Source organism: Lampris incognitus, chromosome 14 (assembly GCF_029633865.1).
Source record: "Lampris incognitus isolate fLamInc1 chromosome 14, fLamInc1.hap2, whole genome shotgun sequence".
Taxonomy (NCBI): Eukaryota; Metazoa; Chordata; class Actinopteri; order Lampriformes; family Lampridae; genus Lampris; species Lampris incognitus.
The window spans coordinates 9,782,664-9,843,611 of record NC_079224.1 but is presented as its reverse complement, the minus strand read 5'-3'; the positions used below and the strand labels follow the sequence as shown (position 1 = coordinate 9,843,611).

General features: G+C 42.6%; 4 protein-coding genes and 1 non-coding gene across 6 annotated transcripts in view; 2 read left to right on the top strand and 3 right to left on the bottom strand.

Moving 5' to 3' along the window:
* Nucleotides 1-1,735: 1,735 nt before the first annotated feature.
* LOC130123926 (gastrula zinc finger protein XlCGF28.1-like) lies at nucleotides 1,736-5,883 on the bottom strand. The gene is made up of 2 exons (XM_056293256.1): nucleotides 5,712-5,883; nucleotides 1,736-3,024 (listed from the first exon to the last, which is right to left on the bottom strand). Exons 1-2 carry the CDS (start codon nucleotides 5,881-5,883, stop codon nucleotides 1,736-1,738), a joined length of 1,461 nt encoding a protein of 486 aa, XP_056149231.1.
* A 6,868-nt stretch (nucleotides 5,884-12,751) lies between these two features.
* On the top strand, nucleotides 12,752-12,824 carry trnar-ucg (transfer RNA arginine (anticodon UCG)). The gene has a single exon. It is a non-coding gene; the product is annotated as a tRNA-Arg (tRNA).
* A 1,387-nt stretch (nucleotides 12,825-14,211) lies between these two features.
* On the bottom strand, nucleotides 14,212-33,630 carry LOC130123372 (gastrula zinc finger protein XlCGF57.1-like). Its single transcript, XM_056292514.1, has 7 exons — nucleotides 33,452-33,630; nucleotides 28,377-29,980; nucleotides 22,934-22,969; nucleotides 19,743-20,120; nucleotides 16,034-16,147; nucleotides 15,529-15,700; nucleotides 14,212-14,582 (listed from the first exon to the last, which is right to left on the bottom strand). The coding sequence occupies exons 1-2, from the start codon at nucleotides 33,621-33,623 to the stop codon at nucleotides 28,386-28,388; spliced, it is 1,767 nt and encodes a 588-aa protein (XP_056148489.1). The 5' UTR covers nucleotides 33,624-33,630; the 3' UTR covers nucleotides 14,212-14,582; nucleotides 15,529-15,700; nucleotides 16,034-16,147; nucleotides 19,743-20,120; nucleotides 22,934-22,969; nucleotides 28,377-28,385.
* A 6,039-nt stretch (nucleotides 33,631-39,669) lies between these two features.
* LOC130123373 (gastrula zinc finger protein XlCGF28.1-like) lies at nucleotides 39,670-51,505 on the bottom strand. Of its 2 annotated transcripts, XR_008811316.1 has the most exons (6): nucleotides 51,306-51,505; nucleotides 45,765-47,116; nucleotides 43,243-43,622; nucleotides 41,450-41,563; nucleotides 41,004-41,080; nucleotides 39,670-40,053 (listed from the first exon to the last, which is right to left on the bottom strand). XR_008811316.1 is itself a non-coding variant. In XM_056292515.1 (3 exons), exons 1-2 carry the CDS (start codon nucleotides 51,475-51,477, stop codon nucleotides 45,774-45,776), a joined length of 1,515 nt encoding a protein of 504 aa, XP_056148490.1. In that variant the 5' UTR covers nucleotides 51,478-51,505; the 3' UTR covers nucleotides 45,001-45,311; nucleotides 45,765-45,773. The 2 variants fall into 2 exon arrangements, 1 of the variants encoding a protein (XP_056148490.1); XM_056292515.1 differs by lacking the exons at nucleotides 39,670-40,053; nucleotides 41,004-41,080; nucleotides 41,450-41,563; nucleotides 43,243-43,622 and adding an exon at nucleotides 45,001-45,311.
* A 6,880-nt stretch (nucleotides 51,506-58,385) lies between these two features.
* Nucleotides 58,386-60,948, top strand: part of LOC130123371 (gastrula zinc finger protein XlCGF26.1-like) — a 5,288-nt gene continuing 2,725 nt past the window's right edge. The window contains exon 1 of the mRNA XM_056292513.1: nucleotides 58,386-58,565. Within this exon, the coding sequence (XP_056148488.1) occupies nucleotides 58,394-58,565 (172 nt within the window). The 5' untranslated portion in view covers nucleotides 58,386-58,393. The remainder of the gene's footprint in view (nucleotides 58,566-60,948) is intronic.

The following is a 60,948-nucleotide window of genomic DNA, read 5'->3' as shown; positions in this document are numbered from 1 at the left end:
CATGAGTTTTGGAAGTCTGTCCTTTGGTCTGATGAGACTAAACTTGAGCTGTTTGGGCGCATGGATATTGCTTTTGTTTGGCAAAGGAAGGAAGAGGCCTTCAACCCTAAAAACACAGTTGCCACAGTTAAACATGGTGGTGGGAGCATAATGCTGTGGGGCTGCTTGAGGCACAGGGAACCTTGTTCGGGTGCATGGGCTCATGAAGAAAGAAGATTATGTTGACATTTTCAAGGATAATTAAAGAAATCTGCTGCCAGTCTAGCTTTAGGTCGCTGCTGGGTCTTCCAGCAAGACAATGACCCGAAACATACATCCAAGTTGGTCCAAAACTTATTGAAGGACACCAAAATCAAGGTCCTGGAGTGGCTCTCTCAGAGCCCAGATCTCAATTCCTATTGAGAATCTATGGCGGGAGCTCAAGGTTAATGTTTATGCTCGAAAACCACACAATTTGGGTGAGCTGGAACAATTTGCCATGGAAGAATCGGCTAAGATCCCTGGCCATCACCATTGACAACACCGTGATGACGCCAACTCGGACTGCAAGGAATCTGGGTGTGAGCCTGGACGACCAACTGTAATTTGCTGCAAACGTTGCATCAGTTGCTCGCTCCTGCAGATTTCTCCTCTGTAACATCAGGAGGATTCGCTCATTCCTCACCAACGAGACAGCACAGGTGCTCATCCAGGCTCTGGTCATCTCCCGACTGGACTACGGCAACTCCCTCCTTGCTGGCGCCCCGGTGTCGGCCATCAAACCTCTGGAGCTTGTTCAGAAAGCTGCAGCTCGTCTGGTGTTAAACCGCCCTAAGTTCTCCCACACAACTACCCTTCTTATGTCCCTACGCTGGCTCCCAGTAGCTGCTCGCATCCAGTTTAAGACTGGTGCTAGCCTACAGGGCAGTGAAAGGAACAGGTCCTTCCTATCTTCAGGCTACGGCCAAGCCCTACACCCCCGCCCGACCACTTCACTCTGCTGCCTCAGGACTCCTGGTTGCTCCATCGCTCAGAGGCCCCTGCAGCTCTTTTCTGTCCTGGCTCCACAGTGGTGGAATGAACTCCCCACTAATGTCAGGACAGCGGAGTCGCTGCCCATCTTTCGGCGCAGGTTGAAAACTCAACTCTTCAAGAACTACTACCCTGTAACTTGTTCTTAGCACTTATTGTATTCACTCATTAAAAAAATAAATCTCTTACTTGCGCTTTTACTTTAGCACTGGTTTTGCTCTTAGATGCTTGTTTAGATGCACTTATGACCTCTGATGACTAGTAGTTCTCCTGATTTCCTACATTAAATGAACTTATTGTAAGTCGCTTTGAATAAAAGCATCGGCTAAATTACTGTAATGTAATGTAATGTAAAAGAGACATGTGCCAACCTAGTTAGGAACTACATTAAGAGGTTGTTGTCAGTTCTGAGTCAGAAAGTTTACACTATTGATTATTAATTGTCAGAGGGCTAATAACTTTGGCCTTGTCATTTTTGTTTTTTCTTGTTTCAATTCAGCGCATCAGTAAAATATCTTAATCAAGCACTGTGGAGAATTTGTCTTTGTTCTTTTGGAAGCAATTAAACTTTATACACTTTTGTTTATGGTCATTTCCATGGAAAAGTTAAGGGTTTTGTTTGATTTCATAAAGGGGGCTAATAATTTTGACCTTAACTGCATGTTGCCGATATAAAATGGTTATAAATAATTAAGATGAATAGTCATTTAACTTCTTTTTGCAGTCACCTGTGAGGTCTCTCACCTGTGTGGATCCTGACATGTTGCTTGAGATGCCATTTTGAGCTGAACCCATTTCCACAATCGCAGCACCTGAATGGCTTCTCCCCTGTATGAGTCCTTACATGCCTTTGAAAACTTGACTTCTGGGTAAACATTTTCCCACACGTGGTGCATCTGAATGGCTTCTCCCCTGTATGAGTCCTTACGTGCGTTTGAAAATTTGACTTCTGGGTAAACATTTTCCCACACGTGGTACATCTGAAGGGCTTCTCCCCCGTGTGAGTCCTTACGTGCCTTTGTAAATTTGACTTGTGGGTAAACATTTTCCCGCACGTGGAGCATTTGAATGGCTTCTCCCCTGCATGAGTCCTTACATGCATTTGTAAACTTGACTTCTGGGTAAACAGTTTCCCACACATGGTGCATCTGAATGGCTTCTCTCCTGTATGAGTCCTTACGTGCGTTTGTAAATGTGACTTCTGGGTAAACATTTTCCCACACGTGGTGCATCTGAATGGCTTCTCCCCTGTATGAGTCCTTATGTGCCTTTGTAAATATGACTTCTGGGTAAACATTTTCCCACACGTGGTGCATCTGAATGGCCTCTCCCCTGCATGAGTTCTTACGTGCGTTTGTAAATGTGACTTCTGGGTAAACATTTTCCCACACGTGGTGCATCTGAATGGCTTCTCCCCTGCATGAGTCCTTGTATGCCTCTCCATGTTATTTTTCCAGGTAAAATCTCTCCCACAAGTGGTGCATTTGAAAGGCTTTTCACCTGTGTGAAATGTCATGTGAATTTTGAAAATTTCCAAATTATAAAGCACTTTCCCACAAATCTTGCACTTGTTGTGGGGCTTTTTCTGAGGTTTCAGCCTTGCTTTCTGGGTTGAATCCACTTCATCACTGTTTTGGTGACTGCAAGTATGGTCAGCTTCACTCTTAGTTACATGACAGCAATTAGAGACGATATGGTGGTCACTTGTTGGTTCTGATATCAGAAAGTTGTCTTCTTTGTCATCCAGTTGTATCAGTTCAAATAAGGGGACAGCTGGGGGCTCTGTGTCTCCCTCTGTCTGGGTTTGGTAGAGTTGTGAGGACAGAGGCTGATCTTTACCATTATCATTTCCATCACAAAGAGAGGTAAATATGGACTCAGAGGTATCAGCTACCTCCTGCAATGGAAGTTGGTCTTCCTGTGGACTGATCCAGAATTCCTGTTCTTCCTCCTTGGCCAGACTGGGGCTCCTCTCCTGCTCACCATGCTGCTGATCAGATAACTGTACATAGTCTGGATAGAGGGAAAAACAAAATCAATGCTGTTATTTGCATCTACAGAGATAGGTTCAATTTGATTCAGGATACCTATTTAAGTTTGGCCATAGAGGCACATCCTATTTACATAGCTAGACTAGGTGTAGCTTCCCCCTGTTGACAGAATTTTTAACCACAGATTATACCCAGGGGAAGCTACACCTAATCTGTATGGTTTACCTAAGATACATAAACAGGATGTACCATTATGGCCTACTGATGGTATGATTAACTCAGTGACCTATAGCATCTCTAAGTTTTTTTGCATCTATTCTTAACTTGTTGGTAGGCAGTAATGAACATCACATGCAGAACACTATGGATTTTGTGGAAAAAGTTAGGGACATCTTTATGGAGGGGAATGAAACAATGGTCTCTATGATGTTAAGTCTCTCTTCACGTCTGTTCCTGTCGATTATGCAGTGGAGGTAGTCCATATGGAATTACAAATCAACCCCACCCTTAGCAATAGGACCACCCTTAACACTGACCAAGTGTGTCTGCTCCTGAAGCTGTGTCTTCAGTCCGTGTACTTCACATTTAGGGGGAAGTACTATAGGCAGAGACATGGGTTCTCCAGTCTCACCTGTTGTGGCCAACTTGTACATGGAGTAAATGGAAAGGAGGGCTGTGATGTCCTATCCAGGGACATCACATAGCCACTGGTTCAGATTTATGGATGACACCTGAGTTAAAGTTAAATCTCAGGATGTACCACATTTCACCGAACACATTAACTCTGTCGACAACCACATCAAGTTCAACAGGCAGGATGCGAAAAATGACAGATTAGCATTCTTAGACTGTGAAATTCCAATTGTGATGGGGGACATTTGATTGCTAGTGTTTACCGTAAACCAATATATACTGACTAGTACTTAAAGTTTGACTCTCATCATCCACAGAAGCACAAATGAGGAGTCATCAGGATGCTGAACCATCGAGCTGACAATGTCCCCACCGACACAGCGGCTGGGGAAGGGGAGAAATCCCACATTAAACATGCCCTGGTTAAGTGTGGTTATCCTAACTGGACGTTTGTCAAAGCCAGGCAGATGCCCAAACAGTGCACCAGCCAATTGAAAAGAGGAGAAGGACCACAGCTGTGTAAGTGTAAGCTAGTTATGATTCCGTATGTAGCAGGAGTGTCAGAAACATTGAGATGCATATTTTCCAAACGCCGCATCTGAGTTGCTTTCAAACCCCAAAACAAGCTGCACCAGAAGTTGGTCCACTCCAAGGATCGGATCCCCCACCACAAACAGAGCAATATAGTGTACACTGTTAAATGCCAGGAAGAGTGCCGTGAATTGTACATTGGGCAAACTAAACAGATGCTGGCCAAGAGAATGGTACAACACAGGAGAGTTAACACGTCAGGCCAGGATTCCACTGTTTACACCCATCTACAGGCCAGCAGCCACTTCAAGGATGAGGATGTGCACATCCTTGATAGAGAGGAACGTGGTTTGAATGGGGAGTCAAAGAGGCCATCTATGTGAAGTGGAACAACCATCCCTGAACCGGGGGGGGCTAAGAGTAAATCAGTCGCCATTTTATAATGATGTGATAGCAAACATTCCCAAATCCTCTCTGAATAATACACATGGCCATTGAAACTCTAATTAATGGTCACGCCCATATTTACATATGAAATTGATTGTTGGTTTAAGTTGTTATGCAACTGTTTTGTTTATGAGGGATACCTGCTTTCAGTTTAGACTGAAGAGGTCACTTAGATGACTGATGAAACGTATCTGTCAATAAACATTGGTTCCAGATGAACTGATTCAACAACTAATAACAATAATAATAATAACAATAATAATAGTTTTCTTCGTTTTTTTAATATAAAAAAACAAACAAACAAATAAATAAAAATTGTATTCTTCGTTTTTGACCGCCCTGTATGTCCGTCCATCCATCCGTCAACAAATCTCACGCATTGGAATTCTGCAAGCTTGAGAGCTATGCCCAACCATAGTCCCGATACTGTCAGGACAACGGTTGGGGGGGGGCATAAAATGGCCTTTCTCTTCTTTCTTTTTTAACAGTGGCTTACTGAGCAAACTAGGATTTGGTTCTGTCTGTCAATACTACTACAACTGGCTGCAGCCTACTAACAATAAAGTGAAATGTACTCGTCCTCACAAATAAATAAAATAACGAAATAAACATAGTGTAACGTGCATGGATAAGTAGACACGCTGGCCGCTGACTGGCGAATCTGTTCTTTTAGTCGAGCGGTTAGCGATGTCTCCTGCGGTGCGGGCGACACGGGTTCGCGTCCCGGCCGCGGCAGTTCCTGTGGTTGCGTTGTCCCCCGAACTCGCTACAATACACTAAGGTGCAGCATTTAGAAGATTAACTGTACTTGAACTTCACTATACTTGTGTTCGCATTAGCAGCTTTCAGCTTCACATTAGGACCGTGCAACATAAATAAACAAGCAGGAAACCGTCCAGACCCCCGGTGCACCTGATGGAGACGGTGACTGAAGTCTCTGCACGGTTTGAAAAGTCAGCTCAGAAGCGTTATTCTCGTTACAGTCACAGAGATCTGAGTTAATTCCCGGAGCAATTAAACAATAAAACAAAACTGAAAGAAGGAATGCAAGAATGTTTTGATAATGGACGACACACACGGAAACTTGAGTTTACGAACCTATTCTGTGTAACGTGATCCTGGGCTTCAACACCATGTCCAGCAGGCTCCTCTGTCGCGCGATCTCTTCCTCGTGCTCCGCTATCGTCCTCTCGAAAGCTCCTAATATCTCCTCAGCTGCTGCTGTTAGTCGCTCGATGACGAACGATCTCAGAAGATTAATCCCGGACATGGTAAAAACTCAATGGGGACATAAAACCAGTTGAATACCAGCGGCACAATTATTGTTTCTTCTTCTTCTTCACGGTGTTTATTGACAGTTGGCAAACAACGAATTTGCGCATTACCGCCACCAGCTGGTATGGCGTGCGGCTATTTACACTATTCCCTCCAAAAAAAAAGGGGGCCCCTCCAATCTTCGTGGTTAAATTAGTTACTCTAAGAAACTGAAACAAGATTTCATAACACTCAGTTGAATTCTTCTGAAGAATATCTACTAAATCAAATTGTACTTTTATTTTCTTGAGATTTTGAGTCACACACCTTCGTTCTGCCTCATATTTCTGACAATATATCATAACATGCTCTATTGTTTCTTCTTGCCCACATTTGTCACATCTATCTGCATTGTGTCTGCCTATTTTGAAAAGTGTACTGTTTAGTCCAGTGTGTCCAAATCTGAGTCTTGAAATTATCTGTCCTGTTCCTTCCTGCACACCTAATTTCTCCAACTTTCCTTTGAACTGTGTAAAACCATTGTCCTTTCCCCTCTGCCTCCCATTGCTTTTTCCACCTTTCCTTCAATCTGTGCTTAATAATGCTCTTTATTTCTGTCTCGCTTAAAGTAACTACCAAATCAATGTGATTATGTTTTGTAAGCCTTCTTTTTAACTTTATCTGCTATTTCATTTCCCTCAATGCCAATGTGTGCCGGTACCCATAAAAATGTTACTGTAAGACCCAACATTTGAATTCTATATAATGTTTGTTGTACCTCTATTACAATGTCTGGTCTGCTGTCTGAATGACTGTATTGTAAACTGGCTAGTGATGAACTTGAGTCTGAACAAATAATTGTTCTCAATTCTCTTTTTTCCTATACCCACGGCACTGCTAACAATATTGCAAACATTTCTGCTGTGTGTACTGATATTTCCTCATTGATCCTTTTCCCTACTTTCATGTGAAATTCTGGAACAATAAATGCTACTCCTACTTTATTTACTGAACTCTTTGTTGCATCTGTATACATCTGGATGTAACTATGGTAAATTATCAATATAAGCTGTATGGTATGTGAATCATAATTAAACTCTTTATCTTTATTCTTCTTTTCTAATAATGTGAAATCTACTGTGGCATCTGGAAGTATCCAAGGTGGTATTGCTGGCAAAGGTACTGTTGGACTTATGTTTAACTGGTCTACTTCAAGTTCTGTTGCTTTCTGTGCCATTGTCCATCCAAAGCTTTTTGTTTCCCTCCTCTCCTTCTCCCAACAAGGGATTAAAGTGTCTAGTGTTGGATGATCCTGACTATGGCCCTGTAAATTAACCCAGTAGTTCAAGGACAGCTGTATCCTTCTCATTTCTAGTGGCATGTCTCCCATTTCCACCTGTAATGCTGCTGTTGGGGTTGTTTTAAATGCACCTGTGCATAAGCTCAAAGCCTGATACTGTATCTTATCCAATTTCTTTAGAGAAGTGTTTGCTGCTGACCCATACACCACACAACCAAAATCTAATACTGACCGAATTAAACCACTGTATATGGCCTCCAAAGCAGTTCTACCTGCCCCCCATTCACCTCCAACTAAATACCTCATTACATTTAGTACCTTCTTACATTTGTCCACTACTTTCTGAATACGTATGAGCCACGTAATTCTTTCATCGAACCATATCCCTAAAAACTTTTTAAAATGTTTTAAAAAATTAAATTTGAAACATTTGAAATTAAAAAAAATTTAAAACTTAAAACTTAAAAAATGGAGTGTTTCACTCTTTCCAATTCTCGATTATATAATTTTAGTTTTATTTCATTATCAATTCTGTTCCTTTTAAAGAACATTGTCTTTGTCTTATCAACTGAAAATTTAAAATCCCATTTATACGACCATTCTTCTACTTTCATAATAGCCCCCTGCAGTCTCTTTATAACGAATTCCACATTTCCTCCCCTCTTCCAAATTGCCCCATCATCTGCAAAAAAGCGAAAGGCCCATCTCATTCTCCATTCCCATAAATACATCATTTACTACTAGAGAACATGGTAATCTCTTTATTCTGCTCACCTCGCCCCCACAAATACTCCGTTTGAGTCTTTCCAAACCTTCACCCACAGGAATACCTGCTGTCACTCCCCGTGTCACTCTGCTTTCACCGAGAAGCCTTCTTTCACTTACCATTTTATTACAAATGCATTCAATATCCAAGGCTTGTCTTTTCTGTTCTTCCCGTTTTACATGTTATTAACAGGTTTCCATCTCTTAAAACCTTTGCCATTTCCACCTGTCCTAGCTTCTTTTTTAATTCTCTAGACCAGTGGTTCTCAACCTTTTTGGGGTCCTGGACCCCCTGCGTATTTTTGATCTACCCTGAGGACCCCTCCACCTGATCTTGGGGGAGGGGGGGTTGCAATTTGGTAGAAACAGTAGCAACTGCATTTTAAATTTCATTATAGCATTTATTCACTCTTTGGGGCAAAAATAAGAGCTTTCAGTTGTAACTTAGATATAGTTAACAAAACAGAATTCTTATGCAGTAACTTTCAGATATATGTAACAAAACAGAATATGTATTCAGTAACTTTCAGATATATGTAACAAAACAAAATATGTATTCAGTAACTTTCAGATATATGTTACAACAGAATTTTTATGCAGTAACTTTTAACAATGCAAACGGGAGCGAGATCTCTTATTAAAATACAATAAATTACACTTGTGAAACAGATGTGATTAGAGAAAAAAGTCCTGTTACCCTTTATAGTTTAGGTAGATAAAGGTCTCAGTCACATTTGAGTAAAATAATCCTATTTCTATAAATGTCATAGGATCTTTTTTTTATAAAGATATTTTATTTTCACGGACCCCTTGCAAGTACACCACGGACCACTAGGGGTCCGCGGACCCCCGGTTGAGAAACACTGCTCTAGACAATGCTCTTGGACTAAGGTGAACATGCTCATCATCCTTTAAAATCCTCCCTCACAACCTTTTGCCCAACAACTCTCCTGTCTTCATCTGAACTGCTCTCTTCCAAGCTTCTTTTACTATCTGACGTACAACATCTCGCCTGTTTCCCCTAGTTCCTCGTCCTCTCCTACCGCTGCTGCCGCTGCTGCTTCTTTTTTTCCATAGTTTTCTTTTTTTTTCCCAAAATGATACGTCATGTACAGGAAAAGTGAGCACACAGTACAAACACAGTTACAACCTAAGCAAAATAAAAAATAAACAAACAAAAAAATAAATAAGGGGTCTCATCTAATAAATGTAAGGCATCATTAATATTCATTAATTTCTTTGCGATTTTCTTTTCCATAAATTGCAGTGATTTGCAATACAGTTTTAGTTCTCTTTTAAAGACCACCAATAACGGTTGTGCCTTGAGGCGTTTACATTTATGGATAACACATTTACATAAGATAAATAAAGTCTTTAACAAAAAGTTCGATTTTCTTATCCTCCATTATAATTCCAGATGTAATCTCGTTTCTGTTAAACTGAGAAAGAGAAAAGATTCTTGGTCAAAGCCAATCATACACGTCACACCAAAAAGTATTGCTATAAAGACAAAAGAAAAAATAAGTGATCTGTGGTCTCTGTTTCTTCATTACAGAATATACAGTTACTGTGATCAGAGTTTAATCTTTGTTTAAGTAGTTCCCCCGAGGGATACATATCATTAAATACGTTAAAGTGTAGCTCTTTTGCTTTCGGAAGTAAAGGTTATTTTAAGAAGTGTAATTTCTTTAAAGCAGGCTGACTAAAAATAAGAGAAGCTGCGTTCCTGCTATATTGCATAGGATATAAACCGTTTGTGACGAGACCACATATCACTTTATTTGGCAATTGTTTACTTGAGAAATCATGTCTCGAGAGAAGGTGATTGGGGGGGGGGACTATATGACACAGTACATTTTTAGCCATCAAAATAACAGAACTTGGTCTACTTTTGATAACCATATTGTATTGATTGCGGTTGCACTGGAAATTAAATCTTCAACAGAATTCCTCGAAGGCCAAGAAATTCTCAGATTCATCTAATAAATGGGTGACAGGCCAAACTTCTTTCTCCATCCATTCATTGAAAAATAAAGACATATTTCTTACAAAGAACAGACGTGTTCCTGTCTCCCAATAGGAGTATAGTGAGTGCTGTTATTAACGCACGGTCAACTGGCATTATAAGATGATCACGTTGCAATTCTAACATACATGACGCTGTTACTTTAACCAATTATAACATTACTGTTGACAGAATTCCCATCGTTGACAAAAAATTCAGCTAACAGCTTCATCAGAGTCTGTACATATCACCACCCTATCAGGTCTGACCTCTTCAACGCACTGTAACCCAATAATGACTGCCACTATTTCTGCTGTTTAAACTGATAACTGGTCAGGTATTATTTTAGAAATAGATATTTTAAATTCAGGGACATACACACTAATTCCTACACATTCCTGCTTGTCCTTGAAACCATCTGTGTATATTTTGATATAACCGAGATAACTAATACTCATGTACACACTTGTTTTAACTCCCACTTCATTCATTCGCCATTTTCGTTTCTTTTCCAGAATACTAGTGTCTGTCTTTACTTCAGGGAACAGCCATGGTGGTAAGCTACTAAATGGGGTGGACCTGGGGAAGTCTCTGACCCAATATGTAAGTGTGGGTTCTCTCTTCTTAACTCCAGTGGTGTCTCTCCTGCTTCTATTAGTACTGCATTACTGGGGGTTGACTTAATAGCTCCTATACATATTCATAGTGCTCTATAGTGTAGTCTATCCACTTTTTGCAATGATGTCTGTGCTGCTGCTCCATATACTATACAACCATAAGCTATTGTTGACCTCATAACAGCCCTATAAATGTCAAGTAATGACTGTTTATCTGCCCCCCCCCCCAGTCCCAGCCAGCCAGCCAGCCAGCCAGCCACAGCTTGTATAAATGTGTGACTTTTTTGCATGTTGTTTCCAGGTGTTTGATATACTATACTCTCCATGTATATTGCTATCTAGCCATGGCCCCAGGTACTTAAATCCAGTCATCCTCCCCAACGGCTGACCATATAATGTTAACTTCTCAGCGTCAGTCTTGCGCTTATTTGTAAACATCATGGAGCAAGACGTTCTTGTTGACAATTTGAACCCCCACTCATATGACCAGTTCTCCACTTTCTCAATTGCTTCCCCCATATTCTTTAACACATATGGTACATTTCTTCCCCTCATTCATAGGGCCCTGCACATAGCGCTGATTAACGAATAGCCCAGTTCCCCCTCCCCCCTGAACAGTCGCCCCGACCAACCAGAGGAGGCGCTACTGCGGCAACCAGGACACGTACCCACATCCGGCTCCCCACCCGCAGACACGGCCAATTGTGGCTGTAGGGACGCCCGATCAAGCCGGAGGTAACACGGGGATTCGGAGTAGCGACCCCATTTCGGTAGGCAACGGAATAGACCGCTACGCTACCCGGACGCCCAATAATAGCCTAATTTTACGCATGATCCATGATGATGAAGACACAGAAAAATAGAAATACATACCATACTGTCAATATTTTAGACACCCCCAAAATTTCACAAATAATATTTTCAGGGGAACCCATGTCTTATTAAGGGGAACCAAACTCCCCCTGGCTCCCCCCGCAGTTTGCACCCTGTTTAATTTTACTGACGTACCGATAACCGCTTCTCCATTGGGGAAGGGCCCACGTCCCCTCCCTGCTACGCCACGGACTATGCAGCCCTCCAACAGACGAGAACATTCTGTTTAAACATGATTGAAGTAAGTACCTCGTGGTACCAGAGGCAATGCGACGCAGCAGTGCACCCTGTTTTTTTTTTTTCTTTCATTGCACATTAAAATAGTGTAACGTGCATGGATAAGTAGACACGTCGGACCCTTTAGTCGACTGGTTAACGTTGTCGCTTGCGGTGCAGGAGATACGGGTTCGCGTCCCGGCTGTGGCGACGGTATCTCGGACTGCCCCCCCGAATTTCGCTACAATACTAAATCAATCATAATCAATGTGTATCTACAATCCTGTAGTTAAAACGATCTAGTTAATTAATTCAGTATCAGTGTTTTAGCTACCTGCTCTGGTCTGGACAGCACTTCGGTCAACTGGGCTGTTTATAAATGGGCTCCATAAATAAATTTGACTTGACTCGACTTTGCAAATATTGTAATTATTTATGCAAAAAATGTTTTTAAATGTGTAATTCAAATGTTAAACGTGGTATGGTTTGATGTAATTTGGTGCCAAAACTACCTCGATGGAAAACCACAGACTTGTACGGACTCACAGGAGAATTTAAAAGCACTTCTTGCACAGTTGTTATTTGCCACATCCAGACACAAGATGTGCGTAAGAAGTTTAACAGGCATGTACCATCAAGTGAAGCATAGGCATCAATCTAAAGCATTAGGGCGTAACTGACAATGGCACATGTTGATTTCATTAGCACCGACTACTGCTACCGTGCAACCAGCTTCTCACAATGAATTACAGCATCTACAAAGCACTGCGTAGTAAGACGTGGAATGATAACGTAATTGTAAATTGTTTTTGTAATTTGAGTGAAGATGCAGAAAAAACAATAGAAATAAGTAATGAAATTATTTGGGACAAATGGGTGGAAGTGGATGGACTGATGTGGCAAGGAGTGACAGACATAACGATAAGTCAGACACACGGGTAGTGTTTAGGCCTACTTTTCTAGAGAATCCGTCTATCCCTGTTATGATGTTATACCTAGGAGACAAAACAAAATTAATGATATTGCCTAATGGTGGGTCAGTTTGTCAATATATATTAAATTCGCTAAATTTGGTGGTCTTTATAATCTTGATGGTGTTGGCACGGGGGACCACGTGGCCTAAAGGATAAGGCGTCTGACTTCGGATCAGAAGATTGAGGGTTCGACTCCCTTCGTGGTTGGTCTTCTACTTTGATGGATCTTCTCTGACATCATTGCACATCCCAACCGTTGATTTACAAACATTTCATTATGAGAATAGGTGTGAACATGCTTTCACATATGACAAATGAACTTGCAACTTAAACTAGTTAGTTTGTGGTTGGAATCCATGGCTCAAAGACAGGGGACCTGGCACCGAATACGTCCTCCTTACCACATACCGTTTGTGCTAAACGGGAGAGGACTCCTGCTTCATCAACCCGCAGCATAGACTCCATTATTCTTTCCCACTGCCATCAACTGCCCTCCAACCATCCTATATCTTGCATTTGGATGCCACCTTATTATTGACGTTATTACCTCATCGAGCTCTGGTACTGTACAGGTCTGTAATGGAAAGTCTGTACTCTTTCATCTGCCTTGACATTATACGTTGGGGTACACACAGTGGTTTGGCTAATCAAGGTTTGGCCAGCTGCAGACCTACAAACCTTTTCAGTGTCTCCAGTGAGAAATTGATTTTGGGTGCTCCACTATCTCCCTGAACTTTCTCTATTTCCACTGCTACATTCTACTGAGTTTCAACTTTATCTCTAATGAGATCCAGTAATCTGTAAAATTCTGATAATACGTCATTCGGGAAGTCAACATCATTAGCAAAAGAAAGCATGAGGTTAAGCTCATTACTGCATAAGGAGTGGAGGTAATGAAGGTCTATCGGTTGATGGTTTAGAGCTTCCTGCAGCCTCGACTGCAGCCTCTGCAGCAGCTCAATACGGACAACCTACAGAGGGAGATGTCTTGATGCATGCTCAATAATCCAGGTAAGGAAATCCCAGGAAGTTCAATCAGTTCATCTGGACACAACGTTTAGTGGGAGAATCAGTTTGATTCAACTTTTTGGGACTAGGGAGAGAGAGAGAGAGAGAGTGAAAGAAAGGTGTAAGAATGATAAATCTAGAGTGCAATATGTATGGATGTAGGCTAGTTTTGGTAATGTAAGAAGACCAACTGGCTTGATAGGTGGATGAATAGTGTGGAAAGATGGATGTAAGGATTAATACTACTGGCGTTACTCCTCTTATACTGCTTTTAACAAATCCTTATTGTACCTCCCCTACTGCTACACTTCTGCTCTTTAGTGTTAACACTGATTCTCCTTCAACTACTTCACCTCCTCCTACTACCACATTTTTTTGTTTTTGTATAGATTAATCCCTTTGTTTGTTCCTTTTGCACAATAGGGGTCAAAGAAACACGGGGCGAAAAATTAGTGAGGGGATTATTTTGAGGGATCAACGTAACAAACCATAAATTTTAGTGTCTTGACAGAAGATTAATCAGCGACTGACCTACCGACTGCTAATACAATGAAACCCACAGTAATTGTTTAATATATTTATTAATATTTATAATGACAACAAAGGACAGTAGACAGTATTTGTGTCAGGACATTTTGCAGAGTTAACCAACAAATCGGTGGCATGAGTCCCCCTATACAGTCTTGACCCTCTTGCAGTCTGGGTAAGAATCTTCTTTACCATTGATCTCTCTGCTCCTTATACCACAGACTGGTTCAGTGAGCTGTTGGGCCGTAGTAGATCACCTCGCTCTCCTGTGCCCAGGATCAGAATGAGAAATTGGGCACATGCTAACTTCTCTTCCTCTTTTTCTGCTAGAAAATGTAGGAGGATCCACCACGGTGAGAGCACAGACTATACCAGTCTGAGGAGCAGAGCTCCTGGTGGGACCAGTTGCAGGTCTAACAAAATACCCATCTGTAAAAGACACAATTTTCTTTTTGTTGAAAATGCATAAATGGCAGGGAATTGTGCAGTTGTTGCAAATACAGCAGAGGAACAACTAATTGTAGAGGAAAACAATGAGCCAACACTAAAATGAACAACACTGAAAGGCATACTGCTGGGTGTTGTGGAAAATATTATTACAATAATCATATACATTTTACATGACATCAGTATATATGATAATATCTGTTTACATATGCAAAATACCATATTCAAGAATATAAATGAAGTTCATCACAATGAACAGTTTGGCAATGTGAAGTACAATATACTAACAGAATTCGTTTTCTAATAACTCGCCCTAAAATATATCAAACCTTGAGAGAAAGACTAAGTAAAAGGTTCTTGTTATCATTAATCTAGGTGGTAAAAATGTGAATCATGACCTGACAATCTCCAGATTTCATATTGCTCCAATGTCATTGACAGATGCTTAATGATAATATTGAATTACTGCCCAGGCTTATTCATTCACCTTATCATTATTATCATCATCATCATCAATCATAATAATAATAATAATATTTATTTATTATTATTGAAAGGAATTCACTGTTCTTCATTGGGATGTGTGGGAGACAGTGTTTTTTCTGAGGTTTACTTCAGGTTACATTAATAAAGCTACTGCATCACTGCATGACATGTAATGACAGTGTCCTTATCCAGGAAACTGAACTGTGTGTCTGCAGTTATACCAGATACATCTTCTTCTTCTTCTTTGTAATCAGTGAGACGTTTTATACATTATTTTCTTTTTTGTAAATATGAATTTACAAAGAATTTACATTGAGTTGGAATGGTTTGGTTTTTCCAGAGATGAAACAAAATAGGAAATAATTTGATATAGCAGAACAGCTAATTATAGAGGAAGAGGACAGGCCAACACTAATCTCAACAACATAAAAAGGCTACATACACAGTATTCTTACGAATGAGTCCTAATAAAACTTAATGGCTACTTCCTCCTCCACTCGCTACAATACCACTACAGGAGGTAGGAGAGAGTCCAGGTAGAACCACGGCAGGTGCAGTGGCTTTGAGACTCTGAGGAGCCGAACTCCTGATGGGACCAGTTGTAGGTCCATAATCTGTGAAAGAAAAGGAAAGAGGATATTCATATGATTATGGAAGTGGATTGGACAGGATGGACATCATTGGGATGTGTGGGATATAGTGCTGTTTTTATGTGGTTTACTTCACATTACATTAATAAAGCTGTTGCATGACATGTAGTGACAGTGTTCTGGAGATAAAACAAAAAAGGAAATGATAAGATATAGCAGAAGAACAGCCAACTGTGGGGGAACAGAACTGGACCATACTAATCTCAACCACATAAAAAGGCTACACATTGTTCTTACGAATGAATCCTGATAAAATTGCATGGCTGCTTTCTCCTCCTCTCTTTCTACAATGCTTACCATTAGAGGAAGTAGGAGGGATTCAAGGTACACCCATGGTGGGTGCAGTGGCTTTGGTGCTCTGAGGAGCAGAACTCCTGATGCGACGATTTGAACTTCCAACATAACCTCAACCTGTGAAAGACAAGAAAAGAACAAATGAATATGACACATCTTTGGGATGTGTGGGAGATAGTGTAGTTTCTATGTGTTTTACTTCAGGTTACGTTAATAAAGCTGTTGCATGACATGTAGTGACTGTGTCCTTCTCCAGGAAATTGAGCTGTGTGTCTGCAATTAAACCAGATACAACTTCTTCTTTGTGATCAGTGAAATTTTTATTTGTCATTTCTTTTTTGTAAATTAACCCAGCCACTGAGGATGCACAAGCCAGTGCATCCTTAGTGCCGGTCCCAAGCCCGGACAAATGGGGAGGGTTGCGTCAGGAAGGGCATCCGGCGTAAAATCTTTGCCAAATCAAATATGCGGATCATAAATAAGACTTACATACCGGATCGGTCGAGGCCCGGGTTACCAACGACCGCCACCGGTACTGTTAACCAGCAGGGTGTCGGTGGAAACTATGCTACTGTTGGGCGAAGGAGAAGGAGAGGAGGAAAGCATGTCCAGAGGCAGCTAGAGAGGAGGAAGGGTAGGCATGTGGAGGTGAGAGTTGGAACTTTGAATGTTGGCACTATGACTGGTAAAGGGAGAGAGCTGGCTGACATGATGGAAAGAAGAAAGGTAGGCATACTGTGTGTGCAAGAGACCAGGTGGAAGGGGAGTAAGGCCAGGAGTATCGGAGGTGGGTTCAAACTCTTCTACCATGGTGTGAATGGGAGGAGAAATGGGGTAGGGGTAATTCTGAAGGAAGAGTATGTCAAGAGCGTGCTGGAGGTGAAGAGAGTGTCAGACAGAGTGATGAGTATGAAGCTGGAAATTGAAGGTTTATTGCTGAACGTTATCAGCGCATATGCCCCGCAAGTTGGGTGTGAGATGGATGAAAAAGAAGAATTCTGGAATGAGTTGGACGACATGGTGGAGAGGGTACCCAAGGAGGAGAGAGTGGTGATTGGAGCGGACTTCAATGGACATGTTGGTGAAGGGAACAGAGGTGATGAGGAGGTGATGGGAAAGTATGGAGTCAAGAAGAGAAATGTGGAAGGACAGATGGTGGTCGATTTTGCGAAAAGGATGGAAATGGCTGTGGTGAATACATATTTCAAGAAGAGGGAGGAACACAGGGTGACGTACAAGAGTGGAGGGAAGTGCACACAGGTGGACTATATCTTATGTAGAAGGCACCATCTAAAAGGGATTGGAGACTGCAAGGTGGTGACAGGGGAGAGCGTAGCCAGGCAGCATCGGATGGTGGTCTGTAGGATGACTTTGGAGACCAAGAAGAGGAAGCGAGTGAAGACACAGCCGAAGATCAAATGGTGGAAGTTGAAGAAGGAAGACTGTTGTGTGGAGTTCAGGCAGGAGTTAAGACAGGCACTGGGTGGTAGTGAAGAGTTGCCAGATGGCTGGAAAACCACTGCAGAAATAGTGAGGGAGACAGCTAGGAAGGTACTTGGTGTGTCATCAGGACAGAGGAAGGAAGACAAGGAGACTTGGTGGTGGGATGAGGAAGTACAGCAAATTATACAGAGGAAAAGGTTGGCAAAGAAGAAGTGGGATAGTCAGAGAGATGAAGAAAGTAGACAGGAGTACAAGGAGATGCAGCGTAAAGCAAAGAGAGAGGTGGCAAAGGCAAAGGAAAAGGCGTATGGTGAGTTGTATGACAGATTAGACACTAAGGAAGGAGAAAAGGACTTGTACCGATTGGCTAGACAGAGGGACCAAGCTGCAAAGGATGTGCAGCAAGTTAGGGCGATCAAGGATAGAGATGGAAATGTGCTGACAAGCGAGGAGAGTGTGCTAAGAAGGTGGAAGGAGTACTTTGAGGGGCTGATGAATGAAGAAAATGAGAGAGAGAGAAGGTTGGATGATGTAGGGATAGTGAATCAGGAAGTTCAGCGGATTAGCAAGGAGGAAGTGAGGGCAGCTATGAAGAGGATGAAGAATGGAAAGGCAGTTGGTCCTGATGACATACCTGTGGAGGCATGGAGATGTTTAGGAGAGATGGCAGTGGAGTTTCTAACTAGATTGTTTAACACAATCCTGGAAAGTGAGAGGATGCCTGAGGAGTGGAGAAGAAGCATACTGGTACCGATTTTCAAGAACAAGGGCGATGTGCAGAACTGTAACAACTACAGAGGTATAAAGTTGATCAGCCACAGCATGAAGATTTGGGAAAGAGTAATAGAAGCTAGGTTAAGAGGAGAGGTGACGATCAGCGAGCAGCAGTATGGTTTCATGCCACGAAAGAGCACCACAGATGCGATGTTTGCTTTGAGAATGTTGATTGAGAAGTATAGAGAAGGCCAGAAAGAGTTGCATTGTGTCTTTGTAGATTTAGAGAAAGCTTATGACAGAGTACCGAGAGAGGAGGTGTGGTATTGTATGAGGAAGTCAGGAGTTGCAGAGAAGTATGTAGGAGTGGTGCAGGATATGTATGAGGGAAGTGTGACAATGGTGAGGTGTGCGGTTGGAATGACGGATGGGTTCAAGGTGGAGGTGGGATTACATCAAGGATCGGCTCTTAGCCCTTTCTTGTTTGCAATGGTGATGGACAGGTTGACGGACAAGATCAGGCAGGAGTCTCCATGGACGATGATGTTCGCGGATGACATTGTGATCTGTAGTGAGAGTAGGGTGCAGGTTGAGGAGAGCCTGGAGAGGTGGAGGTATGCACTAGAGAGAAGAGGAATGAAAGTCAGTAGGAGCAAGACGGAATACCTATGTGTGAATGAGAGAGAGGACAGTGGAATGGTCAGGATGCAAGGAGGGGAGGTGACAAAGACATCTGAGTTTAAATACTTGGGGTCAACTGTCCAAAGTAACGGGGAGTGCAGTAGAGAGGTGAAAAAGAGAGTGCAGGCAGGTTGGAGTGGGTGGAGAAGTGTGTCAGGAGTGATTTGCGACAGAAGGGTACCAGCAAGAGTTAAAGGGAAAGTTTACAAGATGGTTGTGAGACCAGCTATGTTATATGGTTTGGAGACAGTGGCACTGACGAAAAGACAGGAGGCGGAGCTGGAGGTGGCAGAGTTGAAGATGCTAAGATTTTCACTGGGAGTAACGAAGAAGGACAGGATTAGGAACGATTATATTAGAGGGACCGCTCAGGTTGGACGGTTTGGAGACAAAGCAAGAGAGGCAAGATTGAGATGGCTTGGACATGTCTGGAGGAGAGATGCTGAGTATATTGGGAGAAGGATGCTGAATATGGAGCTGCCAGGGAAGAGGAGAAGAGGAAGGCCAAAGAGGAGGTTTATGGATGTGGTGAGGGAGGACATGCAGGTGGCTGGTGTGACAGAGGAAGACGCAGAAGACAGGAAGAAATGGAAACGGATGATCCGCTGTGGCGACCCCTAACGGGAGCAGCCGAAAGTAGTAGTAGATTTCTTTTTTGTAAATTCAGGACCTATTTGGAATGGTATAGTAGTTGTTCTGGAGATGAAACAAAATAGGAAATGATTTGATATAGCAGAAGAACAGCTAACTGTGGGGGAACAGAACTAGACAACACTAATCACAACAACATAAACAGGCTACACATTGTTCTTACAAATGAATCCTGATAAAATTGCATGGCTAATTTCTCCTTCTCTCTTTCTACAATTCTCACCATTGGAGGAAGTAGAAGGGATTCGAGGTAAAACCACGGCAAGTGCAGTGGCTTTGATGCTCTGAGAAGTAGAACTCTGTAGGTTTTTAAACCTCAGTGAGAGCTGGCCACGTCTACTTCTCTTCCTCGATTGTGAGTGGAGCGGGTCTCTCACCCTGACCTCCATTTCCAGTGGTGGCACCTTCTTGCAGTGGCTGGCATGTGTCCAGGTGAATCCCCTCCACCTTCACCGCTGTAGGTTTGGTCAAGAGCACTTGGTGGGACCTCGCCCATGGGGCTTCTCCAATTTTTTCTCTTTAGATCCTTTATCAGCACCCATTCTCCTGGCTTCAGGTTATGCAGCTGACCCTCTATTGGCCGTGGAAGTGCCGATCTTACCTGCATGTGAATAGAACTCAACATTTTGTTTAACTGCACACAATAATTAAGCATTACATCCTTGATGAGGTCTGAGCTGAGGACCTGCTTTTGTGGGGGAAGGGCTATTCCAGTGTTCATGGGTCTGTCTGTAAGGATTTCAAAAGGTGACAGACCTGTTGCAGCCCTATCCTCTTGCTCTCATGGCCATCGACACTAATGGTAGTGCCTTTATCCATGTGAGTCCTTTCTCATCACAACATCTGAGCAGTTTATTTTCAATTTTCCCATTTTCTGTCTCAACTACTCCACCACTCTGTGGATGATAGGCACAGTGTTGCCTAAGATTGATGCCCAAAAATGTTGAAAGTTGTTTAATAGCACTAGTTACAAAATGTGCCCAGTTATCACTGCTGATCTTCCGTGGTATTTCCCCATCTGGCTCAAGGCTTGTGTAATTTGCCCTCTTGTGGCATTATTTTTCAAACAAAATAAAGATTTTGAACAAAATTTTGGGAAAAATTTGTGAAGCCTCTCATAAACCATTGTTTGTTTACTGTGCCCCCCCCCCCCTTTTTGACAAATGGTCCTTCCCATGTGCCATTTTTACATAAAAAAGACACAAACACTTACACGGGCAAGGACGTCCGTCCTCAGACTGCCATACCTTATTTACATATGTGCATTTAGACTTTTTCTTCTTTTTCCTCTCTGTCTCTCTTTTCCATCTACAGTCTGTGTAAACGATCTGTCTGAATCAGGCAGTCCTAAAGTGTCCATGGTAGTCAAAGCCTATTTTAGTTGAGTGAGAGCTACATCAGCAGCCTCTGTCTATGTCACTTTGTCAGTTGGTTTTAGTCATGGACATGCATAATAGATAATAGCGGAGCCTCAAGGGATGCATAGTCAGAGATCCACTGTCAACAGTGGCCTGTCATCCCTAAAAATTACATTAATTGCCTCTAAGTGAAAGGTTTTCAAATTTTGAGGATGGCTTCGACTCATTTTGTGTCCAGTGGTTTACCTTTTTTTTTTTTTTTAAAGAGATCTTGTGCCCTAGAAAGGTGACTTTTTCTTAGACAAATTGGAATTTAGTCAGACTGGTCTTGTGGCCCTGCTCTGCCAGATGTTTCAGCAATGCAATCAATCTCACAAGCTTGTTTTGTTGGTGAACAGATCATCAAATCGTCGACATAGTGCATCAGCACGTTCCCTGCTGGAAGACCTAAATTCTCCAAACTTTCATACAAAACCTGCGAGTAGACTGCTGGGATCTCAACATAACCTTGTGTCATCCTGGCCAACATATATGTTTTACCCTGAAATGTGAACGCAAACCAATACTGAGAGTCTGGGTGCACACAAGACACTGTTGCATTTTGCTTGTAAATCTTGCATGAATCGCCACGCTGCTGGCTGATTCTCCAGCCTTATCTTTTTAACTGGAAAGACAGGCATCCTCACTGGTGAATGAGCACAAGGGATAATGACTCCTGCTGCCAGAAAACTGTTAAACACTGGTGTAATACATATTACTTCCTCTGGTTTGAGCGGACATTGTGCCTGACATGGACGGTATGTACTCTTGGGTGTCACATCGAGGAGTTCAGTTCCTTTAACTAACCCATCATAATTATCTGTAGCCTATAACATTTGTGGCACTCCTTGCAACTCTGGTGAGTCAATTGTTAACTGAGAGGAACCCCCCCCCCCAGTTGAATTTACTGCTCTGTGCTAAATGCCCAGTCCATTTTTCCATAAAAGTGCTCTGAAATGGGCATCAATATGCTTACATTTGGGGTGAGTATTGCACTCCGTCTCCCACATGGGGTCTTGTGAACACCGAGTGACCCACGGCCCTAAATCATTCCACTGGATGTCACATGTTTTTGCTAGACACATGTGGTGTTGAGTAGACTCCCAGTGAAGCTGGGCTATGGCCGGGGCTGGTACAACCGTCAATGTACACATCTCATCATCCCAATACATCCAGTCACTAGTAATAAGATCACTGTCTTTCCCTTACCTGAACCAAACTTTCTCAAACTCATCAACTCCTTCACTTACATTGGCTGTGACATGCAAATCAGATTCTTGCATGAACAATGTGCTGTAGTGACATGTGAGTATGCGCTATCCATCCATCCATCCATCCATCCATTCATTCAAGCCGCTTATCTCGATTGGGGTTGCAGGATGCTGGAGCCTAACCCAGAAGTTATTTGGCAAGTGTGTGCTATTTTTATGCTAATCAGAGGTTAGTGATCTTGGTCCTGACGGTGCCAGATCCCATCGATATATGTACAATGGCTTGCCGAGACCTAATTGTACATACTGACCCGGGATGTTTGATACTGTAGTGACTTTAATTCCTTCCTCTGTACAATGGAATATCAAGCCCAATGCATACATTGAATTTCTGGCTAACGGATTAACAGGGCAACATTTGAAAAAGAGGAAAGTGTTGTTTCTTTGGGGTTTTTTCCCCTGTCACCGTCTTACGTGACAACTGGCAATGGTGTGGGATATAATTCTCTTACTGCAACACCTGATGCTCCTACAATGTTAATATATCTACCACTCAAGGGGGTTGGGGGTTACCAAAATATGGAGGGACAATGATTTCCATTTTCATTGTATTTTTTTTTCACTTAATGTTACTTCCTATAAAACAGCCACTATATATACATATATTTGATATATATATATATATAGTCCTATAGTTTTTTATTTGTTAGCAATGGCCTTTATCTTGGGGTAGAATGGAACAGAGCAGATCAGAGTTGTGATATATGGTCATGGTCATTCTCATAAGTTCTGTCAATCTTCCTTACCTGTAGAGGGCACTCTCTCAGCTCTGGGGATGTAACCTGGAAGATAAGTAAAAAACAGAGTTCAGTAAAATGTTATAGTCACATTAACCTAGTGTCTCCACGAGTTATTAAATTATCGCTACAAGAATGACATAAAATTAACATTTTAATTATTTAGGCTTAAAGGTTTTTCACATCCAAGTCACGCGACCTCTGAGACACCAAAACGGAAAAAAAGACTGAGCGAAAACTTGAGGCATCTTTGACAGATTTTGGTTTGATTACTCAAACAAAAACAGAGCAAATAAAATATTATATCCCACTAAGATCCTTTTAGTAGTCAGGCTATACAAAAAACCTCCTGCCTGCATTTAGGAATCAAGAACACTGTATTTGTCATTTCAACTCATGTAATAGGCTCATCGCATTACATTTTTTTTTTTTTTTATTGACTAATTGACAACAAGTTGTACACGTCACATTTTTACAACATGAATGACTACAGTACAAACAACCATGCCAGGGGGTAGGCCAAGTGAGTGTGCCTCTTGAAAAAATACAAAATCATTTTTTAGCTCTTTGGCAAATAAAAACAGGGCCTTACTTTTTACATCGTTTCTTAACTCCCTGGCATTGAAAGAGAGAATAGAAATAGACATGAACAAAAAATATATATATATGAAAAGAGAACAAAAGTTGATTATAACCTCTTTTGTGTAGATGTAGAAAAGGCTTAAAACCTTGGAAAATATAGGTCAGTAGCTAAGAAACAGCAGTGTTTCAAATTACGCGAAAAACACCTCTTTGAAACTAATGTATAAGCCAAGTTATACTCTTAATGTTGGTAAGGTAATTAGATCTTCCACAATAAAATGTCCCTTATTGCAACAACATACAAATAGATCCATATAACAAAGTGGTAAACTGTCAACATGAACTAAAATTAATCTGATTGGAGCAATTTTCCCTACATATTTGTAAAGTGAGAGAGTCAACCTCCTTGTTAGGAGGAATTTTCCCAGGGGGAAGAAACTGAATCTCACTCGTAGTCAACCAGTTAGGATGATCTGGCCTTCTCCGTCAATGAAAGCTCTGGCCCCAACGAAGGACGCAGTCTTCCCCGCTGCACGAGCCCTCTGCAGTTCAGGCCACAGCCTCTGCCTCCTCTCTCGGCCCCCCTTGGAGAAATCCTCCTTAAACTGCCAACCACGATCTCTCAAGAAGGACGAGTTCTTCGCCGCCTTCCACAGCACATCCCTGTAGACACGCGAGACGAACTGGAGAATGATACCTCTGGGTCTGGTATCATCGGTGGACTGGCGCTTCTTCCCAAGGCGATGAACAGCGTCAGTGGCATCCACAAGCTTATCTTTCATGCAGGCCAGGACGACCTGGCAAATCTTTATTACCTCAAGGCGAACGCTTCCTTGGGCAGATTCAGGGACTCCCATCAGCCTTGAGTTCCTCCTTCTCGAGTAGGATTCTAGGTCATCCATTCTCTTTTGCATACATCTGACAGTCTGCTCCACCATATCAACACGCTGCTCAAGTTTAGGCATCTTCGTGGTGACAGCCTAAAGGTCAGCAACCACACAACATCCTTAAGGTCAGCAACCACACAACAGCCTTAAGGTCAGCAACCACACAATCTACCTTAAGGGCAGCAATCACACAACAGCATTAAGGTCAGCAACCACACAACAGCCTTAAGGTCAGCAACCACACAACAGCCTTAAGGTCAGCAATCACACAACAGCCTTAAGGTCAGCAACCACACAACAGCCTTAAGGTCAGCAACCAGCAACCACACAATCTACCTTGCTGTTCGGGTCGGAGATGTTGCCCTCAATCATGTCGGATCTGTTGTCGATAAGCTTCGTTAAGCTGGCGAGTTGAGAGTGGATATCACTGACCAGGAACGAGTTCACGGGATCGTCTGCTTTTCTTCTTCGCCGCCGGGGATTTACTTGGTGTAGCTGGCAGAGACGGGAACCCATCCTCCGTTATGCAGCGGACCTCCAAACCGCCTCCATCTTGTGAATAATCACGGCCACCGCTAGCTAGCGCACACGCTAAGCTAGCTTTCTTGTCTTCACTTGAAAGAGACGAGAGCACACGTTTTTTTCCCCATTTCGGGATAAAATCTTTGTGCGTTGAGTGAAGAGGCTCACTTGAACAACATACAGGCAGATAAACTTGACAAACAGTAGCCTCTTCACGAGTTTTTCTGGTGCACTGCCTTGCAATGACGGTCTGCTCAGGCTGCCATCTTGAACGGCCCTCGGCTCGGCGCATTAATGTCGCGCCGCGGAACTTCCGGGTGTGTCTGGTTGCATAAGAACTTCTGGTACAACAGGATGCTGACGTCCTACTGAATCATTAGCTAAGCTGCTAGCTTATCCGTCCGAAATCTCAATTTCGTCCGAAAAAAAAATATCAATGAATCAAACAGGGGCGTTCAAGTATCAACGCCGTGAATCTGGCTCCACTAAGCACTGTTGTGTGCCAAAGTGGGCAAAGTCAAGCAAATCATGCCTTCAAATACTGACTCTGTCATTTGTCATAGTTTGGGGATGTAGAAGAATGAGGAAGGAAACATAAGATATCTGAGTGCTTCGCAATTGTCAGGCATTCTTTTTCCAAGATTCTTATTTAGAACAGGACGAGCACACACAGCACAATTATTACACGAGCAGATACAATTAGTTTTTCTCAGTTGCTTAAATCCCATTCCTGAAACTGTAGACATTCTCAAAACTGTTAAGTGCAAGCCCTAGAACAGTTAAATTGTTTAGCACAACACTAAACTTCACCTGCAAAAGTCCCCAATACAGTCAAACTGATAAATTCATGTTTCAAAATTGAATAAATTTGTCAATAGAGTATAAAAAATATCACCACATGGAAATGTGTCTTCATCATTACATAAACAAAGACAGGCAATATGCAAAGTATCAGCATCATTATGACATGGTCAACCCTGAATACATTTTCTTTTACCTTATATTACAAAGATCTGATGATCACCAAATTACTGTTCTTAGTCTTGACTACTGCGTCTGGTGTTGCCATCAATAGATTGTTCTGAACACAAAAATTCTTCAAAAGTATATTACAGTATTCAAAACAGTGTTTACGAACTCATGTAAGGTTAAAGGAAATACTGTAAAGATACTTTAAATTCGACTTCAGCGTCTCACTGGTAATCCTGTCTCTCCCGTTTGGCCATAACATTTTATCCCCATCACAATGTCATTGTATGGAAAATTTTTGATTTTGAATGTAAATGTAAGTTAGCAACATTAGCTGACTAATGAAAACAAAGTAGCAAGGTATCATTAGTTGCAAGGCTGTTGTAGCTGTATAAAACGTGTGTGTGTGTCCTAACATACCCACACCTGTAGTAGTAAAACTGATACTTCACATGACATGGAGGAGGGGAAAACATAATTCCTATGAGAACTTTGATATTTCTTGCGCCCTGCGGGTGGGAAAATATGGTTCCCACAAAGACATTGATAGTTCACACAACATAAGTGAGGAGCAAACATATGAAAGCTTGTGGCACAGCCTTCTAAACAATTTCTCTTGGTGCTCTGTATGCTCTGTATGCTCTCTCTCAACTGAGAATGACCTCTAAGCAAAGGTTTACCACCAATGAGGTTTTAGCACAGCTCTTTGACACTGAAGGTGACATAGAGGAGAATGTGTCTGAGACAGAGGATAATGTTGAGGAGGACCCTGATTATGAGGTATCCTCCTCTGATGAGAATGAAAGTGTTGACCCTCCTGTTGACTCTCAACCACTAGCAGACACATTCCATCCATCCATTATCTTAACCACTTATCCTGCTCTCAGGGTCGCGGGGATGCTGGAGCCTATTCCAGCAGTCATTGGGCAGCAGGCGGGGAGACACCCTGAACAGGCTGCCAGGTCATCACAGGGCACACACACACACACACACACACACACACACACACACACACACACACACACACACACATTCATTCCTAGGGACAATTCAGTACGGCCAATTCACCTGACCTACATGTCTTTGGACTGTGGGAGGAAACCGGAGCAAACCCACGCAGATACGGGGAGAACATGCAAACTCCACACAGAGGAAGACCCAGGATGACCCACCAAGGGTCGACCACCCTGGGGCTCGAACCCAGAACCTTCTTGCTGTGAGGAGACCACGCCAACCACTGCGCCACCGTGCCGCCTAGCAGACGCCTTACTTTCCAAAAATTGAAAGATATTATGGTCCCTCTCCCCACTTGGACGACACGGTAGACTTAGAGCTGCTAATGTTATCAAAATGGTTCCTGGCCCCACCAGACACACTGTCAGCCATGTCAAAGGCATAAAACCATCATTTGAACTCTTCATAACACCATCAGTTGAAAATGATATACTTGGGATGACAAACTTAGAGGGGAGGCACGTGTTGGAAAGACTTGGATGTGACCCACTTGCAAGTCTACATTGGGTTGCTCATTTTGGCAGGAGTGTAAAAGTCAAAAGGCGAAGCAACAGCAAGCCTTTGGAAAGTTGACATTGGAGGGGCAATATTTCCAGCCACCATGTCTCTAAAGACATTCCATGTTTTCTCCCGTGTCATAAGCTTTGATGACAGAGAAACAAGGCAGGGCCGACGAGAGTGTGACAAACTCACAGCAATATGGGACGTATGGGACAAGTGGGTTCGGTGATTACCCTTAGTTTACAATCCAGGCCCCCATGTGACCGTGGATGAATGTCTGGTTGCATTTCGTGGGCGTTGTCCCTTCAGACAATACTTGCCAAGTAAACTGACCAAATACGGTATCAAAATACGGGCAGCATGTGATGCACAGTCCAGCCCTGCCTGGAATAGGCAGGTTTACATTGGTAGATCTCCTGGGGAAGCACCTGAAAAATATCAGGGCATGAGAGTGGTACTGGACATGACTGAAGGACTGAATGGTCATAACACTACATGTGATCATTTTTTTCACATCGTACGCCCTGGGTGAGGAAATGCTGAAAAGAAAGGTTACCATGTTGGAGACAGTGAGAAAGAACAAGCCGGACATTGCCTCTGAGCAAGGTCCGGGTCCAGGAAGGTAACATCTTCAATGTTTGCCTTCACTGTAGTATGAACAATCTGACACTATACGGTGTCACACTCTGTATGTCTGTATCACCATGACTCCAATGAAATAGAGCTGTGAGGCATGGCTGCAGTCTAGTTCGTTAAAAATGCCTTTCAGTATAAAAGTATTGATCTTATTGTTGCAGTCATTTTGGACCATATTGACAAAATGATCATAAAGAGCACCATGTCTTGTTTGTGCAATTGCACCCTTACAATGATTCAGTTTAAGCCCCTGACATATGCTGCTGATATAAAATGCTTATTAATAATTAAGATGAATAATCAGTTAACTTCTCTTTGCCGTGACCTGTGAGGCCTCTCACCTGTGTGGATCATGACATGTTGTTCGAGATGCTATTTTGAGCTGAACCCATTTCCACAATTGCAGCATCTGAATGGCGTCCCCCCGTATGAGTCCTTACGTGCCTTTGTAAACTTGACTTCTGGGTAAACATTTTGCCGCACGTGGTGCATCTGAATCGCTTCTCCCCTGTATGAGTCCTTACGTGCCTGTAAAAACTTGACTTCCGGTTAAACATTTTGCCACACGTGGTGCATCTGAATGGCTTCTCCCCTGTATGAGTCCTCACGTGTGTTTGAAAACTTGACTTGTGGCTAAACATTTTCCCACATATGGTGCATATGAATGGCTTCTCCCCTGTATGAGTCCTTACATGCGTTTGTAAACTTGACTTCCGGGCAAACATTTTCCCGCACGTGGTGCATCTGAATGGCTTCTCCCCTGTATGAATCCGTACGTGCTTTTGAAAATTTGACATGTGGGTAAACATTTTCCCGCATGCGCTGCATCTGAATGGCTTCTCCCCTGTATGAGTCCTTACGTGGGTTTGTAAACTTGACTTCCGGGCAAACATTTTCCCGCATGTGATGCATCTGAATGGCTTCTCCCCTGTATGAGTCCTTACATGTGTTTGAAAATTTGACTTGTGGGTAAACATTTTCCCGCACGTGGTGCATCTGAATGGTTTCTCCCCTGTATGAGTCCTCATGTGCGTTTGTAAATGTGACTTCTGGGTAAACATTTTCCTGCACGTGGTGCATCTGAATGGCCTCTCCCCTGTATGAGTCCTTATGTGCCTTTGAAAACTTGACTTCCGGGCAAACATTTTCCCGCACGTGGTGCATCTGAATGGCTTCTCGCCTGTATGAGTCCTTACGTGCGTTTGAAAATTTGACTTGTGGGTAAACATTTTCCCACACATGGTGCATTTGAATGGCTTCTCCCCTGTATGAGTCCTCATGTGCGTTTGCAAATGTGACTTGTGGGTAAACATTTTCCCACATGTGGTGCAAATGAATGACTTCTCCCCTGCATGAGTCCTTGTATGCCTCTCCAAGTTACACTTCCACGTAAAATCTCTCCCACAAGTGATGCATTTGAAAGGCTTTTCCCCTGTGTGAAATGTCATGTGAATTTTGAAAATTTCCAAATTATAAAGCACTTTCCCACAAATCCTGCACTTGTTGTAGGTTTTTTTGTGAGGTTTCAGCCTTGCTTTCCGAGTTGAACCCGCTTCCTCACAGTCTTGGGGACTGCAAGTATGATCAGCTTCACTCTTAGTTACATGCCAGCAGTTAGAGATGGTATGGTGGTCACGTGTTGGTTCTGATATTATAAAGTTTTCTTCTTTGGCATCCATTTGTATCAGTTCAAATGAGGGGACAGCTGGGGGCTCTGTGTCTCCCTCTGTCTGGGTTTGGTACAGTTGCGAGGGCAGAGGCTGATCTTTACCACAATCATTTTCATCACAAAGAGGGGTAAATATGGACTCAGAGGTATCAGCTAACGCCTGCAATGGAAGTTGGTCTTCCTGTGGACTGATCCAGAGTTCCTGTGGTTCCTCCTTTATCACACTGGGGCTCCTCCCCTCCTCACCATGTTGCTGATCAGATAACAGCACAGAGTCTGCATAGAGGAAAAAAACAAAATCAATGCTGTTATTTGCATGTACAGAAGTAGCTTAAATTTAATTCAGGATACCTATTCACGATTCAGGTGCACGATTCAGGAAATCTCATGATTTGATTCGATTCCGATTCTTGGGGTCATGATTCGATTCAAAATCAATCCGTGATTCAAAACAATCCGCGATTCAAAATCGATTCGATCCGCGATTCAAAATCAATTGTCAATTCAGTACATTCATAGATTTGATTTTAGATTTCTGTTTTGAGTTATTTTTCCCATTTGATAGATACTTTTATAGGGCTAAAAAAAAAATCACACTGACTCAAATGTAAACGTTTACTACTCAATGTCAACCCTGAGAAGATTGATTTCCCTTTAGTCCACTCAGTCAATAGGAAACCAAGGCAGCCCTGAGACAAAGGGTAAAATTAATACTTAATACAAAAATAAAAATTATTGCAAAGGTAAACTGCAAAGTGCAAACCTTCAAATAACTTAAATTCAAACTTCAAATGATAATTTATATTCAATATTTAAATAACAAAATAAAACAAACAATAGCTGCCTGCTACATTTAGCTGCAAAGTGCAAAAAGAACCGTTAATTGAGCTGTAAAGTACACCACTGCCTGGAATGTCTAGGTTCTCCTATAGAAACAGAAGCTGGTCTACATGTTCTGGAGTGAGCATGCTCCGCTGTGCTGTCACTATGTCCCCAGCAGTTGAGAATACCCTCTCTGCTGCAACGCTAGTACCAGGGATGCATAGATAGCGTTTAGCCAACTTGGCCAGTAGGGGATAGACAGTCTCGTGGGACCTCCACCAGCTGAAGGGATCTTCTGAGAGCGATAGTGGGGAGGCCTCCAGATATAGTTCAAGACGCTGTTAATGTAGTTGCTAAATCTGATGTAAAAGATGTTTTGCCTCACCCAACCACTGTATCCAGATATGTGGAGGGCAGAGCTCAGGCACTGCAGGCGTCAGTGGTAACGGAGATCATCGAAAAATATGGATGTGCCATCACAACAGCTACGTGGACTGAGGCTTACCACAAAACATCATTCATATCCAGCACCATCCATTACACAAACAACGATTTCGGTCTCGTTTCAAGGGTGTTGTTTGCGGTTCCCTTCGAAGATGGTGTGTCAAAACCATGAGAGAACATCAGGAACCCGCTGTTTGGGAAACTCCGTGCGTTTGGTACAGACGCGTCACTGCTAGTTGGCCGTGTTGTGTTTGTCACTGATCGTGGAGCCAACATGGTTGCTGCTAGGGTTGCCAACTCCTTGAAATGAAAATAAGCAACAGGGGACAGGGATGGGGGTTGGATGGACGGGGCGGCGCAGGCATACAAATATAACGTGCCTTACACCACACACACACACACACACACACACACACACACACACACACACACACACACACACACACATATATATATATATATATATATATATATATATACACACACACATATATATATATATATATATATTAGCGAATTCAGGGGGGCAGCCCGGGAACTGCCACAGCTGGGACGCGAACCCGTACCTCCCACTCCGCAAGCGACAACGTTAACCAGTCGACTAAAGGGTCCGACCAGTTAACCCATGACCAACGTGTCTACTCATCCATGCACGTTACAAAATATATATATATAAAAATAAAATTATCTTCCAAATAAGGAACGATTCCTTATTTTAAGGAACGGTTGGCAACCCTAGCTGCTACCCTTATTTATTTCTATTTTATTTTATTTTTTTCATCAGCTGAATAAAAAAAACTTTGTTGCAAAGCAGTCGATTCGTTTTTCGGTTGCGTTTAATGGCGCAATATTTTTGATAGAAGTGTCACGTATGAATGCAGAGGAGAACAGAATAGAGGAGCGCTACTCCCGATCAGTGCGTTAAGACATAGGGAAATGTGAAACAACCTCAGCCAAATAAACAACATAGGTTCTAAAATAACAAGCCAAATTGAATTTTGCCCTAGAATAGGTGCACTGGAAGATCTGCAATTATTGCACTAGTATCAATTGCATTAGCATCAATGTAATTACTGCACTAGTATCAATTGCATTAGTATCAATGTAATTATTGCATTAGTATCAATGTAATTATTGCACTAATATCAATGTAATTACTGCACTAGTATCAATTGCATTAGTATCAATGTAATTATTGCATTAGTATCACTGTAATTACTGCACTAGTATCAATTGCATTAGCATCAATGTAATTATTGAACTAGTATCAATGTAATTACTACACTAGTATCAATTGCATTAGTATCAATGTAATTATTGCATTAGTATCAATGTAATTACTGCAATTGTATCAATTGCATTAGTATCAATGTAATTACTGCACTAGTATCAATTGCATTAGTATCAATGTAATTATTGCACTAGTATCAATGTAATTACTGCACTAGTATCAATTGCATTAGTATCAATGTAATTATTGCATTAGTATCAATGTAATTGTGCACTAGAAGGCGATTTCGCTCCGTTATTACCGACAGGTATGCGTCCCTTTATTAACAGCACACAGTAAAATAGTGTGTTTCCCCTGTGGGGCGGGAGAAGACACAAAATCAGTTGAATTCCACTGTGCGGGCCTGAATGGTTGTGAATTGATTCCCAATCGGCAGAGATAGAATCGCGATTCTTGTATGAATCGAATTTTTTGCACACCCCTACTATTCATGTTTGACCATAGAGGCACATCCTGTTTACATATGTTAGGTAAGCCATACAGACTAGGTGTCGCTTCCCCCTATTGACATAATTTTACCACAGATTATACCCAGGGGGAAACTACGACCCCTAATCTGTATGGTTTACCTAAAACACATAAAGGATGTACCACTCCAGCCTATGGTTTGTATGATTAACTCGGTGACCTACAACACCTCTAGCTTTCTTGCATCTATTCTGAACTCTTTGGTAGGCACTTAATGAACATCACATTCACAACACTACGGGTATGGTGGATAATGCTGAACAAACTAGGGTTTGGCTCTGCCTGCCAATACTGCTACAGCTGGCTGCAGCCCACTAAAGTAAATAAAGTAACATTGACTTGTTCTCCCAGATAAATGAAATAACAAAACACACATACACTACGGTGCAGCATTTAGAAAATTAACCTTATTTGAACGTCGGCACACTTGTATTCGCATTGGCAGCTTCAGCTTGACATTAAGAGACTGTGCAACATAAACACTCCCTCACACAAATGGACACGACCCAGGGCGCACCCGATGGAGGCAGTGACTGAGGTCTCTGCACAATGTGAAAAATGAGCTCAAACGTGTCATTCTCGTTAGCCTTTTGATGGGTATAAACTAGTCACAGAGATCTGCGTTTATCCCCGTAGCAATTAAACATGAAATCTACTTGAAAGCAGGAATGCAAGAATGTTCTGGTAATGGACGACACACACAGAAACTTGGTTTTACCAACCTATTCTGTGTAACGTAATACTGGGATTCAAGACCAAGTCCAGCAGCCTCCTCTGTCGCTCCCTCTCTTCCTCATACTCCTCTATCGTCCTCTCGAAAGCTCCCAATATCTCCTCAGCTGCTGCAGTTAGTCGCTCGACGACGAACGATCTTAGAAGGTTTATTCTGGACATGGTAAACTCAACGGGGAAGCAAAACCAGTTGAACTCCAGCGGCACGATTACTATTATTTTATATTATTATTCGCTGCTGCTGCTGCCGCCCCTGCTTCTTCTTCTACTTCGTCCGCTTAGTCTTCTTCTTCTATTTCCTGGGGTTTATTGGCAATTGGAAAAGAACGAATTTGCGCATTACCGCCACCAGCTGGTATGGAGTGTGGATCAGAACGTCTAGGCCAGTGGTTCTCAACCTTTTTGGGGTCCTGGACCCCCTGCGTATTTTTGATCTACCCTGAGGACCCCTCCACCTGATCTTGGGGGAGGGGGGTTGCAATTTGATAGAAACAGGAGAAACTGCATTTTAAATTGCATTATAGCATTTATTCACTCTTTGGGGCAAAAATAAGAGCTTTCAGTTGTAACTTAGATATCGTTAACAAAACAGAATTCTTATGCAGTAACTTTCAGATATATGTAACAAAACAGAATATGTATTCTGTAACTTTCAGATATATGTAACAAAACAGAATATGTATTCAGTAACTTTCAGATATATGTAACAACAGAATATGTATTCAGTAACTTTCAGATATATGTAACAAAACAGAATATGTATTCAGTAACTTTTAACAATGCAAACGGGAGCGAGATCTCTTATTAAAATACAATAAATTGCACTTGTGAAACAGATGTAATTAGAGAAAAAAGTCCTGTTACCCTTTATAGTTTAGGTAGATAAAGGTCTCAGTCACATTTGAGTAAAATAATCCGATTTCTATAAATGTCATAGGATCTTTTTTTTAAAGATATTTTATTTTCACGGACCCCTTGCAATTACACCACGGACCACTAGGGGTCCGCGGACCCCTGGTTGAGAAACACTGGCTAGACTAGAGCGTCCTGCAACCTCGACTGCAGTCTCTGTAGCAGCTCACTGTCTTGATGCAGGCCCAATAATCCAGGTAAGGAAATCCCAAAACGTTGAATCAGTCCATCTGGACACAACGTTTAGTGGGAGAATCAGTTTGATTCAAATTTTTGGGGCTAGGGAGGGAGAGAGAGTGAAAGAAAGGTGTAAGAATGATAAACGTAGAGAGCAATATGTATGGATGTAGGCTAATTTTGGTAATGTAAGGAAAGGAACGGCAATTTTCTTTGTACAGCACATTTCATACACTAGGGCAAATCAAAGTGCTTTACGGAGTGACAAAATAACAAAGGTACAATTAAACATCTTTAAAAAAAGTGCAAAAGTACAGACAAAAAATACAAAGGATAGAAGACTTAAAAGTAAACTAGTTAAGCTAAAGGCTATTTAGCAAAAAAGATGTTACATGGCAAGGTAAGCAGTACAAAATAGGAAGGTTTTTAACTTTGATTTAAAAGTGGTCAGAGTCGGAGCTTGTCTGATATCATCTGGGAGGTTATTCCAGGTCTGTGTAGCGTGATAATAAAACGCTGTCTCACCATGTTTTGTTCTAACTCTTGGGACAGCCAATAGGCCATCCCCAGATGACCTTAGGGTCCTAGAAGGTTCATATGACACAAGCATGTCAGAGATGTATTTGGGCCCAGAGCCACAGAGTGATTTATAGACAAGCAGCAACACTTTGAAATTAATTCTCTGAGTGACTGGTAACCCAGTGTAAGGATTTTAGGACTGGTGTAATGTGATCATATTTCCTAGCCTTCATTAGGACCCTAGCAGCGGCATTCTGAATAAGTTGGAGTTGCCGAATAGCCTTTTTTTTTTTTTACAAACCTGTGAACACACCATTGCAATAATCTCATCTACTGGAAATGAAGGCGTGGATAAGCCTTTCTAGATCTTGTTTGGACATTATGTCTCTGACTCTAGCAATATTTTTTAGGTGGTAGTAGGCTGACGAGGTTACCGATTTGATATGGCTATAAAATTTAAATCTGAGTCCAGGATAACGCCAAGATTTCTTGCTTGACTCTTAGTTGTGAGAGACAGGGGCTCAAGATGAGAGCCGACATTCTCTCGTTCTTTCTGTGCTCCAAAGACAATTATCTCAGTCTTGTTCCTATTTAGCTGACACTCCAACTTGTTTTACCTATAATTTTATGTTTTTAAGATTTAAACATTTTTAACTTGATGTACTATTCAACATCACAAGCTAAGTGGACAAGCAACCAAAAGTTGTGGATGGTTTTACAATCTGATATTTGTTGGATCCACTCTATCTCGGCCTACTCCCTCTGCTGTGCCCGAATCATCCTAAACAAATGACAGGAACGTTCTGGAGTGACAAGGCCCCAGTGGATCTTTTTCAGTATGGACTCAGAATACCTAAATTGCTGGAAATATCTACAGGAAATTCCCGTGCTCCAGGCGAAGATTGTTACACTGGAAACGAGAAAGGACTATGTGAGACACTCCCTATAACAACCAGTGGTAAGACAGCTAACTCTGGGGCTAGTCAAAATGCTCACGCTACCACTTATCAGAGCAGTACTAATCAAGGCGCTGACACTAATATGCTACTCCTAGATGATACAATGTCCTCCCCAAAACTTGCTAAAATGGGACCCGAACAGACTGATTCTACTGCCATCTGGCATACACTTGGTGCCAAGCCAAAAGGCAACTACAAAATGAAAAAAAAATGAATGGTAATGTTACAAGGGGAAATGCAACATCGCCAGATATACAACTCAAAAATAGAGATCAATCACTGTCTTAACTAAATGAGAACAAGCTGGAAATCACTTTTAGGAATGGGCCTGCCCCCTGACTCCTAGTTCCCTCAGGAGTTTTGCTGTGGAGCTGGCAACAAAGCCCCTACAACCCACCTCCACAGGGCGCACCTTCACCTTCCAGCCTATGTCCTCTGCTTCGGCTGCTAGGTTGGCGTACCACAGCTTCTTATGCTCATACGCTTCATCGACTGCATCCTCCCAGGGGACTGTCAGCTCAATGATGTAAGCGAGCTGGCAAGAATTGGACCAGAGGACGAGGTCTGGTCGCAAGGTGGTTGTTGCAATCTCTGTCGGGAAGATGAGCTTCTGGCCTAAGTCCACTCGCATTTCCCAATCCCTGGCTGAGTTTAGTGAGCCTAAGTTGGGAAGCGAAGGGTTGGCCTTCAGTTTATCCCCCTCCTGAATGAAAGCTGGAAAACGCCGGGGCCCTTCCTGGTTGTTGAAGGGTTGAGCATTGATGGAAACCCTCTTGCAATCGAGTTCAGCTGCCAAGCACCTGAGCACCTGATTGTGTCACCAGGTGTATCTGTCTTGGGTAAGGCTGGTCTTGCAGCCAACCAAGATGTGCTTGAGGGTTGCTTGGGCTGTACACAGGGAGCAAGATGGATTCTCTCCAAACCAGAGATTTAGATTTGTGGGAGAAGGCAGGACATCATATGTGGCTTTGATGATGAGACTCACCTATTTGATTCCATGCTCCAGAGCTCACTTCATGTGAGTTTCCTCTTTTCAACACCCTCCCACCTCATCCCTGTTTGGCTTGTGCTACGGCTTTAGAACATCTGGCTGCTTCTTCCTGTCGGCAAACCTCCTCAACCACCATAGTTCGCAATTCGATAGTAGTCGCCTTTTGCCAGGTAGGTGTTTTTATTCCAAGGCCAAGGCCGCCTCTGCCTTGTTGAACATGGCCTACTACGTCTCGGTGACGGAGGGCAGATTTCGCCTCCAGTACAGCTGCAGCTGGGGTACATTTCTTCCCTGTTGCTAGGGTTGGAGCAACTCCTCTCACTACCAGGTCTCGAGATTCTGTGAGGGACATGTCCAGCCTCACTTTGGCACATTTGAATTCCTCAACCAGGCTGGAAATTGGCAGTGCGAGGGCTCCATTGCCATAGAGTCCAACACTGCTGTGGCACTTTGGCAGTCCGAGCCACTTCCTCTCCTGCGAGTTCACTAGCCTCTCCAAGCAATTGGCATGAGATAGTGAGACCTCGTACATGGTTATTGCCATATGAGCCAGGGTAGCAGCCCAGACTGAAAGCACCAGAGCTTCAACTTCCCGGGCAGTGCAGTGTTGATGATTTGCCTGAGACCACAGATTGTATCCTGACGAAGTTGCTCCAGTTGCTGGGTGTCTTTGAGGTCTGCATTGTACCACTGTCTGAGGCTCTTGATGGGCTTCTCCCGGACTGTGGGGATTGGCTGATCACTGATGCAGATCCGTTCATCTGTTAGTTGGTTAACACTAAGGGTGTTAACATTTCAAATGTCACTGTACTTTATGCTGCTTTATCAGATCATTTTTGTGTATTCTTTGATCTGTCTATTACACCAAAAATCAAAATTAGATCTGAAACTGTTAAAAAAAACTTACATTGATGAGAATACCAGAACTCTTTTTATGGAAGCCATCAAATGTGAAACTTTTCAAGCATCAAATCATGTTGATGATCTACTGAATACTTTAAATTCTAAAATTTTGAATGTAATTGATGCCATTGCTTCTACTAAGATTAACTCTATCACCAGTAAGCAAGAGGCACCATGGAGAAACACTCAATCTGTAAGGGCCAAGAAAAGGGAGTGCCGGAAAGCAGAGCGAAAATTGCATAAATCAAACCTCCAAATTCTCTTGGAAATCTATAAAGCTACATACTTATAGTTTGAACTTGAAAAGTGCTAGGCAATCTTTTTTCTCTGAGATTATCATCAAGAACAAGAATAATTCACACATCTCATTTACTACTATTGGCAGGTTTACTAACCCCCCGGTTCCAATATCACCTGAATTAATTTCTACAAACAAGTGTAGTGAGTTTGCATCCTTTTTAATGACAAGATACAAGATATCGGACTTTCTATTAAATCCTCAATGACAAATAAGTAGGTATGACTGAATTTATTCCCATTGATGAGAAAAATCTCAAAGAAATTGTCTCAAATCTTAATTCATCTACCTGTTGTCTTGATGTTTTACCCACTAGCTTCCTTAAAACAGTTTTGAGCAGCCTGGTGAAGGAGCTAATACTTGTAGTCAATAATTCTCTCCAATCTGTCATTTTCCCAAAGGCTTTGAAAACTGCAGTCATTAGGCCACTCCTAAAGAAGAACAGTCTTGATGCTACTGTATTGAATAACTATCGACCTATATCAAACTTACCATTCTTTGGTAAAGTTATTGAAAAAACTTTTTACCAACAACTTAGTAACTGTTTAAACATTGAACAGTTGCTTTGATATCTTCCAGTCAGGATTTCGGCCCCATCATAGCACTGAGACTGCACTCATAAAGGTACTAAATGACCTCCACCTGAACAATGACTCTGGCAAAGTCTGTTTTAGCACTGTTGGATCTTAGTGCCGCTTTCGACACTGTGGACCATACAATTCTGTTACAATGATTAGAAAATTGGGTGGGACTCTCTGGGACTGTCCTTAAATGGTTCAAGTCATATCTTTATGACAGAAAGTACTTTGTTTCCATTGGAAACTGTGTGTCCGAGCAGATGGCCATGACCTGCGGGCTTCCACAGGGGTCCATTTTAGGTCCTCTTCTGTTCAATCTGTATATGCTTCCTTTAGGCCAAATCCTACAAAACAAAGTATCCTACCATGATTATGCAAATGATATGCAAATTTATATATTAGACACCAGGTGACTATGGACCTACTGAATCTCTGTGCCGTTGCATTGAATAAATCAATGACTGGATGTGTCAAGAAGACTGACTGGCTTGATAAGTGGATGAATAGTGTGGAAAGAGGAATTTAAGGACTAATACTTCTGTTGTTACTCCTCTTACTTATTCTACTTCTTTTACCAAATCCTTATTGTATCTCCCCTACTGCTACACTTCTGCTCTTTAATGTTGACACTGATTCGCCTTCAACTCCTTCACCTCCTCCTACTACCACACATTTTGATTTTTGCAGTTTAATCCCTTTGTTTGTTCCCTTTGTACAATAGGGGTCAAAGAAACACAGGGTGGGAAATTAGTGAGGGGATTATTTTGAGGAATCAACATAATAAACCATACATTTTAGTATCTTGACATAAGATTAATCAGTGACTGATCTACCAACTGCTAATACAATGAAACCCATAGTAATTGTTTAATATGTTTATTAATATTTACAGTGACAACAGAGGACAGTAGAAAGCATTTGTGTCAGGGCATTTTGCAGAGTTAACCAACAAATCGGTGGCATGAGTCCCCCTGTACCTTCTTGACCTTCTTGCAGTCTGGGTAGGAATCTTCTTTACCACTGGTCTCTCTGCTCTTTTTACCACAGACTGGTTCAGTGAGCTGTTGGGCCATTATAAATCACCTCGCTCTCCTGTGCCCAGGACCAAAATGAGAAATTGGGCACATGCTAATTTCTCTTCCTCTCTTTCTACTGAAGAATGCAGGAGGATCCACCATGGCAAGAGCACAGACTGTACCAGTCTGAAGAGCAGAGCTCCTGGTAGGACCAGTCGCAGGTCTAACGAAATACCCATCTGTAAAAGACACAATTTTCTTTTTGTTTAAAATGCATAAATGGCAGGGAATTGTGCAGTTGTTGCAAATACAGCAGAGGAACAACTAATTGTAGAGGAAAACAATGAGCCGACACTAAAATGAAAAACACTAAAAGGCATAATGCTGGGTGCTATGGAAAATATTATCACAATAATCATATACATTTTACATGACATAAGTATATGTGATGATATCTGTTTACGTATGCAAAATACCATATTCGAGAATCTAAATGAGGTTCATCCCATTGAAAAGTTTGGACATGTGAAGTACAATATACTACCAGAACTAGTTTTCTAACAATGCTCCCTAAAATATATCAAAGCTTATTTTGAGAGAAAGTCTAAGTAAAAGATTCTTGTTGTCAAATTGTGTATCATGACATGACAATCTCCAGATACCATAATGCTCCAATGTCACTGACAGATGCTTAATGATAATATTGAATTATTGCCCAGGCTTATTCTCTTTATCATTATTATTAATATTAATATTTATTATTACTGAAGGCAATTTACTGTTCATCATTGGGATGTGGGAGATAGTGTTGTTTCTATGTGGTTTACTTCAGGTTACATTAATAAAGCTGTTGCATAACTGCATGACATGTAATGACAGTATCCTTATCAAGTAAACTGAGCTGTGTATCTACAATTAGACCAGATACACTTTATTCTTCTTTGTGATCAGTGAGACCTTTTATATATTATTTCCTTTTTTGTAAATTCATGATTGAGTTGGCATGGTATGGTCTTGCGGAGATGAAACAAAATAGGAAATGATTTGATATAGCAGAACAGCTAATTGTAGAGGAAGAGGATGGGACAACACTAATCTCAACAACATAAACAGGCTACACATTGATCTTACGAATGAGTCCTGATAAAACTTAATGGCTACTTCCTCCTCCACTCGCTACAATACTCACCACTGCAGGAGGTAGGAGTGAGTCCAGGTAGAACCACAGCAGGTGCAAAGGTTTTGAGGCTCTGAGGAGCAGAACTCCTGATGGGACCAGTTGTAGGTCCAACATATGTGAAAGAAAAGAAAAGAGGATAGTGATATGATTATGGAAGTGGATTGGTCAGGATGGACATCATTGGGATGTGTGGGATATAGTGCTGTTTTTATGTGGTTTACTTCACATTACATTAATAAAGCTGTTGCATGACTGCATGACATGTAGTGACAGTGTTCTGGAGATAAAACAAAATAGGAAATGATTTGATATAGCAGAAGAACAGCTAATTGTTGGGGAACAGAATTGGACACAACTAATCTCTACCACATAAAAAGGCTACACATTTTTCTTCCAAATGAATCCTGATTAAATTGCATGGCTACTTTCTCCTCCTCTCTTTCTACAATGCTTACCATTAGAGGAAGTAGGAGGGATTCGAGGTATACCCATGGTGGGTGCAGTGGCTTTGACATTCTGAGGAGCAGAACTCCTGATGGGACAATTTGAACTTCCAACATAACCTCAACCTGTGAAAGACATGAAAAGAAGAAATGAATATGACACATCTTTGGGATGTGCGGGAGATAGTGTAGTTTCTATATGTTTTACTTCAGGTTACGTTAATAAAGCTGTTGCATGACATGTAGTGGCCGTGTCCTTCTCCAGGAAATTGAGCAGTGTGTCAGCAATTAAACCAGATACAACTTCTTCTTTGTGATCAGTGTATTTTTTTTATTCATTATTTCCTTTTTTGGAAATTCATAATCTGTTTGGAATGGTATAGTTCATCTGGAGATGAAACAAAATAGGAAATGGCTGTGAATGTCCTCATTCATCCAGGTCATGGTTATCCAAAGGAATTGAATCGAGTGCAACTGGACTTGGTATACATCCGTGAAGACGTTTCGCCTCTCATCCAAGAGGCTTCATCAGTTCGTGCCTTTCTGACTAGACCAAGCTAGTCTGACTGGCTGGTGACGAAGCTCAGATATTTATCCTCTTTGGAGTTGTTGTCAGAGCTAATGATGTCCATGGCTCTTTGTGTTCCGATGATAAGCAGCGACGGTCGTTGAGGGTGTTAGTTTCGACTTGGTTACTGCTCCATTCAGTGGTCATGGGTCGTTGGAGCCGTTAGTGAGCGACTGTTGTTCTTGGTGGCTAGGCTTCTTGAGTCTCCTGGGTAGAGATGAAAGGACGGCATTGTAAGTGGGAGATAGGTGGTGTCATAGACCTCCTCCTCTGTTGAGGGAGGGTTTTTCCAGTTTTGCATAGATGGCTTCCTTCACTCCTCTTTCAAACCATCTATCTTCCCTGTCCAAAATGTGTACGTTGCTATCCTCGAAGGAGTGTGTCTTCTCCTTTAGGTGTAGATAAACTGCTGAGTCTTGTCCTGAGGAGTTTGGCCTTCTGTGTTGGGCCATCCATTTGTGTAGTGGTTGTTCGGTTTCTCCTATGTATAGGTCAGTGCAATCCTCATTGCACTGTACAGCATACACCAGACTGCTTTTCCGGGTGTGTGGTACACGGTCTTTGGGATGAACCAGTCTTTGTCGGAGTGTGTTGCTGGGTTTGAAGTATACTGGGATGCGGTGTTTGTTAAAAATTCTCCTGAGGTTCTCGGAGACCCCAGAAATATACCGGATTACTATGTTCTTCCTTCTGTTCCTTTTCTCCTCATCGCTCACCCGGTTGGTCTTTTTGGAACGTGTTGCAGTTTTCACAAAGGTCCAACTGGGGTAGCCGCAGGTTTTTAAAGCTCCCTTCAGGTGTTTGTGTTCTTCCTGTTGGGCCTGAGTGCTGCTGGGCACATTGTCAGCTCTGTGTTGCAGAGGGCATTGCTAAACATCGGAACACAAAGAGCCATGGACATCATTAGCTCTGACAACGACTCCAAAGAGGATAACAATCAGAGTTTCATCATCAGCAAGTCAGACTAGCTTGGTCTAGTAAGAAAGACACGAACTGACAAAGCCTCTTGGATGAGAGGTGAAACGTCTTCACGGATATATACCAAGTCCAGTTGCACTTGATTCAATTCTTTTGGAAAATAGGAAATGATTTGATATCGCAGAAGAACAGTTAACTGTGGGGGAAAAGAGCTGGACAACACTAATCTCAACATAAAAAAGCTACACATTGTTCTTACGAATGAATCCTGACAAAATTGCATAGCTACTTTTTCCTCCTCTCTTTCTACAATTCTCACCATTGGAGGAAGTAGGAGGGATTCGAGGTAAAACCACAGTGGGTGCAGTGGCTTTGATGCTCTGAGGAGCAGAACTCTGTACGTTTCTAAACCTCATTTAGAGCTGGCCACGTCTACTTCTCTTCCTCGATTGTGAGTGGAGCGGGTCTCTCACCCTGACCTCTGTTTCCAGTGGTGGCACCTTCTTGCAGTGGTTGGCATGTGTCCAGCTGATTCTCCCCTCCACCTTCATCGTCGTAGGTGTGGCCAAGAGCACTTGGTGGGACCTCGCCCACGGGGCTTCGCCAATTTTTTCTCTTTAGGTCATTTATCAGCACCCAATCGCCTGGGTTCAGGTCATGCAGCTGACCCACTATTGGCAGTGGAAATGCCAATCTCACCTGCATGTGAACAGAACTCAGCATCATGTTTAACTGCATACAACAATTAAGCATTACATCCTTGAGGTCTGAGCTGAGGATGTGCTTTTGCAGGGGAAGGGCTATTCCAGTGTTTATGGGTCTGTCTGTAAGGATTTCAAAAGGCGACACACCTGTTGCAGCCCTCCTCTTGCTCTCATGGCCATCGACACTAAGGGCAGTGCCTTTATCTATGCGAGTCCTTTCTCATCATTACATTTGAGCAATTTATTTTCAATTTTCCCATTTTCTGTCTCAACCACTCTACCACTCTTTGGATGATAGGTGCAATGTTGCCTAAGATTGATACCCAAAAATGTTGAAAGTTGTTTAATAGCACTATTTACAAAATATGCCCAGTTATCACTGCTGATCTTCCGTGGTATTCCCAATCTGGGAATAATCTCTCTTACTAGCACTTCTGCTACTGTGGGGGCATCTGCCTTCCCTGTAGGGAAAACTTCAACCCCCTTAGAAAACATATCAGCAATCACGAGACAATATTTATTTCCCTCACATGGTGTTAGTTCAATGACACCCATCTGCAGGTGATCAAATGGTTGGTCGGGGGAAGGTGGCTCAAGGCTTGTATGATTTGCCCTCTTGTGGCATTATTTTTCAAACAAAATAAAGATTTTAAACAAAAATGTTGGAAAAATTTTGTGAAGCCTCTCGTAAACCAGTGTTTGTTTACTGCGCCCACCATCCCCCCTTTTGACACATGGTCCTTCCCATGTGCCAATTTTACATTAAAAGGAAAGAAACACTTAGGCAGGCAAGGACGTCCGTCCTCAGACTCCCATACCTTGTTTACATATGTGCACTTAAGACTTTTTCTCCTTTTTCCTCTGTGTTGCTCATCATAAAACCTTCTACTCAGTCCACAGTCTGATCTGTCTGGATCAGGCAGTCCTAAAGTATCTTCGGTAGTCAAAGTCTGTGTTAGTTGAGTGAGAGCTGCGTTAGCAGCCTCTGTGTACATGACATTGTCAATTGGTTTTAGTCCATGGTCATGCGTAATAGATAATAGTGGAGCCTCCAGGGATGCATAGTCACAGATCCACTGTCAACAGTGGCTTGTTATCCCTAAAAATGACATTAATTGTCTCTTAGTGAAAGGTTTTCGAATTCTGAGGATGGCTTCCACTCATTTTTGTGTTCAGTGGTTTACCTTTTTTAACGACGGAGTCAACACAGAATGTGATGTAAGATGAGATAGTGTCAGAAAGTTAATCAATATAATCACAAGCATCATAAAAACATTGCCAGTCAGTGCAATCAAAACATGTCTGAAGAGAGGAGACACACAAATCTGTACTTTTTTCTCCCCACACTCAAGGCGCCTGAAGGAAGGTTTGTACATTAAGACACACACTCTATTATGGTACAACACGTCAAATGAAGGCATGGGCAAGGACTTGTAAGCACCGCACAATGAACCATAACACAGGTTATTGTGGTTATTGTAGTGTTCTTTTGTGTGGTGGCACAAGTTACATACTGTTTGTATGTCCTCAGAGTCTTGTTTAAAGTACAGTGGTTAAAATCTCCAAGGATACATTTGGGGGCATCTGGGATGACTGAATCGAGCCTGTGTATTACGTCGGCAGTCACTTGTGCAGCAGCTGATGCATTAGCTCGCGGATGAATGTACACCATCATGAAGAACAGCTGTTGAAATTCATGAGGCAAGTAGTAAGGGCGGAAAATAGCATGCATGATTATATGGTCACAACGCAAAGTGTTGCACTTTCTGCTTAATTACTACGGTTCTTCCTCCTTAATATCAAAAACTATCAACAATCTGATGCTATGGTGTCACACTCTGTATAAGTCTGTATCACCATGACTCCAATGAAATGGACCTGTGAGGCATAACTACATTCTAAGTTTGTTGGTAAAAAAAAAACTGTCTTTCAGTATAAAAGTATTGATCTTATTATTGCACCGCTTTGGACCATATTGACAAAATGATCATAAAGGGCCCCATGTCTTGTTTGTGCAGTTGCACACTTATAAGGATTCAATTTAACCTCCTGATATATTGCGATATAAAATGATTATAAATTATTAAGAGGAACAGTCAGTTAATTTCTTTTTGCAGTGATCTGTGAGGCCTCTTACCTGTGTGGATCATGACATGTTGTTTGAGATGACGTTTTGAGCTGAACCCATTTCCACAATTACAGCATCTGAATGTCTTCTCCCTTGTATATGAGTCCTCATGTGCCTTAGTAAATGTGACTTACGGGTAAACATTTTCCCGCATGTGGTGCATCTGAACGGCTTCTCACCTGTATGAGTCCTTACATGCATTTGTAAATCTGAATTCCGAGTAAACATTTTCCCGCACATGTTGCATCTGAATGGCTTCTCCCCTGTATGACTCCTTACGTGCATTTGTAAACTTGACTTCCGGGTAAACATTTTCCCGCACATGGTGCATCTGAATGGCTTCTCCCCTGTATGAGTTTTTACGTGCGTTCGCAAATGTGACTTCCGAGTAAACATTTTCCCACAGGTGGTGCATCTGAATGGCCTCTCCCCTGTATGAATCCTTACATGCATTTCTAAACTTGACTTCCGGGTAAACATTTCCCCGCACATGGTGCATCTGAATGGCTTCTCCCCTGTATGAGTCCTTATGTGCCTTTGAAAACTTGACTTCTGGGTAAACATTTTCCCACATGTGGTGCATCTGAATGGCTTCTCCCCTGTATGAGTCCTTACGTGCCTTTGAAAACTTGACTTCTGGGTAAACATTTTCCCGCACATGGTGCATCTGAATGGCTTCTCCCCTGTATGAGTCCTTATGTGCCTCTGAAAACGTGACTCATCGGTAAACATTTTCCGGCACGTGGTGCATCTGAATGGCTCCTCCCCTGCATGAGTCCTTGTATGCCTCTCCATGTTACACTTCCAGGTAAAATCTCTCCCACAAGTGGTGCATTTGAAAGGCTTTTCACCTGTGTGAAATGTCATGTGACTTTTGAAAATTTCCAAATTATAAAGCACTTTCCCACAAATTTTGCACTTGTTGGGCTTTTTGTGAGGTTTCAGCCTGGCTTTCCAAGTTGAATCTGCTTCCGCGCAGTTCAGATGACTGCAAGTATGGTCAGCTTCACTCTTAGTCACATAACAGTAGTTAGAGAGGGTATGGTGGTCACTTGTTGGTTCTGATATTAGCAAGTTCTCTTCTTTGACATCCAGTTGTATCAGTTCAAATGGGGGGACAGCTGGGGGCTTTGTGTCTCCCTCTGTCTGAGTTTGATAGAGTTGTGAGGACAGAGGCTGATCTTTACTATCATCATTTCCATCACAAAGAGGGGTAAATATGGACTCAGAGGTATCAGCTACCTCCTGCAATGGAAGGTGGTCTTCCTGTGGACTGATCCAGAGTTCCTGTTGTTCCTCCTTAGCCAGAGTGGGGCTCCTCTCCTGCTTATGATGCTGCTGATGAGATACCTGTACATAGTCTGGATAGAGGGAAAAACAAAATCAATGCTGTTATTTGCACCTACAGAGGTAGGTTAAATTTGATTCAGGATACCTATTCAAGTTTGACCGTAGAGTCACATCCTATTTAGATAGCTTATGTAAACCTAGACAAGGTGTAGCTTCCCCCTATTGACAGAATTTTTATCAGAGATTATACCCAGGGGAAGCTATACCTAATCTGTATAGTTTACCTAAGATACATAAACAGGGTGTACCATTACGACCTAGTGTTTGTATGATTAACTCAGTGACCTATAACATCTTTAATTTTCTTGCATCTATTCTTAACTTATTGGTAGGCAGTAATGAACATCACATTCAGAACACTATGGATTTTGTGGATAAGGTGAGGTCCATCATTATTGGGGGGGGTGAAACAATGGTCTCTTATGATGTTAAGTCTCTCTTCACATGCGTTCCTGTTGATTATGCAGTGGAGGTAGTCCATATGAAATTACAAAATGACCCCACCCTTAGCAATAGGACCACCCTTAACATTGACCAAGTGTGTCTGCTCCTGAAGCTGTCTTCAGTCCATGTACTTCACATACAGGGGGCAGTACTGTAAGCAGAGGCATGGGCGTGCTATGGGTTCCCCTTTCTCACCTGTAGTGGCCAACTTGTATATGGAGCAAATGGAAAGAAGGGCTCTGATGTCCTATCCAGGGACACCACATAGCCATTGGTTCAGATTTATGGATGACACCTGGGTTAAAGTTAAATCTCTGGATGTACCACATTTCATCAACCACATTAACTCTGTGGACAACCACATCAAGTTCACCAGGCAGGATGTGAAAAACAACAGGTTAGCCTTCTTAGACTGAAATTACAATTGGTGATGGGGGACATTTGATTGTTGATGTTTACCGTAAAACAACATATACTGATCAGTACTTAAAGTTTGACTCTCTTCATCCACTGGAGCACAAACTAGGAGTCATCAGGACGCCGAACCACCGAGCTGACAATGTCCCCACCGACAAATCGGCCGGGAAGGGGACAAATCCCACATTAAACAGGCCCTGGGGAAGAGTGGTTATCATAACTAGGCATTTGTCAAAGCCAGGAAGATGCCCAAAGAGTGCACCAGCCAATCGAAGAGAGGAGAAGGACCACAGCTGTCTAAGTGTAAACCAGTGGTGATTCCGTATGTGGCAGGAATGTCGGAAAAGTTGAGACGTATACTTTCCAAACACCGCGTCTCAGTTGCTTTCAAACCCCAAAACAAGCTGCACCAGAATTTGGTCCACCCCAAGGATGGGGTCCCCCGGCATAAATAGAGCAATATAGTGTACACTGTTAAGTGTCAGGAGGATTGTGGTGACTTGTACATTGGGGAAACTAAACAGACGCTGGCCAAGAGAATGGCACAACACAGGAGAGCTATCGTGTCAGGACAGGACTCCACAGTCTACACCCATCTACAGGCCAGTGGCCACTCTTTTCAAGGATGAGGATGTGCACATCCTTGACAGGGAGGAACACTGGTTTGATCGGTGAGTCAAAGAAGCCATCTATATGAAGAGGTAACGACCATCCCTGAACTGGGGGGGGGGGGGCGCTAAGAGTACATCTGTCACCAACTTAAAATGCTGTGAAGTGCCCCGCCACTTCCATAACAAGGCGAATCCAGGCCGAACCACTGCTTTTTCTGACACACAGAGACGCGTTCATGTGATGAACACAAGCTGACTCCGCCCCCCTCCCAAGGGCAGCATTGTTAGCTGCTTCATCGAGTCCGGCCATAGTCGGATCTAACGAGACCGGGGCGTGAACCCCCGTCCCCAGTGGGCAACTGCATCGACACAAAGCCGATGCTTAGACCGCTACACCACCGCGGACCCAATAAGAGTATTTTTTAAAATAGCTGTTTCATTGCTAAAATCATGCACATCAAATCTGGAAGAAAACCTGTAAATTCTTGTGCCAGAACTTAATCTGAAGTGAATCCTTCTAGTGTCCCTCTTCTTGCCAGTTAGCCCAACCATAGCCCTGATACTGTCAGGAGTACGGTTGGGAAAGGAAAAGAAAAAAAACATAAAATGGCCTCTTTTTATTGAACAGTGGTTTGTTTACTGAACAACCTAGGGTTTGGTCTGTCAATACTGCTACAACTGGCTGCAACCTACTAATAAAAAAGTAAAATTTACTTAAAAGTAAATCAAAATAAATGTTCTCTCAAATGAATAAAATAATATAACAAAATAAACTTGCATTGAGCTGCAGCGTTTAGAAAATTAACTGTACTCGAACTTCACTATACTTGTATTCACATTAGCAGCTTTCAGCTTCACATTAGGACTGTGCAACATAAATATTGCCTCAAATAAATAAACAAGCACGAAATTGTCCAGACCCATGGTGCACCTGATGGAGATAGTGACTGAAGTCTCTGCACAGTTTAAAAAATTAGCTCAGCGGCCTTATTCTTGTAAGGATTTTGATGGCTATAAACTACAGCACAGAGAGGTGCAACCCTAAAAAAAAAACAAGGAAGAAGATGAGGATGAAGAAGAATGTTGATCCTAAAACATGTGTAGCAGTTGATTCTCTCCTATTTAACTTTATATGGAAAAACAAAACTGAGTATGTTAAAAGAAAAACATGTATTAGAAGTTACTCCAAAGGGGGCTTTCAAACAATCAATCTGATTTTCAAGGTCAATTGGATTAAGCAATGTTTATCTAAAAATAATGGTCAATGGTTTTATATCCCCAATTTATTATTTGATAAGAGTGGTGGCCTAAGATTTCTATTATCTTGTAATTACAAGTGTAACAAATTGCCTCTCAAGCTCGCCAATTTTCACAAACAAACTCATGGAAGTTTGGATGATTGCTTTCAAGCCTAATTTTTCTCCACATTAATGCATAATATGGAACAATCAGCGTGTATTGTCGATAAACAAGTCCAGATACATAAAAGGAAGGATGGATAAGGATGTAGTCTTTGTTTTGGATGTACTCAATGAGAGAGGCAACCTCTACGCATATGAAGATTTTGTTCAGATGAAGGATATGAATAGTTCTTGAAAAACAATGTTATAAAAAGTATATCTCCAAAGTTACTGTTTCTCATCAAAAGTGCATTAATATATGGATGGCCCTTTGAGTGGAGAAATTCCCAAGCTCTTAATTGGTGGGAAAGACCTTTCATATCCTATGTGTAATAATCGCCATATCAGAAAATTACAGACCTCAGATCAGTTATTTTCCCAAATTGACTCTTTTATGGAAACTAAGTTTGCCAGAAATCTTAGCAGAGACAGTTTGGTCAGACCTTAATAAATTCCTCATTCCAAATAAAATAAAAGAAGTTCACATGGAGGTATTACATAGATACTACCACTGCAATAGATCATTGCATTTAATGAAGATATTTCTCCAGCATGCTCTTTCTCCAAAACAGAAACTGCACCTATTTCCCACCTATTCTGTGAATGTACCTTCCCTTTAGAGTTCTGGGTTGAAGTTGGTCTGTTGATTTTTCTAAGCTTTAACAGACTGACACCAATTTTAGAAGACATGGTCTTGTTTCTGAACTGTAATACAGACTCACAGTCCACTAACAATGCTCTCAAGCTCATCTGTCTTGTCGGCAAGTATCACATACATAAGGCTTCAGATCACACCCAATATCCGGCTGGTTTGTGTTGCACTACAGCATCTCTTTGACTCTGTTTCTAAGACAACAACGAACAAAAAAAGCTATTAAGACCTCTCAATTAATAGGGAAAATACTTACTAATAAAAATATATAAATTGAAAAATACACATTTAAGCTTGCATCTCCCTTGTACATTCTGATGTTGTTAGCATTGGTTTTTGCTTTACTTTTTATTTCTTTTAATATATGTGACGTTGATATCTTACGTATAAATACAAGACGTTAAAGTTGACCAGTTCTCTACGTCTTGCATCGACTGATGTATTTCTCTGTATAAATTTGTAATTCTTGAAATGTGTTCAATAGAAGAAGCAGAAGCCGAAGCCGAAGCCGAAGCCGAAGCAGAAGCAGAAGCAGAAGAAGCAGAAGCAGAAGAAGCAACAGTCCAGAGATCTGTGTTAATTCCCGTAGCAAATAAACAACGAGATCAGATTGAAAGAAGGAATGCAAGAATGTTTTGATAATGGATGACACACAAGGAAACTTGGTTTTACCAACCTATTCTGTGTAACGTGATCCTGGGCTTCAACACCATGTCCAGCAGTCTCCTCTGTCGCTCTCTCTCGTCCTCATACTCCGCTATGGTCCTCTCGAAAGCTCCTAATATCTCCTCAGCTGCTGCAGTTAGTCGCTCGATGACGAACGATCTCAGAAGGTTTATTTTGGACATGGTAAACTCAACGGGGAAGCAAAACCAGTTGAACTCCAGCGGCACGATTCTTCTTCTTCTCTTCTTTCCTTCTGCTTCGTCTTCTTCTTCGTGTTTATTGGCGGTTGGCAAACAACGAAATGGTGCACTATTGCCACCAGCTGGTATAGAGTGTGGATCAGAATGTCTATTATTTACGCTATTCCCCCCAACGACACCAAAAAAAAACACAACAAAACAAACAAAACTCAAAACTTCTTAATTAAATTCGTTACTCTAAGAAACTGAAACAAGATTTTATAACACTCAGTTGAGTTCTTCTGTAAAATATCTACTAAATCAAATAGAACTTTTATTTTCCTGAGATTTTGGGTCATACGCCTTCTTTCTGCCTCATATTTCTGACAATATATCACAACATGCTCTATTGTTTCTTCTTGCCCCCAGTAGTCACATCTGTCTGTATTGTGTTTAGCTAATTTGAAAAGTGTACTGTTTAGTCCAGTGTGTCCAAATTTGAGTCTTGAAATTATCTATCCTGTTCCTTCCTGCACACCTCATTTCTCCCACTTTCCTTTGAACTGTGTAAAACAATCGTCCTTTCCTCTTTTCCTGGCATTGCTTTTACCACCTTTCCGTCAATCTGTGCTTAATCTACTACTACTTTCAGCTGCTCCCGTTAGGGGGCGCCACAGCGGATCATCCGTTTCCATTTCTTCCTGTCTTCTGCGTCTTCCTCTGTCACACCAGCCACCTGCATGTCCTCCCTCACCACATCCATAAACCTCCTCTTTGGCCTTCCTCTTCTCCTCTTCCCTGGCAGCTCCATATTCAGCATCCTTCTCCCAATATACCCAGCATCTCTCCTCCACACATGTCCAAGCCATCTCCATCTTGCTTCTCTTGCATTGTCTCCAAACCGTCCAACTTGAGCGGTCCCTCTAATATAATAATTCCTAATCCTGTCCTTCTTCGTCAAGCCCAGTGAAAATCTTATCATCTTCAACTCTGCCACCTCCAGCTCCACCTCCTGTCTTTTCATCAGTGCCACTGTCTCCAAACCATTTAACATAGCTGGTCTCACAACCATCATGTAAACCTTCCCTTTAACTCTTGCTGATACCCTTCTGTCGCAAATCACTCCTGACACCCACTCACTCCATCCTGCCTGCACTCTCTTCTTCACCTCTCTACTTCACTCCCCGTTACTTTGGACAGTTGATCCCAAGTATTTAAACTCAAATGCCTTCGTCACCTCCACTCCTTGTATCCTGACCATTCCACTGTCCTCCCTCTCATTCACGCATAGGTATTCTGTCTGGCGGTAGTGACTTTCATTCCTCTTCTCTCCAGTGCATGCCTCCACTTCTCCAGGCTCTCCTCAACCTGCACCCTACTCTCACTGCAGATCACAATGTCATCCACGAACATCATCGTCCATGGAGACTCCTGTCTGATCTTGTCCGTCAACCTGTCCATCACCATTGCGATCTGTGCTTAATAATGCTCTTTATTTCTGTGTCGCTTACAGTAACTACCAAACCAATGTGATTATGTTTTATCGCCTTCTTTGCAACCTTATCTGCTATTTCATTTCCCTCAATGCCAATGTGTGCTGGTACCCATAAAAATGATACTGTAAGACCCATCATTTGAATTCTATGTAGTTTGTTGTACCTCTATTAAAATGTCTGGTCTGCTGTCTGAATGATTCTATTGTAAATTGTGAAAAATAGTAATTTAGTATATAAATAAAGTGAAAGGTAGTAAATGCAATTGAGTGTGCAGAGGGTGCATTGTGATTATTGCACATATTGCTACACATAATCCCCAGTATTTACTAACAGTGGGACATTGTATAGGGATAATGGTATCATTACCTTGATCATGTTTTGATAGATTAAACCACAAGTTGATGCAGCAGGTGGGGACGTTTTGTTTTCCTTTATTTTTAGTACTTATATTGGAGAATGGTACAAAGAGCAGCATGTGGTGCTGGGTACTGATTTAGGGAGCTCCCCTGCAGGCACAACTTGAATGGTGCATGTGTACACAAGCAAACAATTTCAAAATAAAAACATCAGACAGACAGACAGGTAACAAGTTTAAGGAAAACCCTGAATGTGTGACCCCTACAGTGAGGGGGTCTGGGGGCTCTGTTATGCTGTGGGGGGGCATTTTCCTTGCATGGTTTGGGTCCACTTGTCCCCTTAGAGGGAAGGGTCACTGCAAATCAATACAAAGTTATTCTGAGTGATTGCCTTTATCCTATAATGAGACATTTCTATCCTGATGGGAGTGGTGTCTTCCAGGATGACAATGCCTCCATCCACAGGGCACGAGGGGTCACTGGATGGTTTGATGAGGATGAAAATGATGTGAATCACATGCTATGGCCTTCACAGTCACCAGATCTCAACCCAACTGAACACCTACTGGAGGTTTTGGACCGACGTGTTAGACAGCGCTCTCCACCACCATCATCAAAACACCAAATGAGGGAATATCTTCTGGAAGAATGGTGTCCATCCCTTCAGTAGAGTTCAGAGACTTGTAGAATCTATGACAAGGAGCACTGAAGCTGTTCTGGAGGCTCGTGGTGGCCCAACACCGTATACTAAGACACTTAATGTTGGTGTTTACTTTCATTGGTCACCCATCTGTATATATCAGCTTTTAAACACAAGATTTAGTCCTATGATGTAAGACTGGCCATACCACTATCAATGTAGATATTGTCTGAGCTGTCCCAGATCTAAGACAGTTCAGACAATATCTACATAGACACATTTTAGGTTGGAAATCAGAGAACCAAGTCTTTAACAGCCAGGTTGTAGCCTTAAGATGGCTTTAAGTCTAGACACAGTGTTTGGGCTACAGCTGGCTGAAAAGTGGCTGGAAAAGTGAACGTTTAGTAGACGTCTCTATCTCAACCTAAACAGCCACCACTGAAACAAAAATAATGTACTAGGTGCATAAGTTCATAGGAAACAGATCCACCGGGACAAAATTAGGAAGCTAAACTAATTTCAAGTGGACCATCAGCAGATGGACAACACAGAGGTCACCTCACCATGTCCTCACCCTGGGAGAGGACATACTGGACATCCTTGTTCTTTGTTTTGGGTCCTGAAATACTCCTCAGTTGCTCTTCCACATCCTTCAGTGGAAAGCTCCTGGACACACAACACACTGATGTCAGCGAGCAAGTCAAAATGGGCATCGATACCCCCTTTGTGTACACAGGTAAGGCCATTTGCCTCTAAAATGTCCACTAAAATACACAGTTGTCTGCAGAAACCCCAACTAGCAGTTGGTTATTATTATAGATCAAACCTACCATTTTCCAATCATAGAGTATTGTACACGTATAAGCTGAAGTTCTAAACTCACTGAACCTCTAAACTCTTGTGTTAATGTATTGTTGTCTCCCTGTTGTCTATGTATGTCCTGTGGTATGTATAGTATGTGTACATGTATTTACTGTATGTGAGGATCTGTACAAAAGGTGAAAACAAATATCCTCTTGTGAGGAAATTGGAGTACCTACCTATCTATCTATCTATCTATCTATCTATCTATCTATCTATCTATCTATCTATCTATCTATCTATCTATCTATCTATCTATCTATCTATCTATCTATCTATCTATCTATCTATCTATCTATCTATCTATCTATCTATCTATCATGTGACTGGACATCATATTTCCCAGTGAATGACTGAAGACGTTGTTTGATGACAACACATTTCCAGCTCATTCCAGGAGCAGTGGAAAAATGACCTGATGTGTGAGTTCTGGTCACTGTTGATCGTAGTGTCAGTGTTAAACAAGCTTGAATCAGTTCATCAGGATATAATGTTAATTGACAGATACGTTTCATCACTCATCTAAATGACCTCTTTAGTCTAAACTGACTGCAGGTTTCCCCACCCTTATAAGCAATACAGTTGCAAAATGACCGAAACCAACGATCGGTCTCATATGCAAGTTGCCGTGACCATTAATTAGAGTTTCAATGGCCATGTGTACAATTCAGAGAGGACTTGGGGAATAGTTGCAATCACAGCATTGTAAGATGGCAAGAGGTGTACTCTTAGCCCCCCACCCCCTCGGTTCAGGGATGGTTGTTACCTCTTCACATAGATGGCCTCTTTGACTCCCCGTTCAAATCAGCATTCCTCCCCGTCAAGGATGTGCACATCCTCATCCTAGAAAGAGTGGCCAGTGGTCTGTAGATGGTGTAGACTGTGTAGATGCTGTAGACTGTGTAGATGGTGTAGACTGTGGATTCTTGGCCTGACACGTTAGCTCTCCTGTGTTGTGCCATTCTCTTAGCCAGCGTCTGATTAGTTTCCCCAATGTACAAGTCACGGCAATCCTCTCAGCACTTAACAGTGTACACTATATTGCCAGGGGACCTGATCACTGGGGAGGACCAAGTTCTGGTGCAGCTTGTTTTGGGGTTTGAAAGCAACTGTGACATGGTGTTTGGAAAACATGTGTCTCAACTTTTCTGACACTACCGCCACATACGGAATCACCACTGGTTTACACTTAGACAGCTGTGGTCCTTCTCCTCTCTTCGATTGGCTGGTGCACTGTTTGTGCGTCTTCCTGGCTTTGACAAACACCCAGTTAGGATAACCACACTTAACCAGGGCATGTTTAATGTGGGATTTCTCCCCTTCCCCAGCCGCTGTGTCAGTGGGGAGGTTGTCAGCTCAGTGGTCCAGTGTCCCGATGACTCCTAGTTTGTGCTCCAGTGGCTGATGAGAGTCAAACCTTAAGTACTGATCAGTATGTGTTGGTTTACGGTAAACATCAACACTCAAATGTCCCCCATCACCAAATTGCAATTTCACAGTCTAAGAAGGCCAACCTGTCATTTTCACTTCCTCCCTGGCAGAGTCGGCTGGGGGGGGGGGTGAGGGGGCTTTGGGGGCTTAAGCTTCCCCAAGAAAGACCACAGCACCCCCGTAGCACCCCCAAGAAATGTTTTAACTTCTTCACATTTCATTTGTTCTCTTAATAAAATGTATTGTTCGACTGTGTGACATTATCTGATTGTCACACAGTCGAACAATTCATTTTATTCAGTGATAAAAATGACATGTGTCAGGGCGTTCAGGTGGCGTGACGGTCTATTCCGTTGCCTACCAAAACGAGGATCGCTGGTTTGAATCCCCGTGTTACCTACGGCTTGTTCAGGCGTCTCTACACACACAATTGGCCGTGTCTGCGGGTGGGAAGCCGGATGTGGGTATGTGTCCTGGTCGCTGCACCAGCGCCTCCTCTGGTAGGTCGGGGCACCTGTTCAGGGGGGAGGGGGAACTGAGGGAATAGCGTGATCCTCCCACACGCTACGTTCTCTTGGTGAAACTCCTCTGTCAGGTGAAAAGAAGCGGCTGGCGACTTCACATGTATCGGAGGAGGCACGTGGTAGTCCGCAGCCCTCCTCAGAACGGCAGAGGGGGTGGAGGGACGGCTCGGAAGAGCGGGGTAATTGGCCAAGTACAATTGGGGAGAAAAAAAGGGGGGGGGGGATCCAAAACAAAAAATGTAAAGAAGTTAAAAAATAAATTAATAAATCAGTTTACAATATAAATTAATCCATCCATCCATTATCCAAACCGCTGATCCTGCTCTCAGGGTCGCGGGGATGCTGGAGCCGATCCCAGCAGTCACTGGGCGGCAGGCGGGGAGACACCCTGGAAAGGCCGCCAGGCCATCACACAGGGCCGACATGCACCCCCACACACATTCATACCTAACCCACCTGGGGTTCTCTGCAGTTAATAATACTGATAGCAAGAAATCAGCCTCTCATCGCTCCTTTTTGTGCATCTTAATGGACCCCCTTTGGGCAGATTCGACCCAATGTCCTTTATCACATCTTGGATTAAACCAGGTCATCGCCAGTCCACGTCATGGTCTTCTGGGTGAATGGTCAAGGCAGCTGATCCCAGGCCTCTGTGGTCGCTTTAAGGTAGGGGCTATTCCCAATTAACTGTATTATTCCGTTAGCCGGTATTGTATGTGATGGTGCTGACGAGGACTGGATCCCCTTTAGGCAGGCTGGCATGCTCTGTTCTTGATTTACATTTGTGTGTTTGCAGGCTGTTTTGCTATTTGACCCATCTGTGTCTTATTTGTGCTGAGAAACTATGCAGAGTATACTGCGCCCTGCTTTAGTTGGCCGTACTGTAGCCTACTGTGATGTTTGGTTCTGATACCCGTGTGGACGTTTGACGTGGTCATTAGCTCATTATGTTATATTGTGTTGCTTCTGTGGAATTCATGGTTCACCTTAGCCAGACGACATGGGACTACAAGACAATAAAGCCAAGCCACATTACATGAGTCAAAAGAAATGTATTTTGAGCGTTTTCAATGAGGGTCCGGGTTCCAGCCCCGGGTTAGTCCAACGTTGGGGGTCGTCCTCTGTGTGGAGTGTTCACCCCGTGTCTGTGTGGGTTTCCTCCGGGTGCTCCGGTCTCCTCCCACAGTCCAAAGACATGCAGGTCAGGTGACTCGGCCGCACTAAATTGGCCCTTGATATGAATGTGTGTGTGTGTGTGTGTGTGTGTGTGTCTGTTTCGGCCCTGTGTGGTGGCCTGGCGGTCTGTCCGGGGTGTCTCCCCGCCTGCCTCCCAGTGGCTGCTGGGATAGGCTGCAGCATCCCCGCGACCCTGAGAGCAGGAGAAGCGGTCCGGATAATGGATGGACGGATGGATGGATGGATGGATGGATGGATGGATGGAGATAACGGATCCCTTGTTCACACTTTAGCTCAACAGGTGGCGGTAGTGCCGTTTTTGTGATTAATGGCAACCGCTTTTAAACTTCAAGTAGAAGACAGAAAAACAGCTACGTGCGACGTCGTTGTGCCGCTGGAGTCCGGCTGGTTTTATGTCCCCGTTGAGTTTTTACCATGTCCGGGATTAATCTTCTGAGATCGTTCGTCATCGAGCGACTAACAGCAGCAGCTGAGGAGATATTAGGAGCTTTCGAGAGGACGATAGCGGAGTATGAGGACGAGAGAGAGCGACAGAGGAGACTGCTGGACATGGTGTTGAAGCCCAGGATCACGTTACACAGAATAGGTTGGTAAACACCAAGTTTCCGTGTGTGTTGTCCATTACCAAAACATTCCTTCTTTCAGTCTGACGTCACTGTTTATTTGCTACGGGAATTAACACAGATCTCTGTGACCGTAGCTGTTGTTTCTTCTTCTTCTTCTTCTTCTTCATCGTCATCATCATCAATCGTCATCTTCTTCTTCTTTTTTTTTATAGCAAATTGAAGAGGATTTGCAGGTTTCATTTAAAGTATCGCATGACACATATATCAGTTCTAATATGTTCGCTTCTCTTTCTCTCCTGCTCTTTGACACACACGCCTTCACACACACACACACACACACACACACACACACACACACACACACACACATAGGTTACAAATTCCTGTACTAGCATTCACACGCACACTCATGCACACGCACATACACATGGTTTGAAGTCCATGGGACCCTTGAGATGTTCCAGCTGTTTGTGCTCACACTGGGATCTTGATAGCGTCCTCAAGTGACACGCGCATGCGCGAACTGTGCACGCCAATACACCTGGTATTGGGTGGGTACTTGTTTTACCCTGCCGGGCTTTGGTCGTGCTGCGGTAGTGCAGTATAAACAGGGTGTTGCGTGCACCAGGCTTGTTGATATATTGTGTTCTTATTTTTATTTCTTATTTATCTTCTATTTGTTTCTGTTTGTTTCTATTTTCTTGTTAGTTTTGTTTCTGTTACAGCGCGAGTGTCTCTAATGGAATCCAATGTAACCGGTTATTTTGTTGCCCAGTGCGGGATTCGATACGGCGTGTACTGCACCATAAGGCGACATCACTAACCGCTCGACTAAAGGGTCAGACCCGTTAGCTAGGGACTAACGTGTCTTATTAGTAGTTTACACCAGTTTCCCCTTGGAGATGAATAAAGTTCTGATTCTGATCAGAAAAAGCATCGTTGAATCTCTCACGGACCTACCAGCTGGTACCAGTTTAGTGTGTAATTGTACAATGTTCAGTAAATACTTTGAAGACAATCACTTTGTGTTTTGCCTTTTCCACGAACCACACGTTGCTCTGACATCCACCTTAACCAGGCTTGGCATCCTCCACGGTTAACTGGCGCCCAACGTGAAAACGTCAACATCTTCAGAGAGGCGTGGCTGTCTCCTCGGGGGGGCGCTGTCTCCTCGGGGGGTGGGCGCACTCCCACCCAGGGTGCCGGGTGCCACAGGAGACACGCAGAGGAGCAGAGCAGCCCCCCCACCTTTGGAGAATCCAAGCACAGCACATATACTACACATACCACCACCCGTTTTTAAAAACAGTAAAATGAATGTTTAATACGTCCTAGTAATCGTATTTATACCAGTACTAGAAGAACCCTGCTACAATGTAGCGGTTTGGTTCTCCACCCGTCCCAATCTCCCTCCTCTTCATCCTGCCAGCTAACCACCTTCCCCCTGCCCCTAACCCCCCCCCTCCACTCCAACTCCCTCCCCCAAATGCTCAGAATCATCTGAAATGCCGAGAAAAGTGGTTTTTAGCCATTTTTAGAAAAAGCATATTTTGCATAATTATGCATAATTATGCATAATTTTAAACAATACAGTGGCATAACGACCGAAACCAGTGATCGGTTTCATATGCAAATATGGGTGTGACCATTAATTAGAGTTTCAATGGCCATGTGTACTCTTCAGAGAGGATTTGGGAATGTTTGCAATCACAGCATTGTAAGATGGCGACAGATGTACTCTTAGCCCCCCCCCCCCCCTTTGGCTCAGAAATGGTCGTTCCCTCTTCACATAGACGGCCTCTTTGACTCCCCGTTCAAACCAGCGTTCCCCCCTATCAAGGAAGTGCTCATCCTCAGCCTTGAAAGAGAGACTACTGACCTGTAGATGGGTGTAGACTGTGGAGTCCTGGACTGATGTGTTAACTCTCATGTGTTGTGCCATCCTCTTGGCCAGCGTCTGTTTAGTTTCCCCAATGTGTAAGTCATGGTAATCCTCCTGGCCCCTAACAGCATACACTATATTGCTCCTGATCATTGAGGAGGGCCAAGTTCTGGTGCAGCGTGTTTTGGGGTTTGGAAGCAACTGAGATGCGTTGTTTGGAAAACATGTGTCTCAACTTTTCTGACACTCCCGCCACATACGGAATCACCACTGGTTTACACTTAGACAGCTGTGGTCCTTCTCCTCTCTCCGATTGGCTGGTGCACTGTTTGGGCATCTTCCTGGCTTTGACAAACGCCCAGTTAGGATAACCACACTTAACCAGGGCATGTTTAATGTGGGATTTGTCCCCTTCCCCGGCTGCTGTGTCGGTGGGGACGTTTTCAGCTCAGTGGTTCAGTGTCCTGATGACTCCTAGTTTGTACTGCAGTGGATGATGAGAGTCAAACCTTAAGTACTGA

Coding starts and splice junctions, on each gene's coding strand:
- LOC130123926 (XM_056293256.1), bottom strand. CDS start 5,883: ATGTCCGGGATTAATCTTCTGAGATCGTTCGTCATCGAGCGACTAACA. Junction 3,025..5,711: donor GATCACGTTACACAGAATAG/GTTCGTAAACTC, acceptor CCCTCTATCCAG/ACTATGTACAGTTATCTGAT.
- LOC130123372 (XM_056292514.1), bottom strand. CDS start 33,623: ATGTCCAGAATAAACCTTCTAAGATCGTTCGTCGTCGAGCGACTAACT. Junction 29,981..33,451: donor TATTACGTTACACAGAATAG/GTTGGTAAAACC, acceptor TCCTCTATGCAG/ACTCTGTGCTGTTATCTGAT.
- LOC130123373 (XM_056292515.1), bottom strand. CDS start 51,477: ATGTCCAAAATAAACCTTCTGAGATCGTTCGTCATCGAGCGACTAACT. Junction 47,117..51,305: donor GATCACGTTACACAGAATAG/GTTGGTAAAACC, acceptor CCCTCTATCCAG/ACTATGTACAGGTATCTCAT.